The 72,089-nt window shown below is 41.0% G+C and overlaps 1 protein-coding gene across 8 annotated transcripts; it reads right to left on the bottom strand.

The window, feature by feature from the left end:
• Window positions 1–12,671: 12,671 nt before the first annotated feature.
• Window positions 12,672–39,762, bottom strand: PABIR2 (PABIR family member 2). 8 transcript variants are annotated; one of them, XM_055120915.1, is made up of 10 exons: window positions 38,784–39,762; window positions 36,464–36,542; window positions 32,033–32,089; window positions 31,413–31,453; window positions 31,271–31,325; window positions 30,904–31,005; window positions 29,744–29,829; window positions 28,750–28,808; window positions 23,674–23,770; window positions 12,672–14,408 (listed from the first exon to the last, which is right to left on the bottom strand). In XM_055120915.1, exons 1-10 carry the CDS (start codon window positions 38,879–38,881, stop codon window positions 14,339–14,341), a joined length of 744 nt encoding a protein of 247 aa, XP_054976890.1. In that variant the 5' UTR covers window positions 38,882–39,762; the 3' UTR covers window positions 12,672–14,338. The 8 variants fall into 8 exon arrangements, with proteins under 8 accessions (XP_054976890.1, XP_004621311.1, XP_054976891.1 ...); XM_004621254.2 differs by having other exon boundaries at window positions 29,744–29,826; XM_055120913.1 differs by lacking the exon at window positions 12,672–14,408 and adding an exon at window positions 14,424–15,499.
• Window positions 39,763–72,089: the final 32,327 nt, after the last annotated feature.

Genomic DNA, 72,089 nt, shown 5'->3' with positions numbered 1-72,089 from the left:
GCAATTTTTTTCCAAGGTCCCTTTCAACTGAGCAAAATTTCAAAGTAACATTTATTGGATCAATCTCTAATTATAGTATTAGAGAAAATAGGATCGACTACCAGGAGGCTCCTTTTACAATGACTGTGTAGGGGAAAGTTTGTTTTTGTGGGCTTGTAAAATAAAATGACTCATCCAGATTCTGAGGTGAAAATCAATATTTAAAGAAAGCCTTATTTCACATGTTGAAAATTGAATGTAATAGAAAAAACAGTCAGGAAGTCTAGTCACAGGCAAAAGAATACAATTGCTTAAGGGCTCATTAATGAAGTCAATCAATAGGCACTCATACACACAGCACCCCAATATACAAGCGTGTTATTTTCCCTACATTTATTAATATATACGTGTGAATAATAGATGCATATATATCGCTGCCTAGAATGCATTTTCTTAAGGGAAAAATATTATGGTAGTTAACTTTTAATTAAGTAAAGCAAAGCAAAGACGGTTTAGGTTTGTAACAAAATTAAAGGAAACAGCAACAAGATAAAATAATTGTTAGAATTATTTTAATTAATTCTTTTTCAGTTTTCTTGTTTTGGTGCATAAGAAAATAATTCTAGGAAAGTAAGAAAGCGTGACATCTTTAAGACCTTTAAGAAGTTAAAAGTCATTTCTCTCCAACACTAGCGATTTTCCTTATTTTTTATTTTATGCTTAGGGACCAGGTTTCAGGTTTTACTTGAGATAAAAAGGAGGCGTGAGATTAAAATTAGAAAGACAAATTAGAAGAGTGAGTTTGCTATGGAAACTGGGCAAGAAGTGAAACAGAACGGGAGAGAGAGAACTAAAGAAAACATAGATGCAGACAGACAATACTCTGCGTTCACCTCATTTTCGTTCCTTTATCTCCTCGGAGGCAGGTTCCATTAGTGAGTATAAGGACCCAGTGGTTTATTCATTTGTTCATTCATTCATCCACTTACCATTCTCCCCAGGTGATCCAATTAGTAAAGTTGATTTCATTATTTCAGAGAGCACATTTGTGGCTTACTAACTGTGAGGTGCATTTTTCCTCCTATGCTTTGTGTATTTTCTTTTGTATATTTCTATTTATGCCCATCTATCTCTTGGAGTTTAAGCATTTTCCCCATCTCTAGATTTTAAAAATAATTTATATATTTAGAATACTAGCTTTTTATGTCAGATATAATTATATTTGGGGCTGGGAATTTTTTTATTGCCTTGCAAACGGCTTTTACTTTCATTTTGATGTAGTTAGAATTATTCATATTTTTATTTGTTTCTGTTTTATTTGTTTTGGTTTGATTTTAAATTTAGGGGACCACAACTGGCAGTGCTTAGGGTCTACTGGGCCTGGGGGGTCCTTCCCAGTGGTTCTTGGAGTACCACATGCTGTGGGAGGTTGAACACAAGCCTTCCACAGGGAAAGCATGACATGTATTCAGCCCTTTGAGTTATCTCTCTGGCCCCACAATTATTAATCTTTTTAATTGCCTCTGAATTTGGAATCATACATAGAAAGGTCTAACCCACACAGAGGTTATAAAGAAACCCATCCTTGTTTTCTATTAGTACTTGTATGACTTTATTTATCTTCTTAAAAATTTACATGCATTTGGAGTTCATTCCAGTACACAAAATGAGGTATGGGGCCAAATTATATCTTTTGGCTATCCAGTTATCCCATTAACATTTTTAAACAATCCATCTTTGCTTCAGTGATTTGTGTAAGCCACTTTTATTATGCATTAAATTTTCATAGATATTTGGGTGTAATTTCTGAATTTTATGCTTTGTTCAGTTGATCTCTATTCATGCATCAGTACAATAGTGGTAACAGTTTATAACATTTGTATGATAATTTTTAAAATATTTTGAGGTATATAAAAAAGGGGCCAACTTTCTTGCTTTTTTCTTTTTTTTATTAGTGAATCACTGTGAGGTACAGTTACAGGGGACCAACTTTCTTTGCAGTAAAATGCTATGTAAATATGGAAGGAATTACAGATTTTTTAAAAACTCTTGGAGCCGTAGAGATATCTTTTGAAAGGCTAGAGTTCATGCTTTGCATGCAGGAGACCCAAGTTGGATGTCAAGCACTGCATGGCGCCTCCAAGCACCCCTCAGCGTGACTCCCAAGCACCACTGGGTGTTGTCCCCCCAAAACCCCAACTATCCTCTTGCAGCCATCATTTGGGGGGTGATGGAACACATATGGCTATGATCAGGACTCATTTTTGGCTCTGAATTCTCGGGGGACCATATAGGTTTCTGGGGACTGAATCCAAGTGAGCCAATGCAAGGTAAGGAACTTACCCACTGTACTATCTAACAAGCTTAGCATACAACATCTTTTAAAAATGTTTTGGATAGATATTAAGAAGATACTAAAATTGTCACTGTCACTGTCATCCCATTGCTCATCGATTGGTTCGAGCGGGCACCAGTAACGTCTCTCATTGTGAGACTTATTGTTACTGTTTTTGGCATATCAAATACGCCACGGGTAGCTTGCCAGGCTCTGGCGTGAGGGCACGATACTCTCAGGAGCTTGCCGGGCTCTCCGAGAGAGGCGGAGAAATTGAACTCGGGTCGGCCATGTGAAAGGCGAATGCCCTACCACTGTGCTATCGCTCCAGCCCAGATACTAAAATTATTGAGAATCATTTGTTGAGGAACAGGACATTTACTCCCTCACACTTTTAAAACATTAATTTAATATTAAGTGAAAGCGGGGGCAGGGAGGAGGAAATTTCCCTCTTTACAGAGGGGAAATCTGGATCAAGGAAGGGATCGTACATAGCATCACCAGTGGGGATAATTGATAACACATAAATTCTAATAAAATACAATGGGGATCATCTACATAGTAGTTTTGACCCCAAAATATTTAAGCAATCTACTCTTTAACAGAATGTAATCATGAGGAGAAGCTATAAGAAAAACAATTTATTTAAGACATTAAAGAAGACAACTGATCCAAAAACCAAGTATCTCTTGAAAGATAAAAACAAAGCAGGAACTACCTGTGTTAAAGAAAACTAAAGAGGGGCCAGAGAAATAGTATAGGGGTTAAAGCACTCTCTTTGCATCCCACCAACCCAAGTTGGAATACCCAGCATTGCATGAGGTCCCCAAAGCATCACCAGGAATCATTCCTGAGCACAGATCTAGGAATAGTTCCTGAACATCACTGGGTGTGGCCCTAAAAGCTCCCCTTCCTTCTACCTCCCCCCCAAATGAGAAAGAATAAAGAGACACAACAACTAAATTAATCTTCATTACCTTTGATCCTGAATTTTTGATCCTTGATTAAGAAAAATTGTCTAAAGGTATTATTAGGACAATTTGGAAAGTTTGAATAGGGGTTGATAATTAAATAATACCCTTTTCAGTATAAAATTACTATGGTGTGCTAACAAAATTGTGATTGTGTAGGCAAATGCCCTCATTTTTAGGCAATCCAGACTGTAAAATGCTATGAAAAATACCTTGATGTCTGCTACTTTTCAAATCGTTTATAAAGATCTATGTATACCACAGCCAAGTGTAAGATTCCCCCTTCATCAGAGAAATAACAAAGGGAAGGAGAAATAAAATAAATTAAGATACATGTATAATATATATATATATACATAAAGAAAGCAGAGAGGAGACAGAGAAGAGAGTCTACAATATGGCAAAATATTAACTGCCTACATTCAGTGAAGGACATACATGGGTGTATGCTGAACTATTGTTTAAATTTTTCAACAGATTTGACATGTTTTCTAAATAAAAACTTGAAAACATAAAAATAAAATTAGAAAATATCTATCACAATAATAAAGACAGGTGCCCTTTGACCCTGTAATTCAGCTTCTAGGAATTTATCTGACATAATGAGCAATATTATTCATTGCAGCACCATTAGGTAATAGCAAAAGATTGAGAACAATCCAAATCTTCTTCAATAGATGACTAGAAAAATCAAACAAAATAAAAAACACAGTGTTGGTCTCTAAGATTTAGTCAAACTGGTGATTACTAGAGGGAAAGAGAAAGCAGGTAGCAGGAATTAGCAGAGAGGCCTGTGGGTGGTGGGTGGCACTGAAAATTATGGGAGTATGAAGATAAATACCTGAAGTTCTATAATATTATAAACAATTGATAAATGAATAAAATAAGCTAATAAAAAGTTTAAAACGATGATATTAAGAGAGAAAAAAAGATAAGGTACGGAATAGTAGTTACAAATTGTGTTGGATGGGATAAACAATCCTATCACTTCCCTTCTTGGAACTCATGATCCTTGTAATGTGACTTTGCTATTCCTCACATATGGACTAACCTCATGACATGGTTTGGTTAATAGCATATAAATACAACAAAAGTTAGAGTGTGCCAGATTCAAACCTAGGCTTCCAGAGGCCTTACGAGGTTCTGCTGCTATGAACCCCTGATCCCACAACGAGAACAAGCTGGGAAGTCAAAAAAAACCGGCGAAATGAAACTGATTAATCCCAACTGAGGCGATTTAGACCAACCAGTCCCCAATTGACTCATCAGCTGATCAGGCGAGATCAGCCGAGCCTGACTCTGAACAACAAAATCATCCAGCTTACCCATACACTCAGAAGAAATAAATGATTCATGCTCGAATTCACAGAGGTTTGCCTGCGGGGGAGGGGCTGATGAGGAAATTATGCCATTCATGTACTATTTATGTAAAACTTAGAGGCGAATTACTACACAGATGTACTTGTTCGCACATGCAAGCTTTCTTTATAAGGTAGTACCAAAAAATGATAGACACAATTGCTATTGAGCGGAGATATTATAGTGATTGGGGGATAAAGATGGAAAAGGGGTCCCTTCACTGACTTCCATTATATTTTTATGTTCTTGGTAGTTTGGGGACCACACCCAGCTGTGCTCAGAGTTTACTCCAGGCTGTGTTAATCAGGGATCATTCCTGGAAGGCTCAGGTGACCATATGGGGTCAGACACATGCAAAGCAAGTGCCCTACCTGTTATACTATCTCTCTGGTCCTCTATTCTTATTTTGTGGATTGAGGGCCACATTCAGAAGTGCTCCATGCCATGTGCTCCCAGGGTTACTCTAACAGTGGTGCTTAGTGGGGGACATCTCTTCTCCTGACTGCTGTTTTATGCCTGTTCTGAATTTTGAAGTGGGAATGCAATTCCAATGAATGACAAGTTTTCCTTTACTCTAATCTCTCCGAAACCTGCCATGATCTCTAATAGTTAATGGAAGGATACAAAGTTTGTGAGTGGAGGCATGACTTTAAGCAAAAAATAACAGATGTAAATGTACATGTAACATGGACTAGGTATAAAAGAACCCATCCGAAACTGGGAGCACTGCTGCCTGGGGATTAAGAGGAGAGAAGAAAGATGAGCTTTTCTCTAGACAACCTTACTACTGTTTCACTTTTTTTTGTTTCTTGGGCTTCCCCAGAGGTGTTGGTGGGGGTCTATGAGGACTACCCAAGGAGTCCTCTTGGGAGGTCAAGAGGTGCCAGGAATGTTTGTCAAGACTTTCAGCCAAAAACAAAGACTTTCAGCCAAAGGGAGGGTAACTAAGGACATTGTTGGAGAGAAATGCACACTGGTGAAGGGAGGGGTGTTGGAACACTGTATGACTGAAATCCAATCATGAACAACTTTGTAACTGTGTATCTCATGGTGATTCAATGAAGAAAATAATTATGATGTTAAAAAGACTTTTAACTCCCTGCACCCCCATCCCCATTTGTACGTTTTTACATTGAACTTGAATTAATTTTCCAAAAGGGAAATAATGAATGAAATTCACATACCACCTGACACAGAAATTAATTACTTTGAAGACTCTCTCCTGCAGAAATAACTGGAGAAGCAAAAATCAATGTCATTACCTATGTACATTACCAAATTATAAAAGTACATATGGTCCTTTCACACGAACTACAACTATATAGTTGTTTAAAAAACATCAGCCATCACTTAGTTTGACAAAACATCCCAGAAACACTTCCTAATACCTACTTCCAGTCATACAAATTGTCTCAAAGTGAATTTGCCCATGAACTATGAAGGTCACAGATCATTCCAGAACTCTTGAAGCTCCCCCTAGTGCCTTCTTCTCGCCAGTCACTCTGTGAATTGTTACAAACTAAGAAAAATACGTATGACCCAGGTTCATTTGAAGTTCTCTTCCTTCATGGTGTGTTTGTATATGGGCTATGTATGTGTGTGTGTGTGTGTGTGTGTGTGTGTGTGTGTGTGTAGTGGTGGGGTTTGAACCCAGGCCTCATACATGGGCACATTCCTAGGCCTCATCATGATTTTAAATTTAGAAATGCAAGGTAAATGATGACTCCCAAACACTATTAAAAATAAAATTTTCAGCAATACTATGAGAGTGTCAGTTTTTTTATTGAGGGGAAAATATATATATACCATCAGGATTCCAGAATTCTTCACCCACTACAAGTAATAGACACCTGTTCATTCCCCCTCAATCCCCTTCCATTATACCCTCCACCACCCCATGGGTCCTAGAAGGAAATAATTTCCTGAAAAATAGATTCAGGAAAAAATTATTGTTTAATGTCACATGCTGCGGGAAAAGACAGCTTAGATAGAGAAGGGAACACCAAGTATAGTTTGGTTGGAGGACCCGCTCGGGATGGGAGATGTGTACTGAAAGTAGAATATAGATTGAACACGATGGCCACTCAATGCCTCTATTGCAAACCACAACACCCAAAAGGAGAGAGAGAACAAAAAGGAATGCCCTGCCACAGAGGCGGGGAGGGGTGGGGGGATGGGATGGGGGTGGGAGGGATACTGGGTTCATTGGTGGTGGAGAATGGACACTGGTGGAGGGATGGGTTCTAGAGCATTGTATGACTGAAACACAAGCACAAAAATATGTAAATCTGTAACTGTACCCTCACGGTGATTCACTAATTAAAAAATAAAATAAAATGAAACAGTAATGAAAAAAAATGTCTTGGGCTTTTATCATAGACTTCAGTGATATCACCAATAGGTTAGGCTAAAATGTCCTTTTGCCCAGTGCAGGCAGCCTTCATTTACGCAGCAAAGAAGCTTCTTTCTCTGCGGGCTACATTCTGACCTTAACTTTAAACTCTAACCACTCGTTTTAGTCAGAAGAGGGAGGTAAGAAAACAAACCAAAAACCACATGTAGGGAAGGCAAGGCACCTCTTAGGGTGACTGATTCATCCCAATTTGCCCTGTTTTAGCACAGAAAGTTACCAAGAAGTCTTTCAGTTAAAAGCAAAGCAGAATCTGCAAACCAAAGAGCACTTGATACTCTCAGTCTCTGAAGCCCAACCAAGTTTCTTTCCCCTTCGCCTTCAAGGTGAGGGACTATTTCTCCTCAGAAGCAAAAGGAGAGCTACCAGACTTCTTTGACACCTGTAGCACTGTAACACTGGTCCAGTTACTCATCCATTTGCTCAAGCGGGCACCAGTAACGTCTCCATTGTGAGACTTGTTCTTACTGTTTCTGGCATATCAAATACGACACGGTTGGCTTGCCAGGCTCTGCCGTGTGAGTGAGATACTCTCGGTAGCTTGCTGAGCTCTCCGAGAGGGGCAGAGGAATCGAACCCTGGTCGGCCAAGTGTAAGGCAAATGCCCTACCCACGGTGCTATCTTTGACACCACTTCACAGAAAAGTAGAATCCGATTCCTCAAAGAGAGAAACCAGAGACGAGCGCAAAAAAAAAAAAATCCACGCACATTTTAACCTCTTCACACAGTTAAATATACCACAGTGACTCATTTTTTCTATTTCTCTTTGAAGATTATGGCCACTATCTGGAGGTGTCTCTATTGTTTACTTAAGCTGATTATTTAAATGAAGTCACTTATTCTTTTTTTAATATAAACATTCAAAATTATTATTTCCTCAATTGATTTTAACTTTCCCACTATCACGAGAAAAGGCAGCATCACAAGCCACAATTAGAAGGTATATATGATTAAATATTACCTAGAGGTAGCACTCCTTGACAAGATTCCTCCTGAAGGCTTTCCTCAGGAATGTGTGAAACTTCGACAAGAAGCTAGATGCTCCTCCTACAGGTCTGATCACGCGTCCCAGTTTTCTTCCAGATCCTTCCATAGGCTAACACTCCCCATGTGACTGCACTAAGCGCCCACTAGAGGAGAAGTGATTTTTTTCTCGTTCCCTCTACGAGCTAAGATGTGGAGCTACGGTTCAACAGTGTTATTGGGGGACTATATTTTTCTTTCAGCCAACTACTGAGGATATAAAAGAGAAAAGAGGACTGAGGATATGAAATGAGAAGGGTTTTGTATTGTAATTGAACAAGGTCTGGGGGGAAAAGGGGAAGAAGATGAGCTGATTTGGGCATTGACTGTGTGGCTTGACCCCAATTCCTGACTCCTGGCTTCAAGTCACTGCAATCTGACCTTTGCCCTTTTCATGAGGGCAAAAATACACCAGCAAAGTCTTTACAGGGCCTCTTAAAGATGAGATCCAATGAGACACTTTCAATCCTCATCTTGAGTGACACTGGAGATAATCTCCTTAGCTTCAACGACACCATTAGCTGGTGACTCCCACTTTTCTTTTCACTCTCTTGGCACCTTCTCTGTCACCTCCTCTAATGTTGATGCTTGTCATATTCTTGTTCTTAACCCACTTCTTCATACAGTCTCCCTACTTCGGTCTACACACAGCATCTACCCACAGAAGCTAAAGAACTCTCACATCTTAAATGCCCTGCTGTGACCGGTTTCTCTCTCTGGCCTCATTTCTCCTATTAGCACTTACTTGGATTTCTACAGTGGGACCTTGTTGTTTTCTTGTCCATTCCCCATGTCTCTCTGACTCCCACATTCACTCCAAGTTGTTCATAAAGATCAGCTTTGGTGATGCCTCTTTCGGGAAGCATTTAATTTTTTGGAAAAGTTTCCAACACCCATCCCTTTATCAGTGTCCATTTCCCTCTACCGATGTCCTCAGTTTCCCTTCCGCCCTCCAGCCTGCATCTAGAGTAGGCACTTTCCCCCTTCACCATTGTTCTAGTGCTCCCTTCCCTAACTGATCCCTCCCTTCATCTTATTACAGCTCAGGTAACATAATGATAACAGTGCTATCATTTATGCTTTCGACATAGTTACTGTGTCTTCATTCTCTACCACCAAAGTACATGAGACCCTCCCCCCTAGTTCTTTTTGTTTGGTTTTGGGTTCTCATGGCTTATACCTGGATCTGCTCTTTCGATCATATTTTGCAGAGCTTAGGAAACCATATATAGTACTGGGGACTGAATCCAGGCAACCATGTGCAAGGCAAGCACCCTACCAGCGCCTAAAGCAATTGCCTTGCCCATAGTTCACTCTGGTTCTGCTCCTGGCATGACATTTGGAACCAGAGCACTGGCCAGAAGTGATCTCTGAACTCAGAGCCAGGAGTAAGCCCTGAGCACTGCCAAATGTGGTCCACCACCAAAGAATGTAGTTTAGGTAATGTGGCTACAATAGTGGGGTTTTTTGTTGTTGTTTCTTTTGGGGTCATTTAAGTTTTGCAGGCATGGACTTAAATCTGCATGAAATTAAGTCTTTCTAGATAAGGGTTTCCCAGATGAGCACTTCTCAGATAAGGGCTAAAAACATCAAAAATATAAGAAATTTTTATGACCATGGAGGTAAGCTTGGGGGGTATTGGAGTGGCTGTAAACCAGGGAGATTTAAAACTTGAGTATTTGGAAACTCTTTACTTTTACTTTTGTAGCAGTCTTGCTTGTGGGGCTGGAAGAAAATCAGAGCCAAGGCGATGACTGGGGTTAGGGAGGCAGCGAGGGAGTAAGAAATTGGGTTACATACCGGGGAGAAAAAGGCAATTATGCTGAAGAGCGAAACAATCATGTTTCTCACTATCAGAGAGTGGAGTTACAAATATTACAAGGGTAGATGCTGGAATGAACCCTGCAGCATTGAACTAGAATCAGAGATGCCAATCTGGAGTCATGATTAGTGACTCCAATGAACGCATACAGATACTATGCATCTATTTTATATGTGTGTGTATATATATATTTAGCACTTTCGTCCTGTTGTTCATTGATTTGCTTGAGCAGGCACCAGTAACATCTACATTGTGACACTTGTTACTGTTTTTGGCATATCGAATACGCCACAGGTAGATTGCCAGGCTCTACCGTGTGGGCAGGATACTCTCGGTAGCTTGCCAGGCTCTCCGAGAGGGATGGAGGAATCGAACCTGGGTTGGTTGCATGCAAGGCAAACACCCTACCCGCTGTGCTATCGCTTCAGTCCATATAGACACATTTATTTCAAAGGGAAAATATCTGTTCAGCAGAATAACAACATCTACTACCTTAACCAAAGAATCAAGGTTATCATCATCAATGATAGTGGGTTGGAGCAATAGCATTAACTATTAGTGTGCTTGCCTTTTGGGCAGTCACCCAGGTTTGATCCTCAGCACCACATATGGTCCCCAGGCCCTGCCATGCCAGAAGCGATCCCTAAGTGGAGGGACAGGAGTGAACCCTGGGCACTGCTTGGGATGGCCCCAAATTGAAGTTTGAAAAATAGGACAGTGGGGCTGGAGTGATAGCACAGCAGGTAGGGAATTTGCCTTGCATGCGGCTGACCCAGGTTCGATTCCCAGCATCCCATATGGTCCCAGGAGTAATTCCTGAGTGCATGAGCCAGGAGTAACCCCTGTGCATCGCCGGGTGTGACCCAAAAAGCAAACATAAATAAATAAATAATAAAAATAAAAAATAGGACAGTGACACCACATTCCTCAAACAATGATACATTAATTTCTTATCTCTTTCCGGGGTGAATTCTGTCCATAGCCTCAATTCAGTAACAATGAAACAGTCAGCAAAGCTAAACTGAGGGAACAAAATGATAATTCTGTTGGCAGGGTGCTTGCTTTATATGCAGTCAACCCAGGTTCAAGACCTGGCACCCCACATGGGGTGAGCACTCCAGATTGACCCCTTAGTGCAGAGTCAGCAGTAAGCCCTCAGAACTGCCAGGCATAGCTCCAAAATAATTTTAAGAAAACTAAATTGAGGGACATTTTGCAAAGTAACCAACCACTTTTTAACAATATGAAGATCACAAATGGCAAAGCATTTGTGGACTATTGAGACCAAAATCAATGGTCTGAGTATAACTTAGAATTCTGCGCCAGAAGAAGATACTTTTTTTCTTTTGCAAAAAGAGTGTTATGGAGACTATAGGCAAAATCTGAACGGGGCGTATAGATAAATTAAATAGTAGTTTTAAAAATTTGATTTTCTTATTTTTAAATTTTTTATTGATCACTAAAAGACCCTTACAAAGCTCTTCCTGATTAGGTTTCAGTCATACAGTGTTCCAACACCATCCCTCTGCCGGTGTATATTTCAAAGCACCAGTGTCCCCAGTTTCTCTCCCATCAGCCCCCACCTCTGCCTCCCTCTATGGCAGATGCTTCTCTCTCTCTCTCTCTCTCTGTCTTACTGTCTCTCTCTTTTTGGGCATCATTATGGTTTGCAATACAGATGCTAAAAGTTTATCAGGAATATCCCTTTACCTACTTTTAACACTCAGTTCTTGAACAGCGCAATCATTTCCTGCTGCTATTGTCATACTGGTCCCTTCTCTATCTTAACTACCCTCTGCCCCACACACACTTGTGGTTGATTCCAACCATTGACCAGTCCTCCTAGGCCCTGTTTTCCCTGGCTGTGGATATTAGTCTATATATACACCACAAATGAAAGTAGTCTAAATAACAGTTTTGTATCAAAACTGTTGATAGTTATGTTGTGGTTATGTAGAATGCCCTAGTATTTTAGGAAATTTATATTGAACCATTTAAGAATTAATGGGGTATCATGTCTCTAATGTAGATGGTTCAGAAAAACTCTGTGTGTACACACCCACACATATAATCTTATAAACATACGTCCATGAGAATTGTAAAGCAAACATGGTTAAATTTTAACAATATGGGAACCTGGGGGAAAGATATATAGGAGTTCTTTCTTTGGCTCTCTTTCAACCTTTATGTTGGTGTGAAATACAATAGTTCATATATTTTAAAATATGAAAAGTTGAATGTTTATAAGCTAAGTCATAAGATGCTTTTATTTATTTTTTGCCTGTGCACCCCACCCACCTCATTCTGAAAACAATTTAGAGTCCTATGAATGTTAAAAATGAGATAAAATAAATTGAAAACAAATAAGAAATATGTGTGATGGTTGGCAGAACCTTTTAAGTGACCAAACTCTATAAATGGTCTTGCCAATTTGACAACCAATATAGAGAACTTTGTTTTGGGAAACAGCCCCAACTTCACAGAGCTATAGGTTCTGATGTATTCCTCATATGCTTTTGTTCAAAAGTTGGATGCAGGATGGCTAGAGAGACGGTATAGGGGTTAAGATCCTTGCCTTGCTTGCATGTAGCCAATCCTGGTTCAATTCCTGGCATCTCCAAGGTCATGGGAGGTAGGAACAGCTCCTGACCACTACCAAGTGTAGCACCCCCCTCAAATTAAAAAAATAAAACTAGACTGCAATTAGAGAACACACCATTGCAATCTGAAGGCATAAAATAGAGACCTTTACAATCTTTACAGCATTTTATGCATGTATACACACTTTATTAAATTTAAATTCTAAGAGATACACAAGGTCAGCATTTCACAAAACTTCATATTATTCCAAAAGCAGTTATGAAAGTGATTACATAAGTCAGTCAAGCAGAAAGAGCATCTATAGGATTTTCTTATTGTATCACCTTCTTGTACTTCTTTTCAAATAGAAGTTTGAAATATAATATTAGAATAGGAAAAGAGAATTTGGCTTTATAACAATGATTACCTTTCAAATATTAGACTTTATATAAAAATAAAGTGTTACCATCAACAAAGCTTACCTGAAGGTTAGTATGTCTCTTTTTATCAATTTCAAAATAATTCCTGCACAAACTTAATTTTCTAGTCAGTTCTAACAATAAAAATGAATCTGGGTTGAAATAATGTGTATCATCTTGCCTCCTAGTTCTCATATCTGTTGAACAATTTCGTTTTCTGATCCAATTCTACCTCGCCATTGAATTGCAAAAATATATTGAAATAAACTAAATTTCTCACATCCCAAAGGTTATTTCTTGAGAGTCCTAAATTAGAGTCCACTGAAGAATGGTGGAAAGCATCTTTTTAAGGCAAAGATAATAGTAGTGTGAAGGTGGCGAAATATCCTGTACCAGAAAATGGTCTCTTAGTATTATTTAGGCAAAAACACCTTAACGTGGCTCTTTCTCAAACAGACTAAGTACACTGAATGCCATGGGAGCAATTTTTCTTTAAAACAGCATTTTAGGGGAAAATCTTCACAGTATATACACTTGTTAGTCTTGAAGGAGGTGACTGGGTTTTGCACAGGTGAAAGCAATACAAGAAATAAAGCCATTAATGGCCATTATGGCAGTTATCACCATTTAAAATAAACAACACACCCGAACTATTTCAGAACTATTTACTGCAAGCTAACTGATACTCTCTTACAGTACAAAGAGAATAGGTTTTCCTTCAAGCTATTTCATATCATTAGTCTGTTGAGTATCCTCAAAACTCATCTCCTTCCTTTAAAATTCAAAGATCTTTGCCTTCAAAAGACACAAATGCAATACTTTTTACTTCTTATAAATCTTAAAATCATTGTGATCGGAGCACATGAATTTGCATATTAAATACAGACAATCCAACCCCAAGGTCTGAACAAAAATCACAACAGACATTTTCACATAGTTTCAAAGAATAAATAACACCAGATTACACAGGCCCCACCAGGATTTTCCTCTTTGGAAAATGAATTAACTTAGTACACCTCAGACTTACAACCAGGTACACACTGTTCACAGATCAAATAGCTTCTTAAAAAGCAGGGTGCACAACAACGTTGAGTTTTTCAACTCCTAAAAGCTTCCTTGTAGATATTAAGCTGCCCTTCCCTAAAGGCAGCATGAGCAAGAGCCAAATTTGGCTTCTGGTGGTAACACAACGACCAAGAACACACTCAGCAGCACCACACACCACATGACAAAACAAATTAAGTGACAAAAGAAGTTGCAAGAAAATGCAGCAATTGAAACAGCGTGTGACAATCAGACACAGAAAGCCCACTTTTCTATCCTACCTTTACAGCACAACACTGTACCCCAAGGCACCTCAAGCCTTTTAATAACACCCGAGACAAGCTGTTAAGCTCCATGAATACTTTTATACACAGCAGTTTGTGTGTAAGGAACATTTATTCATTCATTTGGAGGTGCTCCACACATCTGGTCAAGGCAGGGATTTCTTCTCCTTGATAACACCACCTAAGAAACATTAACAATATTTTAGGGGCTGGAGAGAGAGTATGGAGGGAAGGCACTTGTGTGGCAGCTACCATATGTGGGTTCACAAGCACTGCAAGGGGTCACTCCTGAGCACAGAGCCAAGAAAAGCCCCTGAGCACTGCCAGTTGTAGCCCCCCAAAACAAAAACAAAAACAAAATTAAAAAACAAAGCAAAATAACTCCCCCCCGTATTTTATGCTTCCTCAGGATAATAAGTTTGGAGAGAAAAACATCAGTTGTGGCAGTAAAGTCATAAGAACCCATAGTGACTAATCCCAGGTATCCTGTAAGTCTATTTACATTCTCGGTACTAAAATCAATCTTCACGTCATACACTCCAATGGCAAAGCGATGTGGGTAGTAATGAAAGCAACGACATGTTTCTTCCCCGCTGAGAAATGGCAAGTAAGCAGCTCAAACAGGAAAGGGTGACAAAATAATGCACTTTAAGCTGATGCAGAAAAATAAAAATATAATGTGAACAAAAGCATTTCATTTATTATTGTGAAATAACAAAAGGAAACTATGTGGTCAAACAAAGAACACAGAAAAAAATCTCTCAAGCAAGAGAATTTCTGATCAACTCTAGGCATTGTATCACTGCTGGAATCCAGGACAATTACCGTGCTTTCCTTAAACGTACAGACTCTCAAATAGGTGCTCTTTGATGCACTGAGAAAAATAAGACTCTTTTTATTTGAGATTTAGTTGCTAGATCCAACAGAAGATCAGCAAAAGACACATAACTGAGATCACTAACATTTACAAAATTGAACTTTAAAGGAGAGATGCCAAGAGAGAATGGCATCAAAATGGTTTACAACTGCAGCACTTTAATCCTCATTATGGATCAAAGTTCTCTGCATTCGTCACTCAATGTTTTATGCAGGAAACAGCAGTTAGAACTCAATCAGAAATGGATCAGTCACTTGGGTGAGAGATCATCCATCAAGATGAACGGAGAGCATGAATTGGAGCATGCTACTGAAGAGTCTGCGGTTGGGCTGCCTTTAGCCAGTGAGTCTGAGGATAAGCCATTGCTGCTACTACTGCCATCCAAAATATCTGAACTGAGGACAAAGCAAAAAGAATTATGAGCAGATGCATCTACTTAGGTCAAGGTAAACATAACATGCCACAACACGCAGTAACAAGACCTCACCAAATCATACAGCATTGTAAATAATAAAAAGCATCAAGGCAACAATGATGAACGTATGATATTCAGATACCTGTGAAAGAACAAAGCCGTGAAAATGCAAAGACACCAAGACTCTGTTATGACCTCGAGTGCTCTCCTGGAGGACTCAAACATCCAACAACCAATAAGAATTCCTTTGGACTTGTGGTTTTTATAAGAGAACTCCCTTATTTCTTTTTTTCTTCTAGGGTTTTGGGTCATCCCCAGTGGTGCTCAGGAGTGACTCTGTTTGGCCCAAAACACTTACTCTTTGATCCTAATGTTTACAGAATGATTGCTAAATGCAGGGAGTATGTGAAATATTAGAAACGCAACGGTGTGAAAACAGACATGGCACTTGCCCTCATCAAACTTAAGAGAACAGAACAGATGACAGACAGTAAAGGACACAGGATGGCCAATACAGAATTATAATTTGTGACCAAAACAATACAGGAAAGAAACAAGGTGATACGGGAATATAAAACATGAGTGACCTAGTCTAATTTGAACAAGCAAGGCTCTCCCAAAGTGCTATTTCTGCTGCCATCTGAAAGAGGAGTAGGTGTTAAGTAGGTATGATTTGGGAGGAAGCAGGGGAGTTCTAGGAGCCAAAAGCTGGGGTACATAAGGAAAAGACAAGGAGAGACAAAGCTGGAAAGGTTGGCAATTTTAAGATTTGTAAGCACACGTGCTTTATTTAAGAGGAAACTAAGTGTGGTATTATAGAAGATACTGTCAATCAGGAAATATGAATTCTAATTTACTTGGTCACTAACTCCTTTGCAAAACCCATCTTAGTCTCATCTGCTCTGTAGCTAAATATGAAGTATTTAATATCATCATTTTTAATGAACTTATATATTTCCACTGTTAAGTGACCTATGGTATATTTGGAAGCTTCTGGGTCCTATTGAGTTTCACCCTTAATGAAATACAATCCCCCTCCCTGCTTTTCTTACTTTTCTGTTTTTCCTCAAATGTCATTTTTTCCCTATTGCCTGTGGATTGTTTCTAGGAGACAGAATACAACTAGGCTTCAGAAAAGTGAAAAATAAAAAATGGAAATATTATATTCCACAGTATTCCTATTCTACGCTCAGTGCTGTCAAAAGCATCATTAATAATATAACTTCTCAGTAAGAACTCTGGAAAATTGAGCTGGCTCTGATATTTTTTCAACCAAATGGCAAAATGGGTCTAAAATATGAATTATTCAAACTACTGAAAGTCACACAGATAATCTAAGACATTGGAAAATCAAAAGACCTTTATATTTGTCTTTGGAACTTCTGTAATTTTTCCTCTTGCAAAATTTTGCCTAGACTAATAGTAAAATGAATTTACTTTCCTGAAGCACATATTGGCCAAGCAACCGAAGGATATGGTCTATGCTACTTGGCAGGAAGAAACAGACTTAGATTAAAATTTGGCCATCAAACAGATAATCTGAATATAAATAAAGACTTTCTTATTCCAACCACCACACTTATGGTGAGTCCTGAGTTAAAAAGATCCATTTATAAGGCCTGCTTTAAGTGAATCCTGTATTGATTTAAAAACACAGAACATGCTTCATGCAGTGAACTCTATGTTCTTTTGTTTTTTTTCTCTTCCCCAGTTTCCCTCCCATTACCCCTATGGCAGACACTTCCCCCCACCTCTCTCTATCTCTCTCCTCCCACTCTTCTGGACATGGTGGGTTGCAATACAGATATTGAAAGGTTATCAGGAATATCCCTTTACCTACTTTAACGCTCAGTTCTTCTCCAGCGTGATTATTTCTAGCTATTACTGTCATACTGGTCCCTTCTCTATCTTACCTACCCTCCACCCCATACACACTTGTGGTTGATTCCATCCATTGATCAGTCCTCCTAGTCTGTTTTCCCTGGCCATACCACACATGGATTCAGTAATTCTGTATCTGTCCCTTTCCTCTGACTCATTCCACTGAGCATGATACTCTACATGTCCATCCATTTATAGGCAAATTTAATCAATTCATTTTTCCTAACAGCTGCATAGTATTCCATTGTGTAGATGTGCCATAGTTTCTTTATCCAATCATCTGTTCTCAGGCACTCAGGTTGTTTCTAGATTCTGGCTATTGTGAATAGTGCTACAATGAACATAGGCATCCAGATGGTGTTTCTGCTGTGTGTTTTTGGGCCCCCGGGGTATATTCCCAGAAGTAGTACTGCTGGGTCAAATGGGAACTCAATTTCTAGTTTTCTGAGGAATGTCCATATTGTTTTCCAAAAAGGTTGAACCAGTCGGCATTCCCACCAACAATAAAGGAGAGTCTGTTTCTCCCCACATCCGTGCCAATATTGGTTGTTCTTGTTCTTTAGAATGAATGCCATGAACTCTATGTTCTAAAACTATTGATTACCTAACAGATATAAGCTAATGCCAAGGAAATCAAGATATAAAATACATGGATTATATTATATACACATATATATTATAAAATTTAACATTTCATTTATTATATTTTGTAAGAATGCACTTGTTTGAGGGGGTGGGGGGCATTTGGGCCACACCCAGGAGTGCTCAGGGATCACTTCTGGAGGTGCTTAAGAACTGTATGTGGTATTGGGGATCAAACTGGGCTGTCAGGTACAGGCAAGGGCCCTAACCCCTTACTATCTCTCCAGCTCAAGGCTGCCTTTTTTTGTTCTTTTTTAGGGGGAGACACACAGGGTTGTGCTCAGAGAACCATATTGGGTACTAGGAAATAAATTCATGTCAGCCATGTGAAAGGCAAGTGCCCGACCCACAGTAATATCTCTCCATCACCTCTAGAATGAACTTTTAACAGAAAAATAGCACACTTACATTTAGTCTCAGTGCAACTTTTTTTGGTGCAACACATAAGAGTGTTAAGTGTTACTCTTGGCTCAGTGCTTGGGGGTTATGGTGCCATGAACTGAAGCTCCCAGGTGCAAAGTGTGGGCTCTACTCATTGAGTTTAAGTCATTAAACTACTTGGGTAGTGTTTAAGTTAGAACTTGTTAAACCTTTAACTAGATATTTTTCATCATCATCATTCCGTTGACCGTCAAATTTCTTGAGTGGTCTCAGTAACGTCTCCATTCGTCCTAGTCCTGAGATTTTAGAAGCCTCTCTCTACTCGTCCTTCCCAATGATGCCTCATTGGGGGCTCTTTCAGGGTTAGGGGAATGAGACCCAGCTTGTTACTGGTTTTGGCATATCAATACACCATGGGGACCTTGCAAGGCTCTCCCATGTGGGCAGGAAACTCCTGGTAGTTTGCCAGGTTCTCCCAGAGGGAGAAGTAGGCTATATCGCTTCCAGGAGCTTGCTTTTAAGTCTCTGGATGCTGGCTATTGATGGGATTCCATGGTGCTGGGGGCAGTCCCTGGGTGTGACTGCCTAGCTACTGGGAAATGGGAACTAGATATTTTTACTACAATAAAATCTAACTTTTGTTCCAGTTTTTCTGGCACTACTACAGAAGGTCATAGAAACAGAGACTGAAAGTCAGAAACTCACATTTAGACTTATTGGGCTTTGGAGGGGTGGCAGAGATCACCCAAGCAGTGCTCTGGGGTCATTCCTTGGGTGCTCAGGGACATGTAGTGCAAGGGATTGAACCTGTATTCTTCCTTAAAATATGACCTAACACTTGATATGGATGAAACCCTATTAGCAACAGTATGCTGTAAACCACAGTACAAAAACTTACATTAAAAATGCACCTCTCATAGAAACAGACTGGTTGGCAAATAGGGTTGTGGGGGGAAATTGGTGAAGGGATTGGTGTTGAAACATTCAATTATAGCAGGTAGGGTGATTGCCTTGCATGTGGTCATCCCGGGTTTGATCCCCAGCACCCCATATGGCCCCCTAAGCTGACCAGGAGTGATCCCTGAGTGCAGAGGCAGAAGTAAGCCCTGAACACCACCAGGTGTGTACCCCAAAGAAAAAAAGACCTTAAAGGGCTTCCCTCTTCCCCTGCAGAAGCCTGTGTTCTCTCTTAAACACAGTTTAAGTTCAATAAAAACTATTTCGCTTCACTAAAAAAATCTTAAAAGGGCCAGAGAAATAGTATAGGGGCTAAGGTGATTATCATTAAGATAAATGATGAAACTACATGTACATGGTCAGTATCATGTTCAATCCTGACACAGCAGGTCCCTAGAGCCCTTCTGGGAGTGAGCCTCCAGCCAGGAAAAGGAATAGTCCTTAGCACTTCGGGTGTGACCCAAAGGTCAAAAAAAAGGTCCCAGGAGTATGTCCACAGTTTTGGGGAAGGGGTAGCAGCTGGGACACTGGACATAATTCCAAGTGGATCCATACTCAAACTTCATACTAAATGTCAATTTTAAGGATGTCATATTTTTAAAGATTTTTATCTTGTATAGAAGCCTGGATTTTTCATTTGAAAATCCTAATTTTAGGGTCAGAAAAGTAGTGTGGGTGAGACACATGCCTTCCACATAGCTGGTTAGAAACCCTGAACCTTCTCAGGAGTGATCTCTGAGCACAGTTACCAGGACTAAGCTCTGAGCACTGCCAGGTGTGCCCCTAAAACAAAATAAAACAAAATAAACAGAATAAAACAAAACATTAATTTTAATTCTTTGTGGGAAGAGGCAGGTAATTATAACAATTTCAAATAAGACAACATCTACTAATAATGATACTTTTTTCTGCTCCTTCGAAGTATTAAAATGGACTAGAGAGATAGTACAGAAGGTGGGTTGCTTGCCTTGCATGCAGTTGACCTGAGTTCAATCCCTGGTACCTCATATAATCCCCCAAGCCCTGCCAGAAGTGATTCCTTGAGCACAGAGCCAGGTTTAATCCCTGAGCATCTCCAGGTGAGCTCAAAACCAAAAAATATATTTAAAATTTCTTTAGTTATCCTTGGCATTGGAAAGTAGAATACTGCTAGTTCTTGCCTTTGTACCTATTTCTAAGGATATGGATGCCTGATCAATGAAACTGCATATAAGAGACAGGGGGAAATTTTCTGCAAAAGCAGAATTTTTTTTTGTTTTTGGGTCACACCCGGCGATGCACAGGGGTTACTCCTGGCTCTTCACTCAGGAATTACCCCTGGCGGTGCTCAGGGGACCATATGGGATGCTGGGATTAGAACCCGGGTCGGCTGCGTGCAAGGCAAACGCCCTACCCGCTGTGCTATCACTCCAGCCCCAGGATTCAATTTTTACATAGCAAGAATAACTGACATTTGACTATAGATAGTAATGTCAGCAATGTTGGTTGGTATTCAAGGTGTCCCCAAAGTTTTAAGTCTTTCTTTATCTCTTCAGAAATCTAGATGCTACAAACTTTTAAAATACAGATTTCACTGGAGCTATAGGCTGACTCATTAGCAATATGAATGTCTGTAAATAAAGCAGATCTCCCCAACATGAAGCAGCACCATGTGCTTATGCATTAAATGTACCCTTAATCACTGGTTTTGAGACCCCAGGCTCCTCTTTGTCAGTCACAAGGTCTAAACAGAAGGGGACAGAGCTAGTGTCACAGTTTAGGCTATGGTGCTCAGAGAAATAAGGGGAGCTCCTAGCTAAATATTTGCATGAACCTATCTAATGACTTCCAAGATGCTCAGCCTAATATGGTATTGTTATTCAAATTATCTTCCCTAAATTTTAAGCTTGGCCAGATACATTCATGCCTTTTTACCTAACCTGGTTACTTGTCTAGTGACTGGGTAAGCAAATTCATTTATAATGTCATGTGCCTATATTAAAACATACGTTAGCATAAAAGTGATATGCAGTTTCCACTAGTATTGTGTTACATCCACTTGTCCTCTTGACAAGCTTTAGAAGTTTTCTCTTTGCAATCATCTACATACCTGGAAAGGCACTATACCAAAATTAGCACACTAGGCTGAGGACAAATAGAGATGAGTGAGATGGGAGAGTGGAAGGCTGAGAATAGCTAGAACAATAGAAAAGGCACCCACTCCAAGGTTATAGCAGTACTGACCGAATCTAATAAACTGGAGTAACCTGTGGCTTCTTGGTTAACTAGATGTACAAGTTCTCTTACACAAAACATGGAACATGTAATTTGGGAAGAAAGAATTGTCTATAATTGTCTTATACCTTATAAGTGACTTCCACAATCCTTCTATTTAGAGAGTCCCACCCATTAAATTATATCATAAATGCCAAATGTGCTCTTTAAAAAGACACTCATACTTCCATTTTACCCAGCAATACCACTCCTGGGAATATATCCCAGAGAGGCAAAAAGGTATAGTAGAAATGACATCTGCATTTGTATGTTCATTGCAGCACTGTTTACAATAGCCAAAATCTGGAAAAACTTGGAGTGCCCAAAAACAGATGATTGGTTAAAGAAACTTTGGTACATCTACACAATGGAATACTATGCAGCTGTTAGAAAAGATGATGTCATGAAATTTGCATATAAGTGGATCAACATGGAAAGTATCATATTAAGAGAAATGAGTCAGAAAGAGAGAGACAGACATAGAAAGATAGCACTCATCTGTGGAATATGAAGTATAGTAGAATGGGAGACTAACACCTAAGAGTAGTATAGATAAGGACCAGGAGGTCTGCTCCACGGCTTGGAAACCAGCCTCACATGCAGGGGGGAAAGGCAGCTCAGATAGAGAAGGGAACACCAAGTAAAGGATGTTGGGAGGACCCATTTGGGTTGAAAGATGCATGCTGAAAGTAGATGATAGACCAAACACAATGGCCACTCAATACCTCTATTGCAAACTACAACACCCAAAAGGAGAGAGAACAAAAGGGAATGCCTTGCCGCAGAAATGGGTTGGGGAGGTGGGGGATGGGGTGGGGGTGGTGGGAGGGATATTGGGAACATTGGTGGAGGAGAATGGGTGCTGGTGGAGGGATGGGTAAATGATCATTGTATGACTGGAATGAAAACACGAAAGTTCTTAAGTTTGTAACTGTACCCCACGGTGATTCACTAATAAAATATTTTTAAATAAATAAATAAATAAATAAAAAGACATTCATTGTTAAAATTAAGAAAAACTTCTGAAAGGCACAAAACAATTATCTATTACACGCATGCTCAGATGTTGATTAGAAATATGTACTTTAGGACCAGAGAGAAAGGAGCGAGGGTAAGGTGTTGCGTTGCATGTGTCTAACCCAGATTCACCCAGGTCACACATGATGCCCTAAGCACCTCCAAAAGCCATCCCTCAACAGAGCCAGGAGTAAGCTCCTGAGCACCACAGAGCACGGCCAACCCGCCCCCAACCAATATTGCAAATTATTGTCTGGTCATTATTATTATCCCTTTCTCTTTCTCCCAATGGTGGTGTCAAAATGTTCAACTTCAGGCAGAGAAAAAGGAAGTTTATTTTAGTACAGAAATACTGAGTGGTCTCCGGTGAGACATAAAAGTAGCATAGGGTCAAAAGAATCTTATGTGTAAGGTCAAATAAAAATAACCTTTTTGAAAATAAAAATTAGGATATAAATTATTGTGAACAATTTCATAAAAATAAAATTAAATTTAAAACTAAATAATTAGAATATGTCCCAACAAAAAAGAAACTTGAGTCAGCACTGTGACAAAATGCCCCCACCAAAACGATTTCAAAGCAACAGATAATGCTATTTTGAAAACACCATGCATAACAGGATGCCTTGCATTCACTCCAAGTCAAAAGGATGTGATACAAAATGCAGGCCAAGCAATGCCAATCAATGCACATTACCCACAGCAACCCAGAAACTCTTTCTCATGCCATCCAGCTGCTGATACTCTCCCACACCATGAGCATTGACTGAGCAAGGTGACTGAATGTGGCTAGAACTGGAAGTGGAACTGCCAAAAAGATGCACACTTCCCCAGAAACTCATCACGTCCAAATAATCTCAGGATTTTTTGGTCACATTCATTTCCATGGAGATTTCCATTCTATAGTATACGGACAAAAAAACTGAATTCATTTTAAATGCTCCCATTATACATTTAATACGCCTCTTTTAGAATAGATATGCTCTACATAATGCCCTTTTTATTATATTCAATTTTTTTTACCATGAACTGAGTTCAGACAACTGTTTAGTGTCTGTGGTCAGCAATGTGTTCGAGCCTTGGAAAACTCTCTTGGGCTGGCTTTCAGTCTCCATCTCACCTGAAGCAAAAAGAGATGATGCTACTGTAAAACAATATTACGGATCCAGGCATGGTGCTAAAATTGGGTGATCAAAGTTCAGAATACATCTTCAAGCTATATTTGAAAACTGTTTTCATATGGGTGCCTTAATGTAAGAGAAATATACTTTCCTGTAATTAAAACTTCAGCAGACCTTTAAAAAGCCTTCTCATTGATCATACGTAGCATTCAGCAATAGTCACATGCTTTCGCAGAACAAGCTGGGACACTGATTTCACTAGGCAAATGAATCAAAGCTAACAAAGGAGAAATACAGTAGCCCCAAATAGCAGTGGATCACACTAACTAGTAACTTACTTATACTAGACAATTAGTGAAAACTATTGATTTTATAAAATTATTTTCAAGAAATGTATCCAATTTGGTCAGTCCATTTATAGACTACTTGCAAATTTTAATTTTTTAAATGGAGACACAGAAACTTGGAAATTATAGTAGCCTGTAGCTGATCTATAGACCAATTTTCTTTTGGAAGTAGTTAGAATAAACATCATTAAAAATTGTTCGCTTTTTTTGGTGAAGCAAGATCGTTTTTATTGAAGCTTATTTAGAAAGATGGGATGGGAGAGAAAGAGAGACGTGTTTGAGAGAGAACACAGGCTTCTCCACAATAGAAATAAGCAAAGAACATAGAGATAAGCAAGATACATGTTCAAGGGAGAACACAAAGAACACGGACCTGAAGAGCAAGCCTGAAAATTCTTTGTCTTGGTAACCAGAGAGATAGGACAGTGGGTAAAGCACCTGACTTGCATGTAGCCAACTCGGGTTCAATCCCTGCCACTACAAAACAAGTAGAATATTTAAGAAAAAGAAAGTCTGACCAAAAAAAAGTCTGAAAGAAAGTTTGAGAGAGCAGGACTGCAGAAATGAGAAAAGTTAACATATGAAAAAGATCTTGAAGAAAATACTTTATCAGATTCCCTGACTAATTTGAGTTTGAATTGCTGCTTTATTTTCATTCTTTTGTTTTTTTTTGCTTTTTGGGTCACACCAGGCGATGCTCTCAGGGGTTACTCCTGGCTCTGCACTTGCACTCAGGAATTACTCCTGGCAGTGCTCAGGGGTCCAGATGGGAAGCAGGCAATCAAACCCGGGTTGGCCACATACAAGTTAAATGCCCTACCTGCTGTATCCCTCTGGCCTCTCATTCTCATTTCCTAACCCAAAGATAATAAAGGGGAAAATAATGAGGAAAAACCTGATTTTATGTTTCTTAATACTGAAACATTTCTTAAGTTGAAGTCAAATGGGCTAAAAAGTATGTTAACTATTTAGTGAAAATAAAGATGGAAAAAAATAAGTTTCAAAGCACATATGTAAACAAAGGCAATTATTACTCAACTCACAAAATTGTACTGGCTACTTCAGAATTAGTAATAGAAAAAACTCTGCATGGACAGGAATAATATTAACATTTTTGCCACCATGAAGGAGTACAAAGTCTAAAAACCTGACATTAAGCAGAAAATATCTTTTTCCAAATAAACTACAGTTTTATTTAAAATAGAAATATACCAGTTTAGGGGATTGGGACATTGTATGACTGAAGTCCAATCACTCAGGTGATTAGAGTAAAAAATAAACCAAGAAATAGCAATTTGGAAGCTCTTTTAGCCTTAATTGTAAAGCCAAAGATAATGTAGTGGAAGGTCCTATAGATACTTCATACTAACTGTATGTGAACAAGAGTTTGATGGAGAGTCTCCCAAGCTGCTGAAGAGGCCCAGGGGCCTGAGGCAGGACTTATAAAACTATTCCATTTGTAACCCCTTTTTGCCTGATACGGATCCGAGTACCCAAGTACATAAAATAGGCACGCAAACCAAACATTTGTTTAAAAGTAGAAAACGAGACATTTTAAAACAAATTTTAACGTGATGTCACAGGGGTATTGATCCACAGGTTTTTCATTTTGCTTTTGTTTTTGGAGCACGCCTGGAGGTACTCAGGCTGAGCTCAGGAACCACTCCTGGCAAGGCTTGGGGGACCGTATGTAGTGTTGGGGATGGAACCTGGGACAAGCATGTGCAAGGCAACCCACAGTACTATCTCCCTGGCCCTTGATTCACAACTTAAGAAGCTTGGGTGCTGGGGACAAAACCCAGGCCTTCATCCCTGCAAAGATTATGCTTGACCACTAGGCTACATCCATGTTTCCAAAACTGTTTAAGAGTTTTTTGCCATATCTGGAAGTGCTCAGAGCTTACGCTTGGCTCTGTGCTCAGGGATCACTCCTGGGCAAGCTTGGGGGACAATATGTGGTGTTGGAAAGTGAACTTGGGTTGGCCACGTGTAAAGGAAGTGCCCTACCCACTGTGCTATCACTCTGCTGTCCCTCTTGAAGATTTTTATGATGGAAAAAGATCACGCAACAACAAATAGAACAACCATTTGCTGCCGTATTACCAAGTGAATCAATCATAGTATATGTCTTCTGGAGCTATTCTGAGATCTACTGAAATTCATGAAACATTTTATATTTATTTGCTTTTTCCTTGCTTTCTTACTCAGCTTGTAAAAGTGCTATCAACTCTGGTGGTGAGATATTAGTACTTTGGTGGTGGGAGAACATACTGAAGAATGACATATGAGTTCGTACTCCTAAGTGACATAGTCTTGTAAAACAATATTAATCCAATCAAAAAATTAAAAGAATAATTTTTTTCTTTTTGGGTCACACCCAGCGATGCACAGGGTTTACTCCTGGCTCTGCATTCAGGAATTACTCCTGGCAGTGCTGGGGGACCATATGGGATGCTGGGAATCGAACCCGGGTAGGCCGCGTGCAAGGAAAACGCCCTACCCGCTATGCTATTGCTCCAGGGTCAAAAGAATAAATTTTAAAGTAAAAAATAAAGGTAACAGAAAAAATTAAAGCTGCTGCCAGGCTTTCAACACCACCTTGATTAGTCAAAAAAAAATCTCTTGCTCTTTTTAGCAAAGAATCCCTCCATCTACTGGTGTATTTTGGAATTGCCTTGAAACAAAACAACTATGCTAGCTCCTTACAATATATTTAAAAATAATAACAAAAACTTTTATTTTCAAGTGTTATTTTCATGTAACCTGAATTGCTGAGGACTGTAAATAATTACTTGCCTCCTCCTTCAGGATAAATACTATTGTTTTTTTTTAAAGAACATTTATTTACTAGTACAAATATTGGGGTCTGATTACGATGTACTTTCAGAGCATACCATATTTAAGGTGTATGAAATAGGGGGACCAGGGATGTGACTCAGTGACAAAGCCCAAGCCTTGCATGCCAGAGACCTGCTTGATCTACAGCAACCCCCAAAAATAAGATGAGTTGTATGAAGTATAGCTCCTATTCAATCTTTTCACTGGAGTTGCAGGCATCTGTTTAGCTAACAACCATTCGGAGAATTGATTTGTCCACTGGCTCTGAAGCTGAGCTGCGCAAAGAAACCACTTGCTTAATAAAAGGCAAATACCACTTACTTACTGAAAAATTATTATTAAAGCTCTTTTTTTGTGTGCGTGAAGTAAAATAGTTTTTGTTTTGTTTATTTTTGTCCCACATCTCGTGTGCTTGGGGCTTACCCCTGGCTCGATACTCTGGGATGACACCTGGTGGTGCTCAGGGGACCACATGAGGTGCACAGGATTAAACCTGGGCTGGCTGCATGTAAGGCAAACACTTTGCCTGCTGTACTATCTCTCAAGCCCCTCAAGTAAAATAGTTTTATTGGGGAAGGATACTAACAAGTCCTGTAAAGTGAAAAGGAAAAAGAAAGAAAAGAAAAAATAAGAGAAAAAAAAGAAGAGAAAAGAAAAGAAAAAAGAAAAGAAAAGAAAAGAAAAGAAAAGAAAAGAAAAGAAAAGAAAAGAAAAGAAAAGAAAAGAAAAGAAAAGAAAAGAAGAGAAAAGAAAAAAGACGCTGCACCCAGACCTGAGATGCAGGGGACTCTAGACTGGAGTACCTTAAAATTCTTGCTTAAACAGACAGGACTGGGAGATAGTACAGTGGTTAGAACGCATGCCTCAGCTGTGTCAGCTGGGTTTGATTCGGGGCACCACATTTCCCCTCTAGAAGCCCCCAACACTGCTGGGATGGTCTGGGTAGCCACAGAACTACAGAGCCCAAGCAGCATTGCATTCTCTGGCCCTGGGATGGAACTGCTGCATGGCTGGTTGAGAAGTGCTGGTGGGATCTTCCCCCAAACAACCTGACAGGAAATGGCCTGAGAAAAGGCTCAAAGTGCTGAGGGCAATCCTTGCATGCAGGAGCCTGGGTCCAACTGGAACAGTGCTGGGAATAGCCCTTCAGCACTGCTGGGCAGGGCCCCCCAGAAGAAAGAAAATAAAACGCTACCAAACACCTGTAATCATATGGTCATATCCCCAGGAATAATGATTAAACTTGTGATTCATTTCTTTGCCTTTCTCTTAATAGATGCCATCAGGAGTCCTTCATAAGCATCTAAACACTGCCAATGAATATCATTTTAGTATAGTGCTTTTGTGGCTCATAATAAGGTAATTAAAAGAGCACCCCCATTATATCAAAACCCTACAGAGACCTGAGTATAAGGCAATTTTCTCTTTGCAAAGGTGTAATTTAGTGAGGGCTTACATAGGCACACACAGCAAGCTTATAGACCTAGTTGCTATGATATAAGCACATATTAATGCATCAACTTGCATCTCTTTATATTCAGATCACCAAGAGGCAAACTTTTAGGAATACATATTGATAATATGAATATATAAATAAGATTCAATTATAAAGTTAAAAAATATAGACAGTATCAAATAACTTACTAAATTCAGCATTAGTAAAGTAAACACGAGGAAGGATAGATTTCACATATTTAGAAATAAGGAACTATGCCTTGAACTAATTTCTGAGAGAAATTCTAATTTGTAATTCAAGCTCAACTCGGTTCTAAGAGGAGAAGTAGGATGCATACCCTTTCTTTTAATCGGAGCAAGAACACTGGGCCTGATGCATTTGACTGGACTGTGGCTCCTGTTTTAAAAGAAAATCAACCGGAGAAGAGTAAGTACTTCTGAAATGCACAGAACATCCCAGTCCACCAGTAATTCCATCAAATTCACACAATGAGGAAAATGGAAAATGTCTGTGTTAAAGATTGAAAAACTGAAATTCCAATAACCTGGTCTGACCTGGCACAATCTGGAAAACCATGGCATTTTATCTAGCTTAAAACCACTACAAGGAAAAAATGCACAGAACATCTTTTTAAAATTAATTTATTTTGGTTTGGGGGCTACACCTGGTAGAGCTCAGGGTTAACACCTGGCTCTGTGCTCAGAGATCAATCCTGGCATAGTTCAGGAACCCAGGTCAGGTGCCCCATTCAAGGCAAATGCCCCATCCACTGTACTACCTTTCCAGCCTCTAGAACAGCTTTTGAAATATAAGATCGATCTTACTAAAATTTTATTTTGAGGCCAGAGAGATAATACAAAGGTTAGGGCACTTGCTTTGCCATGTGACTGACCCCAGTTTGATTCCTTGTACCACATGGTCCCCTAAACCCCTCCAGGAGCCACTACTGAGCACAAAGAAGGGAAGATCCAACCAAGTACCACTAGTGGTGTGACCTCAAGGAGTTAATTTGAGATGCTGGCTGGTGTACATTCTTAAAAAGGTTTACCCTCTTCATTATCAAAGGGAAGCTTATCATGAATACATTTAGATTCAGTCCCTTCTGAATCTAAAACGGCACTAAGTTTCTAAGAAATTATTCTGACAAAAGGTAATGATCAATTGAATATAAGTGCTCAGTATAGGTCTGTTCATTGAAAAAATGTTCCAGTTTTGCCATTTGAAAATTTTCCTTGTAAAAGGAAGTGGAGCGGGGGTGGTGTGTGTGTCATTACAAAGACCAATGTAATGAGGAAGATTTCCAGCACATTTCAAAAAGCAGGTTTACTTACCTGGAAAAGCGTCTTGGACTAGGAAATGAACTCGACGGTAGTCCACTGCTGCCCACAAACATTTGTAAGGATGGTGAATAGCACTGCTAAAAAAATGCAGTATTTAAAATAGTTCTAGAGGCTTGCTCTTCAATCCTGTGTTCTCCATCAAACACATATCTTGCTTTCTTATCTTTACATTTCTTTCCTTGCCTATTTCCACACTGGAGAACCTTGTGTTCTCTCTTAAACACATACTTCTCTCCCCTCATATCTTTCTAAGTTTCAATTAAAAACTATCTTGCTTCACTAAAAAAAGAGAAAAAAATAATTATAGTGCTCTCATTTTTGATAGGTCTTTCTCAAAGTGACAGAAAGAACATCCTTAAAATTGGTTGGCTGTCTGGTGGAGAGACAGTATAGGGGTAAATAAAGCGCTTCCTTTGAAAGCAACAGTCCTGGATTCTATCCCTGGTGCCGTATATGGTCTCTGGAGCACTGACAGGAACATAGAGCCACGAGTAAGCCCTGAGCATTGCTGGGCGTGGCCCGCCCCTAACCCCCCAAAAAATCCCAAAACAACAAAATGCTTGGCTGTCTATGTCACATATTGTTTTTCCAAATTGTTCTCACAATTTCTCATTAATTTTCCTTTCCAGACGTTGGATTCTTTAAAAGTGAGGTGATTTAGTGGCCAAGGAGATAGCTCAAAGGGGTGGAGCACATGCCTTGGAGCAAAGCCCAGAGTTCACTCTCTAGCACCATGTGGTCCTCCAAGCATTGCCAGGTGTCAAAGCCCTGGTGGTCCCTGAGCACCACTGGGGTGGTCCTGATCGCCTCCAGCACGGCCAGGCCCCAGCAGTACTGCATCTCTGAGACCAAGCACCCAACACTCAAACCTGCACCTCCGGGCCAAGTTTCACTGGGAGTGCCCCCGCCCCCCGCCGCCTCCACACACACACCCAAACCTCAAGTACCGCTGAGTACTTCCCACCGAAAAAGCGAGATGATTTGTAGGTTGGGTTGTGACCCAGTCCATGGTAGAATGCATGTGCTGCCTGTGTGAGGTCCTGGATTTGATCCCCACAACATGCAAAACACAAAAGTGTAGTGATTGGGGGTGGGCTGTTAAAGAGGAAGTGGCTGCTCCACGTGTGTTCATATCTTGTCCACGGGCTTACCTTTCCAAATCCTCTGGTGGGTGATGGGGCAGGAGACACTGGAGTAAAGTCAATCCTTTTAGGAGAGTATAATTTCTCCGACTTCTCAAAATCACTATCACTCTGCAAACATAAAGTGTTATTCCCTCATAAGTCACAACTCAGCCTACCACAGCTGTTCTTGACTACTCAAACATGATTATATCTTAGTGGAGAAGTGTAGACTCCCAAAAGTCACAATCCCATAATTTGGTGGCAAAGAAGAGATCCAAGAAATGAGCACAACTTTGGAAAGAGAGGAGAAAAAAAGAGAATACAGAGCACAAAGCCAATGAGCAATGGCTTCACTCTTTCTGGACAAGGGAAATAAGCAAACTAAAAACTTTACCAGGCTCAAACTCTCATCCCACGAATGGCTCATCTGCATTGCTGCTTGCACTTCCCTGAAACAGACAAAAGGGAGAAAAGCCTTTAGTGCTTAGAAACCAAACCTATATCTGGCTCTTTCCTAGTTGTTGGGAAGCACTAACCTTTCATGTGCAGTCTCTCTCATCATGTTCATACCTTCCTCCTGCAAAGACAGACATATACTGAACACATTAATATTGATCCACCCAGTTCTGTTTCCATAAAGCCTTCTCTACCTTATCTGACACAATCACAGTCATTCTAAGAGTATGGCTCATGCCACATCTGTATTTTCTCAGCACGGCCAGAAGGATTTTAATCTGTCTACAACAAAACCAGAGAGTTGCAGCTGGACTCATACTTATTTATTTATCTATTTACTTTGCCATTTGTACTGAGGCACTGTGATTTACAATACTGCTAATTATACCTTTCATGCATACATCGTTCCAACACCACACGCATCAACTCATTTTTAATGTCTCAATCTTCCAAAGGAATACAAAATGAAAACTTTTTAAAAAATGTATATCTTGGGGCTGGAGAGATAGTACAGCGGGTAAAGGCACTTGCCTTGTACATAGCTGACCTGGGTTCAATCCCCAGCACCACACAGGGCTCCCCGAGCCCTGCCAGGAGTGATGCCTGAGTACAGAGCAAGGAGTAAGCCTTGAGTAACACCAGGTGTGGTTCCAAAACAAACAAAAAAGAGTGTAGATCTGAGCTAGTAAGTAAAATTTACCCATTTGATTTGATGCAGTCTGCTATTAGGAATACGTTTAGGTGTGGATGACAGCAACTGGAAAGAAAAAGTAAACATTTACTATTTTCTGACATACAAAGCAGCAGTCTGCTGCCAGTAGTGGTGTACAATTTCTTCCTAGATTATTTTTTTCATATTCTTCTTAGAAATTTATCTCTAAATCACTGAACATTAATGCACTAGAGGCAGTACATTCAGTCTTTAGGAAAGTACACCAGGTGTCCAACCTCAAAGCACCATCTGTCGCTAGACAGGCACTGACTTTGACACTTTTCCCAAATGAATGCAGAGCTGTGTACATTTATGTAAAAAAATTGACTCCAGGCCTTGGAAACATCCATTACCCCACTTATCTAAAATAAGGAACTATCTGAGAAGGAAAAGAAAAATACCGACTTTATTCGTTTTTACCATCAATGTACCAAGAGAGGAAGACAGGCTAATTAGTCCAGTTCAATATTTTATCCATGATCAATGTTGATCAAAAACACTTGGAGACTTCGATAAGCAGATCTTGCTTGCATGATATAAATTCTAAAATTTGGTCACTAACACCATCACCACAAATCTCACTAGTTTAGCAACATAAATGTGGAAGAAAACGTGGATTTTTAAAATTAACTCCTGCTTTTCCTTAAAGCACCTTTTGCTTAAAAATCACACAAAGCAGAAATAATTTGCAGGCCAAATTATGTTCTTGCAAAATAATCACAATCTGATCACAGAGTGTAAGGCAAAATTCCTATCAACAGATCGTACAGTATTCTAAATAGTCACAATGTAAATGGCTATTATTTATTTCCCAAGTAAATACATGAATGTTAATAGTATAAAACCAAATTTAAAATTTTCCATTTATACGAGATACTAGCCCATTAAAACTTTTCAAAATGCTAACGTAGTACATAGTATAGTGATAAACTATTCTAATTTTTTCAGGCAAAAGCAAATGCAGATAAAATCTGTTGATAGTTAGCCAATAAAATATTGATTTTACCTCAAAAGCTACCCCTTCACCACTCACCCCTTTGTTTCACTTTTTCCTCACCCAGGCTTTAGGAAAGAGAAAAGCATCACCAGTAAAATCCTTTATAAAAGTCCTTTCTTCCATTATGTAAGTAATACAGGCTTACTGGTGAACTTCTTAATAAGGTCACTTGAAAAACACTAAGCTACAAGGCCAGAAAACAAGGCAGGAAAGTCTGTAACAGGATAGTGTGGAAGAGAGCAGGATTGTGCCCCAGAGGAACAAAAGAAAGCCCGAAGGCCGTGAAATAATCGGGAAAGCCAAAGGAAGGATTGACAAAAACTGCTTGTAGAGAAAGTCAGAAATGTAGATGCTGCGTTGACATGATGTACAACTTATCTGTTTCAGGCAGAGCGGCAGAGTCGATGCGAAAAAGGACCGAAAGACGCAATGTCTTGTGCGGTACTAGATACTAGGCAAACACATCCAGGCTGAGAACAAAGCCAAGGACTCAAGGAGGTGCTGGAACATTGGTGTGAAGTAAAAAGCAGGGGTTTCAAACAGCAGAAGAGAAGAGGCGCTGGCAGTGACAAACAAGTGGGTGCTGGTGACTTTTGCGAGAAGGGTTTCTTAATGGAGCTGGGAGAGAAGTCAGAAGATGACAAGCAGGCTGAACAGTTAGCAAGGTATCCGGAGAGGATGGAATCAGAGGCAGGTTGAGTTCTGAGAGTGCTTGGAGCGGGCAAAGGAGAGAGAATGAGCCCAAAAGAAAACAGCCGTTCTCCCGTTATTTACATGTGTGAGTAAGGATGAAGAGGAGGAGAGGGAAAGAGCAAGCAAGGAAGAGAGTGAAGACACAGGCTCGAGAGCAGACCACAGATGAAACAAGAAGAGTCAGAAAAGTTCAGAATCCTTAGGAGAAAACAGCACGTGTAGAGTGAAGAGAACGTGAGGCTGATACAAGATAGACATCTCTGTCTGCCTTCTCTGTGAATCGAGAAGGATCCTTTACTTAAAGTGAAATGCTGGCAGAGTTTTAACAAACCCTTTAGACAGCCACTTTGGAAAAGAGCATAAGGTCAGTGGCAGCTTGAACAAAACCGGCCCTGAAAAAGACTCATCTTTTTTTCCTTTCAAATGACCAATTCATCTTAGCTTCTTTACTTCAGACAAAGACCACACCTTTCCCCTGGGTCACCAAGAAATAAGATTTCGGTCATTCTGAGTTGTCCATCTCATTGTCCTTCTGTTGAAATGGTCAAACCACAAAGCCCTAATTCTGCATGTTGCAGTCCCCAGCTTGCCATTCCATTCACCAGCACCTTCCCTTCCATAGGGTAGCAGGAGACACAGGTAAGTGCACTAAGATTTAGTACAATGTGAGATAATGTCTGGAGTATAATCAGTACTGTGATCAAAGTACTCACAGGGTTTCTGAGGATTAAACTGAGTTTGAATAACCAGAAACCTTGAAGGGAGAGAGAGATAGGGGTAAAGAGGAAACTAAGGGCAGGCAAGGAATAGGAAATCAAGGCCAGAGAGATAACTCAAAGCGCTCAGCACACATTTTTTTTTGTTTTTTTGGGGGAGGCCTTAGGTCACATCTGCTCAGAGATTTCTCCTGGTTCTGTGCTCAGGGATCACTCCTGGCAGGCTCGGGGATGCCGGGGATCAAATCTGGGTTTGCCACATGTAAATCAAGTGTACTGTTTGCTGTACTACCTCTCCAGCCCCTGAACATATGCTTTTTTTGTTTGCAGGAGGTCTAGGTTCAATCCTCGAGCACCACATGCTCCCCTAAACAGAGCAGGAGTACTGCCTGAGCAACACTGGGTGTGGCCGCAAAACAAAACAAAACAAAACAAAACAAAACAAAACAAAAACAGAAAAAAAAGAACAAGGACTCGTTATGGCCCCTTAAAGTATTTTAGTGAAGTATGTTTGTCAGGGAGCAGTAAGCAAAGAGCTGAGGCAGAATGTTCATGGCTTAGAAAAGAGAGAAGTGATGTAGAGAGACAAATTCACTTTCCTTCTCCACCACACTATTGCTCACAGGAACAGGCTGAATAGCATGTAGTAAGGATTTTCATATACACAGCCTAAGATGTTGTTTTATTTTCTGGTATCCTCAGGGAAGAAAGTGAAGTCAATCAAACCTAAAGAAAACTAATGCTCCCCTCACCCCCTTCAAGTATTTTTAGCCACTTCAGCTGGAAATCTTCTGTAAAAGTGTTAGATCCCGACCCCATCTTAAACAGATTATACCAAACGGAATGGCACTAGAAGATCTCTATTCTAATCTCAGCTCTGCCACTTACTAATTGTGTGATTCTGAGCAAGTCACATATATCGACTGAATCTTAGCTGCTGCATCTTTTAATTGGGAAAAATATCTTTGCCCTGACTACTTCATAGAGGTTGTCATGAGAATGAAATGTGTGAAATTACTTTGGAACATGTAAAATACAGGCCAAGAGTGGGTGTTTTGATAATTTCAGAAAAAGTGAATGAGCAGGTATGCTTAAGCACATCAACGATTATGCCAGTGACACGCTCAGGATCTATTAACAGGCTCATACTGAGCCACAGACTAATTTTTTAAAAACCTCTGCTTGCTTTTCCTTTCCCTACCTCGCCTCTCTTGCTAGCAGCTATCAGTATACCTTTAACCCAAACATACCTCTTCTGATTTGCTGCTTCTCACACAATATTAGGTTGGAAGCTTATTATAATTATGCATACATTTTAGATGATTCAGAGGTCAGAGGCTCTCCTATAAATAAACTGATGAACCTTTTGTGCGCAGACTATGGAAATCCAGTTCCGCCATTTAGAGGTCTGTTTGCTTACATCTCAGATGTCTTCCCGAGCACTACAGCTACAGGATAAATGAGCTCCACATGTGAAGTGCTACTACAGAAAAACCTCATCATAATTTCTCCCACCACCACTAACTAATAAGGTACTCTCCAACAGCTCTAGCTATATAGAACGGTCACGACTGGTGACTCAACTGATATTATCAATCTAAGTGTTTTAAAGGAACCTTTCCTTTGGAGAAATAGCATTGTCCAAACAGATAATGTCAGAAATACTCTTATTACCATATAAATGATTTTTTTTGCATCCTAGGACAAGTGAAGACCACTGTTTTCAGCTCTAAATCTGATTTACCTCACAAGCATGATGCAAGCAATGACAAAACAAAGGGAATTTTTGAAAAGACAAAGTCCCATAGCGAAGAAAACAAACTGCAGGAGTCTCCTTTTGGCACCCCAAAGCTAGAAATGGTTACAGCACATAGAAGCAGCAAGCAAGCTAGGTGTTTTTTTTTAAATCACTGCTTTCTTTTGTAAACAATTGCACTTTAAGCATACATCATCTTAAGACCATTTGACAGTGTTTTCCCTGATCTAAACTACTTTACTTACTTCTCTACTCACCAGACTGTAATGGCTCATCACTGTTGCACTATTCCTCCGAGGCCGGAATGAACAAGGTTGAAAAATCTGTGAAAGATCACTGAAAAATAAAAATAAAACAAGAAATGCTTTCTCACTTAAGAGATCCTTCAACCGTGTTAATGCCAGTTCTCTAGTTAACAATGAAGCCTGCGACAGCTCATTTCATACAATGAATAAACACCTCACAATCCTCTTTACAGCACTCCCCCCCAGTGGTGTGCTGTGGGCTACAGGTTGGCAGAGACACTGATTCCTTGGTCCTTGGGTGGGGCAGCTAGGTGAGAGAGAGGGCAGAACTGCAGTTTGGTTGATGCCTGCCCAGCCTGTCACTGACCCCATCCCAGTCACCACGAAGCATGAGTGGCTTCATCTATTTACCCCTGATATCACTGTTTCTGTGACATGAGACAGGCTGCCGAACCCCTCTTCTGCAACGCAAGCCCAATCGTTCCCCACTATTGTTCTAAACATGCTATTTGACCTCAAACCCTGCTGTCTAACTAAATAAACCTACGTGGGGTGGTGCTCAAGTTGCCCCCTTCTGCTGCAAATGCCTTCCATCCTACCATCTGTCTCAATCCTTCCTCTCCTGCAACACCTATCTCCAATGCCACACCTTCCCTAAAGCTAACAGGATCACAACCTCTTCTGAACCCGATGAGCACCAGGGGAGATGAGTTACTTGAGACAATGACTTTACCTTTTCTAACAGAAAAGTGTGCATGTGTCTTAAACCCCTCCTCAGAGAAGTTACATTTATTTTTTTGTAATGCTCCTGAGGTGCCTGGCAAATGTGTCACTCCCAAGACAGAGAGCGAGGAAAGCTTTTCAGGATCAAACTGGACTGGCTCTCAAAGGGCCCCCCAGGGATGACCAAATCCTGTTCTCCCAAGTTTGAAAGGAGAAGAGAGACTCAAAAAGGCTACCCGACTCTTGCGTGATCAATGCCAGTTAGGGAGAAAATTGGAGTAGGCCTGGTCTCCTCACCTCTTCCTGTCACATCATGCTACCTTTCAAGTAATTACTTAAATTGTGATTCAGAAGACCAGTATGCAATTTCTCTAACAGTCTAAACGCAGGTCAACAGGATTGCCCTCGTCCACAGCAATTGTTTGCTTACCAGATGGGAAAAAAGACAACCAGAAAAGACCTGTTTATTCCGATAGCATAAAAATGTAGAGCCAAAGATGAGACAACATTAAGAAAGCTGTCACTCCAACTCACCCTGTTTCAAAATTTAATAAAACGAATTAAATGTGTCCCCTTCCCCAAAATACAGATATTAAACAGTGTGGTAAACAAGGTTCCCCTCTTTTCCTTGCCTTCACTGTGTTTGATTAATGTTTCTGGCTAATTCTACGCCCATCCCCCCTTCTTTGGACTAATTCCATTTCTACAGGGTCTTGCAAATTGGCTCTCTACCTAAGATGAATTGTCTACTTATAAAAGTGAAATGTAATAGGTTCCGGAAGTCTGCAAACCTATCACCAGATTCTCCCTTAAAATAGACCCTCTGGTGACTTACATGAAAAAAATGCCTGTAACCCCACCAGTAAAATTCAAAGGTGGATTCTTTGTATTGTTTTCCAAAACCTGCGTATTTTTTTCCGGACCTAAAGCTACAGGCCACTCACTCACTCACTCACTCACTCACATACATATACATACTCTCGCTCTCACTCACTCTCACTCTCTCTCTGTTAATCTCTCTCTGTCTCTCTTTCTCTTTTCTTTCCCTGAAACGCATTTCAGGAGTGAAAACACGACAACAAATCCCGATCACTTCATATGACCCCAACATGCCTTTCCAGGACAGATTATTAGCCAAATGGTGATCGGCGACGGTAACCCTCCATTAATGCCCGAGTTCCTACACGGAGCTTAGAAATAGCAGCTCTGAGAGACAAGTGTCAGATTGCAAGCGGGGTTCCAGGGGCGTCCGTCTGACATTCCGTGGTGCAAATTAGGCAGGGCAAGCAACCTGTTAGAAGAGCCAGCTTCTTGGAGCTCCTTTTAGAATGGGGCCCAGGGAGCCGCAGGTGGGGCGAGCTCCACTGTTTTTTTTTCCCCCCTTCCCGCTCCCCCTTCTCCCCCCCAACTGCCCAGAGTTCGGGGTTGAACTTTCAGTCCGCCTTTGGGACCCAAGTCGCTTTCCCAGTCGCGGGCCACACCCCCTTCCCTTTGGAGAGCCCCAAATCTCACTTCAGAACCCGGAGGCTGCTGACCTCGGGGCGGGGAGCCCCCCAGCCCCCGGAGCCCGAGCACTCCAGCCTCCCTCCCCTTCCAACGCCCCGCTTACCTGAGCCCCTGGATGAGGGGAGCGCTGCTGGAGCGCTTCATGGTGGCGCCTTCCAGGGTGTCAGACTCCAAGTCCAGGTCCATTTTCTCGTGAGCCATGCGCGGGACTCGCAGGGCGGGCACGGCGAGCAGGGCTCGGGCTCGTGGGCGCTTAGCTATGGACTCCCAAGACTCTCGCTGCAGGACTGAGCGGCTGGGGACTGGCAGCTGGGGGCGGGGGCTAAGGGGCGGAGGCGGGGGCGGGGCGAAGCCCGAGGGGCGGGCGGGGGGAGGTGGAGGATGAGGATGGAGCGGGAGGCGAGCGAGGGAGCGGGAGGATGGCGAGCCTGGGGTGGCGGGGGAGAGAATAAAGGAAGCGGATGGACAAGTGAGAGGACGAGAGGGCGGCGGGCGGCGATCAGAGGGAGGGGCGAGAGACGGGACAAGCCGGGGCGGCGGCGGGGAACCAAAAAAGGGGTGACACGGGGCGGGGGGCAGCAGGGTCGCGGGACGGGGCGGGGGAGCGAGAGGAGCGCGGTGGGGGGGAGAGCGCGCGGGCCGAGGGGGAGGCAGGGGAGGCAGCTAGGCAGGGGCTGGCCCCATCCTGCTAGCTGTCCGAGTCCAGCCCGGACGGGAGCCGGACGCCGCGGCGGCCCCTGCGGCGCGAGTTTTGAGGAGCTCCGAGCCGCGGGCTGACAGCGGACCTAACTCCCCGCGCCCGGGAGCCTCGTCCAGCCCTCCCCATGCTCCGGTCGCCGAGCCACCTCAGCCCGGCGGTCGCCGCTTCTGCCCCCCCCCGCCGCCCCCTCCCCGCTGAGAGGACCGGTGACGGGGTTCGGCCCCTCAGCCGCCTCCGCGGGGGTCTCCTGTCTCCCTTGGGTCCTAATGGCCCCGGGGAGATCCCCTTGGGGCCAAGACCCGAATCTACAACCTGCCGCCTCAGCAGCCTCCCACGCCTCAGAAGCTGGAACCTCCACACCAATAGTTGTTCCGTGTCTGGAGCCCAGCGGCTACTGCGCACGCGCCCGTCTGCCGCGCCAATGGGCCTCGCGGGCTCGGAGCATGCGTAGGAGCCCCGCCCTGCCAACCTCACCCAAAGAGGAGGGGCGTTTCTAGGGGGCCCGGCGTCTTCCGCACGGCCATTGGCTGGGGCAGCCGGAGCGGGATTTCGAAAACAGCCAATAGTCGGGCGACACTGGAGCATCCTCTCTCCCTCTCTCTCTGGCGGAGTTCGAGAGAACGTTATGAGAGAAATAGAAACTTGAGCTTTTGACGGGGTTCTTTTCCTTCGTTCTCGAATTGTATGCTCTCGGGGATTTTAGCTACTTTCTGAATCCCTTAGATGTTGTGGGGAAGCACAGATTTCTTTTTCTGATCACTTCGTGTGGGTTGCTGGAAGTGAATATAAAGGACTGGGGCAAGTAGGGAATCTCATGAAAGTCTTAAGAAACACTCATCTATTATATATATATATATTATATATATATATATAACATGCACCATTAACCCCCAAATCGTTAGGAAAAATCTCCGAAGAACAGGTAGCAGAACTCAAAGAGTTATTTTCTTTCTAAGATGTGTCACAATCACCATCAGGCATGTTTCAGACCTGGAACTTTTATTTACCATAGCACCTACTAGCCATTCTTCTAAAACATTTAGAAATGGTAAATAATTTAATCCCCACCTCTGCTTGAATGCTCTAGGGGCGAGGAGGACATCTATTATTGTGTTAATCATATGATGTTACTTGAAAACATTTATTTTGCACCTAGCTTAGGAAACTGAGTAACTGTGAGGTTGGTTTCAAATTTTAGCGAAATAGAATTTATTTTTTTGTGGGCACAGGAACACACCCTGTGATGCTAGGGGCTTTCTCTGACTCTGTGCTTAAGGATCACTTCTAGAGGTACTGGGGGTGGCTCTAGCAATGTGTATGCTTGCGGGCTGAGGATGTAACCACATTCAGCCAGCCGAGTGCAAGGTAAGCAACTTTTACAAACCCCACAGGGTTTCTTTAAATTGTCTGTATAGTCTCCCATCTTGCTGCATTCGAAGGAAAGCTCTGCTTGTAGTCAGAAATCTCTACCTCAAGGTCTCAGCAAGCCTCTACTTCAACTACTAAAATGAATTATACTATGTTCTGTTGTTCATAATAGTTTTTAAACAATAATTTGTTGACTGCTTATACAGTCTCTAACTCCATGGAACAAGAAATCTAGTAGATGCATTTTTAGAAGTGGATCATTTACTAGAAACTCAAGGATGTGTGAGAAAAGAAATTCTGACTTGGCCATCATTAGCAGTTTTATTCATATCATTCTTACCTACCTAATTTCTTTTATTTTAATGTAAATCTTTTGGAGGGGAACTTTGAGGTGTTTGGGACTTGTGGACTTGAGTTTGACTTGTGTTGCAGTTGCTCTTGGTATGTGTAAGAGTTAACATGTGCATTAAAAGTTGTCATGACAACATGTGGAAAAGGGCTGATTATGACATATTTGTGGAAGGTTAACTGATAGCTTAGCAGCCCAGATATGTGGGGGCCGTACAAAAGCATGTATGTGTCGTGAACATCCAGTAGAATCAGTAATTTGAGACCATGGCATATTATTCTGGAAATGGAAGAGCTGATCGAGATGCATTTATGGGTTGGTGTAATATTATAGGGGTATAACTTAGAAGAAGTAATATGTTATTTGAGATATAATTGATATATAACATGACATTGATTTCTGATGTTCAAAAATAATATCTCCGAATGTTGTGCTTGCTATAGTAGTATAGACTTATTTGTTTTTGTAGTACTTGTTCTTTTTGGCATTCTAACATGCATCTGTCTGTACTTCGAATCTTGTCTGTATCTTTAGAGATGTGATGTCCTGACATGTAGCTACACTTTAAAGATGATTCCTGAGACGGAATGATAACACACTGGGTAGGGCGTTTGCCTTGCATGCAGCTGACCCAGGATTGATCACCAGCATCCCGTATGGTCCATCTGTGCACTGCCAGGAGTAATTCCTTAGTGCAGAGCCAGGAGTAACCCCTGAGTATTGCTGGATGTGACTAAAAAAAGCCAAAATACAAATAAATAAAATATAGAGGATTACACCTCTTTAGTAATAATTGGAAAGATATTGCTATTTCATGTATTTCATTTTTCTCATACTACTGTGTTTTTTTCTAGAAAGTCTCTTACTTTCCCTTACCTTGTCATTTTGCTTTGTCTTTATGTACTTAATTTTTAACATTATGTATCTGTAATGTTTAGGCATGATGAGAACTTATTAGTTTCAAGTTTATCAAATTAACCTCATTTAAGCCAAGACTATCACATAGCTCTTGACAAATAAAATGAACAGAAAATAAAATCTACTTGTCTGTTGGGAACCTCCATATGTCTATGCTATTCAGAGTTTGGTTTTGACTCTTGTTCCGTGTTTAACATTACCTTGTGCATTCACCCAGACTTGACTTAGTTTTATGTTCCATCTTTTGTAAAGTTTCCAGGCATTGCATTAACTAACTGTGAAATAGAAATGCTTTATCTATTTTATAAGATAGCTGTGAAGTTCAGGTTATTTAAACCTCCATTATTCATAAAACTAATTGAATAAGTATTGAGTGGGTATGAGTACAGAAATAGTGTCCAGAGAAATAATCCAAAGACACTTAGTCTTTTCACTTAAATAGAAGGGCAAGAGGAGTCTTGACTTTGCCACTTAGCAGTTGTAATTTGAGTAAGCCCGCTAGGGTTTGGTTTCCTCCTTTGAAAAATGGCATTGTGATGGTGCCTACCTCAGAGTTATTGTAAGCATTAAATGAGATCACATGTTTAAAATGCTTAGGTCAGTGCCTATAAGTTACCCCCAAATGGTTATGGTTTATCTATCTTACATCAGGAAAGGAGACTCCAAATCGTCCTGTTTGGGGATTTGGGAAACTTCATTATGCTTAATGTAAGTTTTTTATACTATTATCAGAATGAATAAAAATAATTTGTGACCTTTCTTGCCACAACTTCTCGTAAACTGTTTCAAGATAATCCCATAAATTTAAGTTTGTCTCTGATTAGCTGAATGGGGTTGATGAGTTCAGAGGAGTTCGTGAAAACATTTTCAAGTCTAAAAGTGCTGCTAGAGCAATGTTATGACTATTTTAATTAATAATTACCATTTCGCTAGTGAAAAATTAAATAACTCCCATTTCACTTACTTTCTCTGCCAGTTCTCTATGTATTTCCTGAAATGTGTGGTTTTACAAAATTAGTAGCATAGAGTTAAGATTTTAGCACTTAATGTGGCTCATTAACTGATTCTGAAGAATTCTGTAAGAGCAAATCTTAAAATGTTCTGAACCATGACAGCGTTGTTAACCAGGAAACACTTATTTGGATAGATACTAAATCCTAAGATTCTTAAGAAAATAAGATCTCCTAATTTAACACAAATCTTTTTCTTAGATAAATCGTTTTTGAGGAGCTGGAGGTTATTATTTTTTTAAATTTTTATTGATTCACTGTGAGATATAGTTGCAACCTTTCATGTCTGAGTTATAATCACACAATGATCAAACACCCATCTCTCCACCAGTGCACATTCCCCACCACAATTATCCCCAGTAAACCCCCCACTTCCCATCCTCCCACTGCCTCCATGGCAGACAATATTCCCCATACTCTCTCTCTCCTTTTGGGAATTCTGATTTGCAATGCAGATACCGAGAGGTTATCATGTTTAGTCCTTTATCTACTTTCGGCACACATCGCTGGAGATTATTAAGTGCGAAAAAAGTATACAATTGATTGTGGTTTTAAAATAATGAGAAGAGGGATCTGAGAGATAGTACTGTAGGTAGAATGCTTGAGTTCGATCGCTGGCATCCCATATGGTTCCACTAGCCCGCCAGAAGTGATTCCTGAGTGCAGAGCCAGGAATAACCCCTCAGCACTGCTGGGCGTGGCCCAACCTCTCCTCCTCCGACAAAATAACGAAAAGGAAAACACAGGAAACATCCATCTGCACAGAGTTCAGTTAGGTTAGCTCCTTACCAAGACCTTAGGAAACTATTAATAATAGTTTGGATTTGTATCTTTCCAGACTTTCAGTTTGTGGGTAACCATATTAACAATTATTACTACTATTAATGTTACTAGTCCAAAAGTGTGTTGTAACAGAATGGAAAATAGGACATTGGCGGTGATAAGTTTGTTGACCTCAGTTCAGTTATAAGGGGATGGCTAGTGCACCTAGGCAAAACGGAGAAAATTGTGTTTTAGATTGAAACAGAGAATGCTGCAGGCAGAGCTTGCTTGAGAATGCTCCCTTACACTTTATCCCTTCCCACCGTTTCTTTGTGACACAACGGTAAGTCATTCCAGGGCTAATACAGGATCCAGAGTCCGCTACAGGGAGCGACGGGAGGGCGGGGCTTGGGGCGGGGCGGGATGGGGCGGAGCTAGGGGCGGGGCGGAAGGCTGTTCCTGGACCGCGCGTGTGCCCCCTGCTCTGCCGCTGAGGGCGCCTGCTTTTAAGCGTGAGCTGGGGCTGGAGGCGGCGCGCGTGCGCAGGGGGGCGGTACCCGGCTTGAGGCCGGATGGCGGCAAGTGGTGGTTTTTGTTGGGTTCACCCGGCAGTTATCTGGGCTGCGAGAGAGACAGAGACGGAGTCTCAGAGGTGACTAAGAAAGATTCTTTTCATTAAAAACTTGGATATGGATGATCTCAGCTTCAGGGGCCCCGTGCTCAGGGTGGGAGGGGCGGTGGTGGGAAGTTCGGATCCAGTTCTGCTCTACTTGAAACCCAATGATGTTAGTGATGCTAGGGTTTTAAAGATCACAAGCAGCCCATTGGCCTAAGAGCTTCCTCTTCTCTTTCTTTCCCTCCCTTCTTCATCCCCCCACCAAGCTGATGATGCATCCTTATTTCAACAACCGCCCGAGGAGCATGCCAACTTTCAACAAGGAGGCTTCTTTGCGGACCAGAATATGGCATCGGAGAGCATGGAATTGCATTCGATGTCAACTGCAATCCCCACAGATGGAAACAGCATGAATAGATCCAACAGTGCGCCCATGATCACTGGGCTTGGGTGAGCAGGATTCAGATACTGAAGGAGGCAAACCAGGGAGTGGGTGGCAAAAGCTGGAGACAGTGGCTGCTAGGGTGCCCGTGCCCGCCCCTTTCTGCAGGCAACTCCTTTGCCTTGGTGTGTGGAGGTACCACCCTCAGTCTGCGGGCGAGGGTGGGGGGTGGAGAAGGATAGGTCACTTCAAGGGCGTGGGCACGCCCACCCAGCCCCTGCACATGCTTTACTGACAACTCACAGGGGCCTCGAAGCAGCAAATGATTTGGACGAGGTGAAGCATGCCTTTTTTTCCCCCACTTCCCTCTTTCATCCACTGCTTTGAAGAAACTAAGCAGCCCCATCCTCTCTAGATCTCCGGTGACTTTTCTCAGCTGCTTTGTTACTTCCAGCCTTCCACTCAGCACACTAAGACTTGGGAATCGTGGTCTAGCAAATAGGCCCCGGGAACTTTTTCAGTTGAGTAGAAAAGTGATCGCCTACATTTTGCATTCTCAGTGGCTGAAATTGCTCTCAACTTTGTTCTTGTGTGTGTAAACACTTTTTTTAAAAAAATGTAAAAAGCACAGGTATATTTGTATATAGAAGTAGAGTGTTTTATTTACTTACTTTTATTTTAACTTTTTGGGTCACACCCAGCGTTGCTCAGGGGTTACTCCTGGCTCTGCACTCAGGAATTACTCCTGGTGGTGCTCAGGGGACCATATGGGATGCTGAGGATGGAACCTGGGTCGCCGCATGCAAGGCAAACACCCTGTACTATTGCTGTACTATTGCTCCTATATAGAAATATAATATATCAGTAGAGTTACATTTTTGTGGGCATTTTCCAGGGAGGGAGTTTAGTGGGAATGTTTTAAAAATCTCCTTTTTAGGGTTGAATGAAAAAAAGATCTAGAAACACTGCCACAACTATTGATTACTTGTATTTCTTCCACATGTCTGAAAACTAAAGGTCTCACAAATACGCAAGCTTATTATTTTGGTGTTTGTGACACATTCAGTGGTGTTCAGAGATCACTCCTGTTGGTTCTTAGGGACCATCACATATGCCTAATGAAACGTGTGCAAGACAAGCACCTTACCTGAGATACTTATCTTGCGGGCCTGTAAGCTGATTTCTAGAAATAAAATTTTAAAGTGATATCATGGTTCTTAGATCCCAGAAATATAAAGTTTTCTAATGTATTGTAAAACTATCTGACAAATGCTGTCACTAAGTGTGTTACTAACTTCTCAGTTTTTTGCTGACATCATACCATTTAGTAGTTGGAATTCACAAGTTTTCAAAGAGATAATACACAGGTAGTCATCTGCCTGGTGTACTGCAGTGGACCCTGATTTAAATTCTTGGCTTGGCATGGGGTTCGGCAAAAACCTCCAGGAATGATCCCTGAGCACAGAAGTAAGCCCTAAGCACTGCTGGTCATACCTCCAAAATGAGAGAGAGACAGAAACAGAGACAGAGAGACACAGAGAGAATGCAAAGATCAGATCTACGCATCTTGTTTAATAAAGAAACTGAGACCCTCAAATCTTCAAAATGACAGTGATAGGGATGGTCTAGGAATCTGCATCTGACTCCCAAACTACTGTTTAGTCCAATGCTAATCAACATGTAAACTGGTTATGCAACTTTCTGGTCATTTAGGGTAAGAATACACACATATATATATACAGACATACATACACATATATATGTATATATGTATATATACACACAAACACACATATATATCTTACACACATATATATCTTACACACAGATGTAGACACACACATATATGTGTGTGTCTACATCTGTGTGTATATATGTATATGTATGTTTTGGGACCACACCCCACAATGCTCAGGTGTTACTCCTGGCTCTGCACTCAGGAATTATTCTGGCAGACCATATGGGATGCTGGGGATTGAACCACGTGCAAGGCAAGCATCCTACCCACTATTCTATCTCTCCAGCCCCATAAGAGAGAATATATTGCTACGAAATGAAAAGCAAATTTAGATTGACCAAAAAATACATGTTACTTGTTGGGGCCACACCTGTCAGTGCTTGTGGTACTAAAATTCACTCCAGTCCATTCCTGGGACCCTGGTACACAAAGTATGTGCTCCAGCACTTTAAGCTATTTCCCTAACCAATTCATTTCCTCTTTAGCAGATAGAAGGGCCTGGGTAATAGCTTGGTGGTAGAACACTTGACTTATATGTTTGATGGCCTGGGTTTGATCCTTGATCCTGAAAATAAGCAGATGTAGAAAGAAAGGTGTTGGGGATGACTCTATGTTGTGAGTAAAGGAATTCTTAGGGACCCACTCTGCTAGTGAGAGAAAACTGGGAGAATGTTGGTTTTATTGGAAAACTTTACGACAGGAAAAAAACATAGCATATAGATGATAGACAATACATACTTGAGGAAATATATGGATCCTGTTTTCTTAAGGCTGGGGTAGAGAAACCAGGATCCCTTTCCCAATTCTTATTTTTCGAGGTGGGGGTGAACCACACTAACAGTTCTCATGGGTGTGGTGCCAGGGATTGGGACCCAGGTCAGGCACATGCAAGATAAGTGTCTTAACCCCCTATACTATCTCTTTAGGCCCTCTTTCCCAACGATTCAAGCCTGGAAGCAGCAAGAGACAGAGATCCCATTTATCTGCTTTACATTTAATGTCCTGCCAAGAATTTAGAAATTTGAGCCAGAAAGATAGTACAGCAAGTAAGGCTCTTGCCTTGCAGATTGCTTACTTGGGTTCAGTCTCTGGCACCACATGTGGTCCCTGAAGCAAAATCCAGGTGCGACCCCAAAACAGACAAAGCATTTAGAAGTTTTCACATCAAATTAGATCATAGTTACAAGTGTGGAATCCTATAGCTTGACATCTGAACTTACCTTGACTTAATATCTTGTTGTACGCAGTGAAATTGGCACAGAAAGTTGAGAGACAGATGCATATTTATCTAGTAGAAGTCAAAGATAAAGAAACCACGCACATCATGTGTAAGGACTCCCATATCAATAAGCATGCCTGATGTCAGAGAACTTGCTGAAATGATCTCTCTAAGCCATAGTTAGTGCTATTTAGCAGATTTAGTATGTGATTGGAGGAGCGGCACTGAAGCAAAAAAAAAATTAGAGTAGTCTTCCACTGGGCCTGAGTAGAATTTGCTTATGTACCCTGCTCACTTTTCTTTCTTTTTTTTTTTTGCTTGTTGGGTCACACCCAGCGATGCTCAGGTGTTACTCCTGGCTTTGCACTCAGGAATCACTCCTGGCGGTGCTCAGGGGACCACGTGGGATGATGGGATTCAAACCTGGGTTGGCCGAGTACAAGGCAAATGCCCTACCTGCTGTGCTATCACTCCAGCCCCCCCCCCACATGTTTTCTCTCATATTTGTTGCCTTGCACAGCTCACTAAACGTTGGTTCACTTATTTCAGATAATTCACTAGCTCTGCTTGATGTGCTTCCTATTTCTAAGCACTGTCAACCTCTCTTGCACCAGCATTTACTGAATGTGTTTCTTTCATGTCTACTCTTCAGTACAAGTACCTCTGCTTTGCAGAAGTTTCTGTTCTGTGTAAATCTTCCGTTAATAAAAAACGCCAATGAGTTTTAAAAATACCAGAGTTAAGTAATTAATAAAAATGCCAATGACTTCAAAACATTTTGAACCTTTTGGTTCTTTATACTCTTTTTAGGTCATCTTTTAAATTTAATTTATGAAACTGAGATAATATCACACTGTTTTAGGAGTGCTTTTTCTCACCTCTTCAAAAGAAAATTGTCGAGCTCATGACCCTGGTTCGAATCCCCTGAGCACCACCAGGGGTCACTCCTGAGCACAGAGTCAGATGCCTGAATGCATTGAGTGTGGCCCCAAAACCCCCAACAAAACAAAACAAAACAAAACAAAACAGAAAGTTGTCACGCTATGCCCACCACCAAAGTGCCAAAATCCCTTCATCTCCATCTCTCAGGGCCCCTCCTCCCTTTGGCTGACTTCATTCCAGTGTATACTTTTAGTTCAATTTTAGATATAACTTGATGAAAGGTACTTCTATTTCTCTCGCCATTCTTAGAATTAAAGATTAGGTGTTTGAAGTTTTGAACCTCCTTCCCCCTTTAGACACCACTAAGCCCAGCCCTGCAATCAAACTGTTAATACTGCTACTGTCTCAGTTATATTTGAAATACGAACTATAGCCTGTGGACCCCTGTGAACCTGTTGCTTGGTTTTGTTAAATAAAGTTTTATTAGAGCATGAGCATCAAGACCTTATGTTTACTCATTGTCCATGGCCACTTACCTTCTATAATGGCATAGTTGAGTAGTTAGTTGCAGCAGATGGCCCATAAAGCCCCAAACAGTTACTGTCTAGACCTTTGCAGTGAAACCTTGCCACCCAGCCATTTATTAAACGCATATAACTCTGAATCAAGAACAGCGGTCATGAAGAATGATGTATTGCAGTTTAGACAGCTGCTTACAGATCATTTGATGCAGCATATTGAACATTAACTGTATTATTCAGCCTTTTTTTTCCAAGTCGTAAATAGCACTTAACTCAATTCTAGATATTACCTAAGATTTTATGAATTCAGGTTCAATGATTCATGTTAATTGAAGTGTATGCTGCCTCAATTATTTCTTTCGGTTAGAATCTTACTAAATAAAATCAGCAAAAATCTAAGGAAGACTAGAATTCCCACCTTAGGAATTGTTTCACACAAGCATACAAAAAGATCATGGAAATATATAATCCATTAGTCTCCCTCCAACTATAAATGGCTGCTAGAGGATATGCCTGTTCACATAAGGAAGATGACTAGAACAGGAAGAGGAAATTAGACTCTTAGATAGCCTCATAAAATATTCAGTGATGGAGGAAATGCAAATGACTGTGCTGCAGAAATGACTCACAACTCAAAAAGCTTTACATTTAATAGGGAAATACATATATATGTATACACATATTTAAAGGACTTAAATATATGGAAGAGTGAGGTGTGTGCTTAGGCAGGAGAAGAAAATGATGTTGGAGAAGTGGTGCTTGAGATGGGTTAAATATAGAGGTTAGAGAATATGGAAATGAGGGGAGAGGTTAAATAGCTGGAACAGTATTTCTCATATAAGGAACAGACTTGCAGGCAGAAAATCTGGTCATCTCATGGCTCTGAGATGTCCTTCTACTAACAAGTGCTGATTCTAGGTAATAGTCACATCAACCCATGGATTTAAGAAAGCTCAGTGCAACATACTTAGATAAGTTCTTAGGGGAGGGAAGGGGAAGGGAATTTGGGCCATACCTGACTGTGTTCAGGCCTTACTCATGAGTTTTTGCTCAGGGAACCATATGAGGTGCTAGGGATTAATCCCAGGTAAGTCACATGCAAGTCAAGTGCCTTAAATGCTGTGCTATCTCTCTGGTCCGTAGATATATATTTTTTCTTTTGGGGTCACATCCAGCGATGTTCAGGGGTTACTCCTGGCTCTGCACTCAGAAATTACTCCTGGCGGTGCTCAGGGAACCATATGGGATGCTGGGAATCGAACCTGGGTCAGCCGCGTGCAAGGCAAACGTCCTATCCGCTGTGCTATTGCTCCAGTTCCTAGATATATTTTTTATGTAGTTTCTGATCAATCTTTCCTGGTAAGGACTGGGCAGTACATTGAGATGATTAATCATTCTTTCTTTTATTTTTTTAAAACAAGCTTTCTGTAGATTTATAATGATCTATAAGATTTCAGGAGCACAACTTTTCACCTCAATATGTGCCAGTAGCACACTTTATCCGTTGAAGTTCTAGTTCTATAAGTTTGATTCCCCACTGCCCTTCACCTCTTACACTCTTTCTATATTCCCTCTAGTAACCATATTTTTCTCAGTCTTTCTATTTTTATTATGTTTTGGTGGTTCATTTGCTTTTATTTATATTGTATGAGTGAAACCATCCAGTATTTGTCTCTTTCTGACTTAACTTCACTTAGCTAAATCACCTTGAGTTCCATTCACGTAGTCAGGAAAGGTAAGACTTCATCAAAAATAGCCAAATATAGTCCACTGTGGAGATAAATCACTTACTTTATTCTTCATCCATCGATGGCCTTGAAATTGTTTCCATGTTTTGGCTATGGTTTGTGTTCGAAAAATAACAAGATGTCCTATTATAAAGGAAAGAATAGTGTTGAGAAATGGTGAGACTTTTTTTTTAATTTTTAAATTTATTTATTTTTAATTAGAGAATCACCGTGAGGGTACAGTTACAGATTTATACACTTTTGTGCTTATACTTCCCTCATACAAAGTTCGGGAACCCATCCCTTCACCAGTGCCCATTCTCCACCACCCGTAAACCCAGCGTCCCTCCCACCCTCCCCAATCCCATCTCCCCCCCACCCCACCCTGCCACTGTGGCAGGGCATTCCCTTCTGTTCTCTCTCTCTAATTAGCTGTTGTGGTTTGCAATAAAGGTGTTGAGTGGCCGCTGTGCTCAGTCTCTAGCCCTCATTCAGCCCGCAACTCCCTTCCCCCACATGGCCTTCGACTACAATGTAGTTGGTGATCACTTCTCTGAGTTGCCCTTTCCCCGGAACGTGGGGCCAGCCTCGAAGCCATGGAGTCAACCTCCTGGTACTTATTTCTACAGTTCTTGGGTGTTAGTCTCCCACTCTGTTATACTATATACCATAGATGAGTGCAATCTTTCTATGTCTGTCTCTCTCTTTCTGACTCATTTCGCTCAGCATGAAACTTTTCATGCCCATCCACTTAACTACAAAATTCTTGACCTCCTTTTTTCTAACAGCTGCATAGTATTCCATTGTATAGATGTACCAAAGTTTCCTCAACCAGTCATCCGTTCTGGGGCATTCGGGTTTTTTCCAGATTCTGGCTATTGTGAACAGTGCTGCGATGAACATACATGTGCAGATGTTGTTTCGATTGTACTTTTTTGCCTCTCTGGGATATATTCCCAGCAGTGGTATTGCTGGGTCAAATGGGAATTCAATATCTAATTTTTTGAGAGTCGTCCAAATTGTTTTCCAGAAGGGCTGAACCAGTCGGCATTCCCAATTGGTGAGACTTTTTTAAATGATCTTATTTGGTAGAAAGAAACGGGTAGCAATGTATGTTTGTTTTAAAATTTGACTAGTAGTCCTTATAATCCAAAAGGCTGGAGACAAATTGGGGAGCACTTTAAAAGCCAACTGCAAGAATATAACTGAGGGCCTGAGAAATAGCTCAAAAGGCTGAGCAATCAAGAGGCCCAAGTTTGATCCCCAATCCCCACCCCCAGCACTGCAGGGAATGATCCCTAAGTACAGAGCCTCGAGTATTCTCAGCACAGCTGAATGTGGTTCAAAAACTAACTCAGACTTATTGACTTTGGGGTCATATCCGGTGGTGCAGAGGGCATATGTTAGTTATACATATACAGAATGCAACTGGAATTGACACTATAAAGGAGGTTGTTGAAGGTGCCGGGTAGGAGAGCTAGCTCTTTAGGACAGTTATCCTAGTTATCTCTTAGGTTTCAGTAGGGCAAAGAATAGAGATGCTGTGACAAATTAGACCCTCAGAATTTATGTGAGAGTGAAAAAAATTATTAACTTGGTTTGTCCTAAGGAGTCTTAAAAGTAGGTGATTGATGTAAGTGATACCATGGAAGTCAAGCCTAAAAAATCTGGTACATCATTGGATTAGAAGAGAGGGAAGAAAACATTAAAGTGGCTTTGACCTTGATGAAAATGCCTGGGTGTGGCTGGAGCGATAGCACAGCGGGAAGGGTGTTTGCCTTGCATGGAGCCGACCCCGGTTCCATTCCTAGCATCCCATATGGTCCCCTGTGCACCACTAGGAGTAATTCCTGAGTTCAGAGCCAGGAGTAACCCCTGTGCATCGCCAGGTGTAACCCAAAAAGCAGCAAAAAATAAGGGAAAGAAAAGTACTTGGGAACCTTAATTATTTAGTTATTTATCGGCAACTTCTTGTGAGTCTTCAACTATTTCAAAATAGCGGTTGGGAATGTGGCTCAAACGTAGACTTCATACTTTGCATGTTTTAAGCCCTGGGTTTGATCCTTGGCAACACACACACTTACACAGTTACAAGAAAAAGAAGACATAAATTAAAGGATGACTTCAGGGTCATAAGCTCCAATGGGACTGAGACTAGATATAGAGGCACCATCAACTCTTGAGGGCTTTGCACAAGCATTATTCAACAAGCACAGTGCTTGCATAATTTTAGTCTTGTTGCCAAAGGGAATGTGGCCCAGTGTGGCAACATCTTGCAAATTATCAGTAACCAGTATGAAATCTCAGCATTTCCAATGTGCATGGCTGTAAAAAATATAAATGCGTGCGTGGATGCGGAAGGGATGTGATGATGTGTGTTCTCAGGCTCCCGGGGGCGGCTCTCTCTCTCTCTCCTGCCATTCGCGTTCAGTGCTCTTGAGCTGCTGTGTATGGACTGGATCGAAATGGCTCTTCCTTTGTGCTCCACTTCTGGGTGTGCCGTTGTGCTCTCTTCTGTCTCTCTATCTCTGACTGTCTCTGTCGTCTCTCCTCTGGTCTCTTCCAACCTCTTTCTGTCTTTGTCATCTCTCCTCTCATCTCTTCCGATCTCTCTCCCGATCTCTCTGTCCAGAGCCCTTCTGCTTCTCTCTCTGGAGCCCTTTGCTCTAACTTCTGACTCTGACCCTTACTTTTGACTCTGACCCACTCTCACTTCTGACTCTGATCCCGTCCTCTTTTTAAGTCTTCGTTTATATAGCAATCACATAGGGTGGTGACACAAAGGTGGGTTGAACATTAACAAATCAACAAAGAGGGGTAAGATCACCCCTCCAGGAGATTAACTCAAGGATAAAATCTCATCTTTCTAGGAGATCCATTTAGTGGATCTCCTAGAAATACTCCAGATTTCTAGGAGATCCACTTAAGAGTGGGATCCCATCTAGGGTGTGTTGCTTTCTTCTTTCCTCAGCTAGTAATCCATTTAAATAGTTGTAGTAAATCTACTTCTAATATTTCTAGCAATGTCATACTGTACGTGCACAGTAAGAGATATGTCAAACCTAAAGTTTGGTTCTTCCTGAGGACATTCACTATATATTCCAGACCACAGTCCTCAGGTCAGGTTAGTCTTCAACCCCAGCAGGGTCCTAATCTCGTCATTACTTTTGGATCATGACTGCATTTATCTATGACTGTGCTCTCAACTTATAGGTGAGTATTATGGTGCTTTGACCTGGCCCATTTTGGTGCTAGGGTAGCTCACAGCTTGCCCTGGGTCCATTCAGTCCCTCGTCTGGACCCTGCTTTTGGGGTGCTAGGAACTAAGGGCAACTGAATCGAGAAAGCAGATGCCGAGACTGGAGGGACAACACAGCGGGGAGGGCATTTGCCTTGCACGTGGCCAACCCGGGTTCGAATCCCAGCATCCCATATGGTCCCCTGAGCACCACCAGGAGTAATTCCTGAGTGCAGAGCCAGGAGTGACTCCTGTGCATCGCCGGGTGTGACCCAAAAATTAAAAAAAAAAGAAAGCAGATGCCCAGGAGTAAATATTTCTGGAGTCAACCAACTCCCAAGTTACAAAGCATAATATTAACCATCTTACTTTGTCCTTCCTACAGAAAGGACATTGCTTTAAGGTAAACTAAGTTCCCTGCGGCAAGGTTTAAAGGACAAACCCAATGTTATCCTACACATGGCTAATTTAATTTTTTTGTTTTGCTTTGGGGCCACACTATACCTTGCCCAAGGGCTATTCCCAGCTCTCTCCCAGGGAGTGAATCCTGGAATGCTTGAGGACCATAAGTAGTGCAAGGAACCGAATCCAGGTCAACCATATACAAGGCAAGCACCTTACCTACTGTCCTGTGTGTGTCTTGCACCTAAATAGCATTGTAAACACAGTAGGCCACATGAAATGGGAAGGTCTGTTTTTTTCAGCCATCTCTATTGGTTATCCCTCTTGTTGACATGAAAATTTGGGAACTCAGAGGGAATTGGTACTAGGATCACTATGGTTCCAATGACAAATTAAAATCAATTATAGGTTTATACAGAAAAATGATAGATATCTAAAGCCACAGTAAGTTACACTTATTCTTGATCGCGTGGTTAGCGGTAAAGTGGCATGCATGAGAATTCCTTAACTTACATGAGAACCTGTTTGTTTCTACGATATGGCTTTGCATATGAGTGTATGTGTGTGTGTGTATGTGTGTGTGTGTGTGTGTGTTAGGTCGCAGTAAGGCAAAGAATAGAAATGCTGTAACAAATTAGACACTCAGAATTAGACAATCCCTTCTACACTTATCTTTACAAAGGGGCCCTTTCTATTATGGTCACTGCTGTTTAAACATTTGAAATCTTATTCCTTAGGTTAAAAAATGTATGTATGGGCCGGAAAGATAGCATAGTGGGTAAGGTGCTTGTCTTGCATGCAGATGACCTGTATTCTATCCACAGCACCAAATCTGATTCCACTAGCCTTGCCAGGAGTGGTCCCTGAGTGCAGATACAGGAGTAAGCTTTGAGCACCGCTGGGTGTGGCCCCAAAACTAAAATAATGTTTTTTATGAATAGTATGTCACTGTCACTGTCATCCCGTTGCTCATCAATTTGCTCAAGCAGGCACCATGTGAGACTTGTTGTTACTGTTTTGGCATATCAAATACACCACGGGTAGCTTGCCAGGCTCTGCCATGTGGGCGAGATACTCTCGGTAGCTTGCCAGGCTCTAGAGGGCTGGAGCAATAGAACAATGGGTAGGGTGTTTGCCTTGCACACGGCTGATCCAGGTTTGATTCCTCTGCCCCTCTTGGAGAATAGTATATGACACCTATTTATTTTTTTCTTAGTGATTATATGGAAACATCTGAAGCTGAAACACTGATAACAAGAAGAAAGAGTCTGACATGTATGTTATCATTTTTCAAGGTAAGAAAAGGTTTATAGCTTCTCTGACCTCAAACTTGAGAGTAAACTGGAAGGCTATTTAAAACCTAGACTGCTGGCCCTGAACTGACTGTAGAAACTGACTTTAGAAGCTGACTTTAAGCTCTGAAGCAAGGTCTGAAATCTTCCAACAAACTCCTACTTTAAACAGTGATGGAAATATTATTGTAGGCAAACTTGAATATGCCCACTTTTAGGGGTGGGAAGTTTGGGCCACACTTGACTGTGCTCACTCCTGGCTCTGTGCTCAGCGGTCACTCTTAGTGGGCTTGGGTGAACATATGTAGTGCTGGTGATCAGCCTCCTGAATGGCAAATGCTTTATCTGCACTATAGTATCTCGCTGGCCCATGTTGACTTGGTTAATTGCGGCTGCAGCAGAAACAGCTTCTTAAATACCAAATAGATTTAATATTAGTTTGTTTTTTTAATGCATGAAATCATCTGGATAACAGTTTTTAAAAGAATTCTCTAAGGTCCAGGGAGATAAATAGCTTGGAGGGCTAGAGTGCATGCCTGGCATGCAGGAAGCTCTGAGTTTGATCCCCAGCCCTACATGAGGCCTGTACACTGCAGGTGAGCATTGTCAGGAGTGGCCGTGAGTTCTTTGAGAACTGCTTAGAAGAGGCCCTCCCTTTCCCTTCTGAAAAAAAAAGCTAAACAAAAGCAAAACACTCCAATCTTGAGAGGAAAATTTGAAAAAATTCTCCTAAGAATAGTTTTCAGGCTTTTAAATTCAACTCTTATCTCCTGTTTATCTTGAATTGAAAATAGCTTATTTTCACGGTGTGTTATAGTAGACTCCCTCAGTTGTGACTCTTCTCTGCTAATTATCCTGTAAACAGAAGAAAAAAATCTTTGCAGACCAGTAAGCCAAAGGAGAAAAATTCTTTTTATGTGAATCGGTTCGATGGAGGGAAAATTCACAGAACATAGTTAACTACTTCATTTTTCTTCTCTTATTTAGAGGAGGGGTGTGGGAGGGGCCACACCTGATGATGCGTGCATGACCATGTGGTGCCAGGGATGGAACCTGGGACTCCCACACGCATGCGGACTTTGCATGCACTCAGCCCATTAGGCTATTTCTTCAGTGCTATAATGTTCAATCACTTCTCTGCTGTTTCAAAACGCACACATCTTTGGGTTCAGAGAGAGCGTACAATGGGCAGGGCACTTGCTTTGCAGGCAGCTTACCCTGGGTTCAATCTGTGACACCACATGTGGTCCCTAGTGCACCCTCCAGAAGTGATCTCTGAGCACAGAGCCAGGTGCATGCCCTTGAGCACAGTTTTTTGAGTGTGGCCCTCAAAAAAAACCTCCCTAAAAAACAAGAACAAAAAGCATACCTCTTTGCTACGATCCTGACTGGAGATAGAAAACTCTTGAGTCTTTGATCAAGTATGTTGTTAACTATAGATTTTGGTAAATGCCCTTTGTCTTATTAGAGAATCTGCTTTCTATTCCTACTTGCTTAGGAGTTTTGTTCCCAGAGGGATTTTATTGTTTCAGATGTTTTTTTTGTATTTTTCATCTGCATTGAGATGATCATGTGCGTCTCACCACCTGGGTTCTGTTAATTTGGTGTATTACTTTTATTTTCTTCTGTCAAATCCCCTTTGGGTTTTTGTTTACTTGTTATTTGTTGTAGCAGCAGAAGATGGGGGGAAGGGCGTTGATTCACACAGTGCTCAGGGGCTACTCCCGGTGGTGTTTAGGACAAGTATTCAGTGCCAGAGATGGAACCCAGGTCAGCAACATGCAAGGGCAAGTGCCTTAATCTCTTTACTACCTCTGTGCTCTATTGCTTACTATTTTTTTTTTCACAAATTGTAAAAGGAAGTCAGAGTGCAAAACTTACACAAAACACACCAATGAGGTTTATGGACACATCAGGAAATTATTTCTCTTTTAATACTTTGTTTTATATAGAAAATTATCTAAGGTTAATTATTTAAATTATCACAGAGGCCATGTTTTCTCCAGTTAATTTTCCACGTTATTATAGAATCAGGCATGGGCCAGGGATGTGACTTAGTGGTAGAGCTCATTTTTTGCATGCATGAGATCCTGGTACAATTTCCAGTGCCACCCCCACCCCCACCCCCACATACACATGCACACAGTTTCAGACAAGTCCAGTGTTTATTCCACATTTTGTCAAATTAAAAATAAATTTGTTGAGTTAGAGAGAGAGTTCAAGGGTTAAGGTCTTTCATCCTGCCAAACATGGTTCAAATCTGTGGCATTCCATAAGGCTTGCTGAGTACCACCAGGGGTTACTCCTGAGCAGAGAGCCAAGAAGAATCTCTGAGAACTGCCATGTATGGCCCCTAAGGCCCTAAAATAAATAGGTATAAAATATTTCTAAACTTACTAATAATATATAATATTGGAGAGATACAAGAAAATTTATATTTTCAGTACCACGCAGTAATTTTTTTCTTTTTTTTTCTTTTTGTGCCATACCAGCAGTGCTCAGGGCTTACTCCTGGCTCTGTACTCAGGGATCACTCCTGTTGGTGCCAGGGGGTCATATGGGGTGCCAGAGATTGAACCTAAGTCAGCCTCATGCAATGAAAGTGCCTTGTCCACTGTACTATCTCTCCATTCCCCAGATGCTATTTTTTTGTAAATTTTCCAGAAGGCTATTTGGCAATGTATATCAAAAGCCTTGTGACCCAGAAATTACAACTCTAAGAATTTATCCTAAAGAATCCGTTAGGGATGTGTGCAAAGATTAACTGAAAGGTTGTTATGACAGTAGTATTCCTAAGAGCAAGCAGAAAGTGTTGTAATGAAAAAGAGTGAGGCAATAGTATGAATATATAACAACAGAGAATAGGTTAAAATGAGTGACCCTTCATTATCTTGGTTTGAATCCCAGTTCAAGCAGTTAGTCACTGTGTAACCTTATGCACATTGCTTAATCAGTTTCCTAACCTTTAAAATGGGGACAATAATAATATTGCCTGCGTCATTGGGGTTATGAGAACTGAGTGAGATTATACCTATCTAGCTCATAAGTAGTTGTTTTGCTTTGGTTTGGGGTGGGTGGGGGCTTGCCCCTGGCTCTGTTCTCAGGGATAACTCCTAAATTTGTGCTCAGCAGTCATTCCTGGAGATGTTTGGGAGTCTATATGCGGTGTTGGGGATCGAATCGGGTTCAGCGGCATCATGCAAGACAAGCACCTACCCACTACACTATAGCTAGTGTACTTCTTTTCATTCTCCTCAGGGGTGCACTATGGAGCAATAGCACAGTGGGTAGGGCGTTTGCCTTGCATGCAGCCGACCCGGGTTTGATTCCTCCGACCCTCTCGAAGAGCCAGGCAAGCTATCACGTGTATTTCGCCCACACAGCAGAGCCTGGCAAGCTACCCATGACGTATTCGATATGCCGAAAATAGTAACAACTAGTCTAGCAATGGAGACATTACTGGTGACTGCTAGAGCAACTCAATGAGCAACAGGATGACAGTGACAGTGACTCTTTGGCTTTAGCTCTTCCTCCTATCTTAAGGGCTCTATTGCTTTCAAATATTTTCTGGAGGGTGACATGCTGCTCAGTCTTCATGCAGGTCTACTTGAAAACAAAGACTTTGATTTTTCCTCTTCCCTCCAGAATCTTAGACATTCCAGGCATCCCGGTCAATCTCTTCGTAATAGTCACAGTGCCATCTTCTGAACTTTCACCCTTCCTGAGGACACGCCAGAAGCTGATGGGTCACCAGAAGCACCATGTCCCCAGTTATTCTTATACCTTTCCATGTAGATGATTAATTTCTGGCATGTTCTGGTTGGTTGTTGAGCAGATAATCTCAGTGCAGGGATTTTCATCAAGGCCCAGCCCCTTCATGGTGAGTTCATGCTAATAAGTAAGTGTTTTCAATAGGCTCCAAATCACCATGTCTAGGAGCCAAACCAGGCTGATTGCAGTTCTGATGCAAGTTCCTGTTTGGTCCTTCTTGCTGTGGTTGGTTAAACGTTGACCTTGGTGACCTAATCCACAGACCTTTGATCTTGATAGCTGTTTTAATGTTCAAAGCATCTTGCTCAGTATCAAAGTTGATGTCCACTTTAACTGACCCCTGTGTACCTGGGGCTGTAGAGGAATTAGGCTCCAACTTGCACAGAATTTTGTGAACAGTAGATTTTTTTTCAAAGTCCAGGAGTGAGGGACTGCAAGCATACTCAGGTCAAAATAGTCAAAATAGTGTATGGTGTAGGATCTAGATCTAGAAAAACAAATTTAGATATTGATTCTGGTCATCTGTGGATGGGGACAGTGGTGGAAATTTTCCTCATTATGTTTTATACTGTACATGTATTTTTTAAAAAACATACCTGCTAGAGACCAGAGAAAGAGAGAGAGAGACAGAGGGAGACAGAGATAAAAGTGGTGGGGGGCTTGCCTTGCATGAGGTCAACCTGGTTCCATCTGGGGAACCACATACAGCACCCCAAGCCCAACAAGAAGTGATCACTTAGCACCAGCAGATGTGCTCAGTGTGTCCTCCTACAAAAAAACAATCCGCACCCACCTGTTCTTGGGGACTCTTCATGTCTTCATGTCTTCATGATAGCTCAGGAGTCATGCCCAGTGGTGGTCAGGGGGCCACTTCAGTACCGGAGATAGAGCTAGGATCAGTTGCATGTAAGGCAAACACCTTAACCCCTGTACTAACTCTGGCTCCTGTATTTCTTTAAAATGAGAAAAAATGGTTCTGTTTATGTTGAAAATATAGAAGATCAGAATGACTTAGGTCAGAAGATTTTCTTGGAGATTGAAACTGCTCACTACAATATTTTAATGATGGATACATGTCATTATACACTTATCCAAATCCATAGGATGTGCAAAACCAGGAGTGAAGTATAGGATTGGGGAGATAGCTCAAGGGCTAGAGTGCATGCCTCTTGCTCCTGAAGTATGACTGGGTATGACCTGGTAACCTCCAACACTATCAGACCAAATCACATCACATCACTGGGCCTAAGTGCCAAGCTATCAGACTTGGACCACTGGTCCTAATATATCACAGGGAGTGGACTTTGGGCGCCATGGGTACTATTGGAGAATTTCCCACCCATCCCCCCCAAAAGAGTGGGCTATAATATAAAATGTTTTATTTTATATAAAATAAAAATTTTATATAATATATAAAATATAAAATATTATTAAATGGTTTATTAATAAATAAAATAGACATTTGTCTATTATAACAATTTACCTCTCATGTATGACTTTTGATCATGAGGGAGACAATACAAATAAGGCTGGGGAAGTGTCTGTGCCTTGTAGTCAGATTTGCTGTGAGCTGAAAACTATGCTTAAACATAGTCTATTAAAAAAGAATCAACTCCGGGCCAGAGCAATAGTATAGCAGTTGGGTGTTTGCCTTTCATGTGGCCAACCCTGGTTCAATCCCCAACATCCCAGATGATCTCCCGAGCACCACTAGGAATGGTTCCTGAATGCAGAGCCAGGAGTAACCCCTGAGCAATGCCAGGTGTGGCCAAAAAATCAAAACCAAAACCAAAATGAATCAACTTCAATAAAAGATGAGATGAGAATGAAGATGTAGCGAGGAATAGTCTGTTGATTTGTAAATTGACACATATGAGACAAGTTATTATTTCTAGATCATATATATATATAAAATGCTAGAAATGTTTGGCAATAGCGACAGATGTACTGTAATTATTAGTTACGGTTTACTGAGCACATACTAAGTGCCAGCTGCTGTGCTATTCATATTCTACGCATTGTTATCATTATCCCATTTAATAGAAATAGATTCCTGAAAGAGCTCTGACACTTTCATACCATTACTCCACAGAGCAATAAGCAATAAGCAATATATCCCATTGATCCCCTTTTATGTTAGCTTAAAAGTTTATGTGACTTTCTGAGATGGATCAATTTCTAGCATTATTCATTTGAATTAGGAAGTTTCTGGAAATATTAACCTTGCTATATAATTTGTACAGACTAGTTTGACTGAGTTCCTGGTTAGTCAGTAATCCATACCTCTTCAACACCTCCTATTTTTTAAAAAGAATTCAATGAAACACCGTGAGATAGAATTACAGACTTACACACTTTCATGATTACATTTCAGTTATACAATGGTTGAGTACTCATCCATCCACCAGTCCCCATTCTCCACCACCAATGTTCCCAGTATCCTTCCTGCCACCCCCACCCTATCCACCCCTGCCTCTAAGGCAGGCACATTCCCTTTTACTCTCTCTCTCTCTCTCTCTCTCTCTCTCTCTCTCTCTCTCTCTCTCCTTTTGGCAACACCTCCTATTTTTTGAGAGGGTATTTGGGCCACATCCTTTATTGGGGCGGGTCATAACTGGTAGTGTTTTGGGGCTACTCCCAGCTCTGTGCTTAGAGGTCACTCCTGCTGGTGCTTAGGAGACCGTGCAGTATCTTCCACTGAACTTGGTCCACCAGCATGCAAATCATGTGCTCCTTTGAGCTAAAACTCCTACCTTCATCTCCTTTTTTTATACCCATCTTCTCTAGAGAAACTGACCAAGGTTCAGGCTGATGAGTATCTATGTAATGTCTATTGTAAAGTTAAATAGATCATGCTGCGATGTCTAAGCTTCCCTTTCTATGTATACCAAAGTACATTGCTTCACCATGGTTCAAACTTGTTGATCACGGAACTCAAGTCTTTCTAGTATCTGCACCCTCTTGTCTTCAGGGTTTTGTGTCTCTCCACAGATGCCTAGTGTTGCGCTCACACGGCTGTGATAACTTTTCATAAAACATGCCAAACACTTTTTTTTGCTTCTGTTACCAAACTCCTCATCCTACAAGTCCTGACTGAAATCCTGTCTTAGGCCTTACTTATCTGTCTCCACCCAGCTAGTCCCAATCCCTGAGTCCTTGCCTTTAATTCCTAGCCTACTTTGCCTCTCTTGAACACTCATTCCCTGGTATCTCATTTAACATTTGCTTTCATGTCTAGATTATAATGTCTCTGACGATCATAGCTATGACTTGTTTTTCTCATCTCTCTTTCCTAAGCAGAGAAACAGTTCTTCAAGCATTATCTCTAATACAGATTGAAATACTTAAAAGTTAGCCTTATTTTTAAGAGCATGAAATATGATGTGAAGGAATGATTTCTAATTCATCTCTAATTTGACAGTCATGAATTTTCAGTTTTTCACATAGGAATGTTCTATTGTTATCTTTTTACAACCTTGGCTGTTTCCGCCACTTCCTAGAAAATAATCTAGAGAACAAAACTGATTTTAACAGATTCTGAAGCAAAAAATTTTATTCTTCTTTTGTTTTTTGGACCATACCTAGTAGTGCTCAGGGCTTACTCCTGGCTTTTTATTCAGGAGTCATTCTTGGTGGTGCTCAGGAGACCCTATGCAATGACAGAGATAAAACCAGGGTGGACCATTTGCAAGCAAGCACATTATTCCTGTTATTATTTTCTCTCTGGCCCTAAAATATAGCTTTAAAATTTATTTTTATTGAAGTAAATTGGATTGGGGAGTAAATACATATGAGTGTTAGAAACACAACATTGCCATATCAGACCCACTACCAAAGTGTTGATATCCTTCCACCACTGTCTGCTAAATCCTTTCAGACCACTCCCATCCCCTTTGTTAATCCCTGTTATATGGTCAGAAACTATGGGGTTTTATTTATTTATCTATTTATTTTTAATCAATCACTGTGAGGTACAGTTACAGACTTACAAACTTTCATGCTTACATTTCAATCATACAATGATCGAGTACCCATCCCTCCACCAGTGCCCATTCTCCACCACCAATATTCCCAGCATCCCTCCCACCACCCCCACCCCATCCCCCCTCGGAAGTCATTAAATTTGCATATAAGTGGATCAACATGGAGAGTATCATTCTAAGTGAAATGACGGACAGACATAGAAGGACTGCACTCATTTGTGGAATATAAAGTAACAGAATGGAAGACTAACACCTAAGGGGTTGTTTTTATGAAGTGTTGTCTATTCTCTTGGTTTGTTTCTTTATGCCCAGCATATGAGTGAGATATTCTGGTATCTATCTTTCTCTTGTCTTCTTTTGCTTGGCATGACCCCTCCACTAAAACCCGTGTTTTAGGATAGAACATGGCTTCATCTTTTTGGTTAGCTGACTAGTATATCTTACCACATTTTTTTAATCTTGTATCTTGTGGGGGGACACTTGTATTGTTTCCAGTTCTTGATATTGTAAATATCATGAATCAAAATCGTATTAATGAGGTTATACTCTCCTTGAAAAGTCATTTGATGTAATTTAAAATCAGATAAAAATTTATACTTCTGCTTCATAAACATTTTATCAACATTTTGATTTTATTTTATTTTTGGAATTTTTGGGTCACAACCAGTAATAGTCAGGGGCTATTCCTGACTCTGTGGTTAGAAGTGACTCCTGGCATTGTTGTGGGATTATATACATCGCTGTGGAGTCTAATTGAGCTGAATACAGGGCAAGTGTTGTACATCCTGTACTATCTGTCTTGCCCCATTCCCTTTTTATGATTTTTAAGACAGTGCACAGTGGGTAGGGCATTTGCCTTGCATACAGCCGACCCGGGTTTGATTCCTCCACCCCTCTTAGAAAGCCTGGCAAGCTACCGAGAGTATCTTGCCTGGCAAGCTACCTGTGGCGTATTCAATATTCCAAAATCGGTAACAAGTCTCACAATGGAGACGTTACTAGTGCCCGCTCGAGCAAATCGATGAGCAATGGGATGACAGTGACAGTGACCTGCTGGCCACGCTGCACACTTCTAGAAGGGCTTTTTTTCTAAAATTTTGCTTCCGGTTGGCATGAAACTTTTAAACGTTACTAACAGACTATTCAGCTTGTTGGTAAAAGTGGAATCATCTTTAGTGAGAAATCCAAGAAATTTATGAGTGTCATTATATAGCTACCAACGTCTCCCCAAAGGGTCCCAGGGAGATAGCTCAGCTAGAATATGTGAGGTCTTGAGTTCTTTTTGTTTTGTTTTGTTTTTGCTATTTGGGTCATGCCCAATGGTGTCAGGTCTTACTTGTGGCTCTGTGTTCAGAGATTGCTCCGGGCAGGCTTGGGGTACTGTATGGGTGCTGGGTTGGGTGCATGCAGGGCAAATGCCTTATCCTCTGTACTGCCTTAACCTCTGTTCTGTCTCTTCGCCTCCCACTTTTTTCTTTTAAATAGTTATTTATCATTTATTGAAGTGAATTAGTAAAATACATTATTTTCTCTTAAGAACCAGTAAGGTATGTGTGTATACATATATACTTCAATGAAAAAGTATTTTTATATATGAAGAGATTTATTGTAATGAATCAGCTCTAAATCCATAAAGTGCCAGGCAGGACAGACCCAGGAAATCCAGTACTCCAGTTTGAGAAATAGCAAAGCTGGAGAAAGAGACTGAGGAGCAATCATTACTCCTGCTCTGTGCTCAGGAATCACTCCTGATAGTGCTCAGGCAACCATCTGGGATGATGGGGATAGAGCCTGGGTCAGCTGCATACAAGGTAAATGTCCTATCTACTGTACTATCTCTTTGGCCCCAGAGTATGTCTTGAGCACAACCAAATCTGACCCCAAACAAACAAAAGACACTTGTCTTGTATGTGTCTGGTCCTGGTGATCCCTGGCTTTATATAGTCAAGCTGGCCTGGGTTCTATTCCAGGGTTCACAACTGCTGCATCTTGCAGTTTATATAGGCCTCATGATCCATGTGATTTAGGCAGCGAGTGGAGTGTGGTCAGGTGTTCCCAATCACAGCTGTTCAGAAAGCTGATCTTTGTAGCTACAGGGTGATGCTTGCACTGGCCAGAATCCTGGGGGGATGTCTGCCTGATGGGTGTGGCTCACCTCTGGAGTGTCTGCTCCTGCTGCTACCTCTGGGATGGCAGCTCCCAGTTGCTTTCTTGGGAATGATTGCTCCCAGCCGGGCCTGGGAATTGCTGCACCCACACTGTTCTGGGGGCTGCTAGCTCCCACTATCCTCCTGACACAGTGGGTACGGGCACAGAGCTGAACCTGTCTGGGTCTTTGTTCTCATTGTCTCCCAGCTTAGGCTGGGAATCAAATTCGGTACCCCCACTTCGGGGGCGCTTCCTTTGGTTCTGAGCTGGCTGGTGGCTACAATTTTAGTAGGTTGGATGGCAGTCGAACCTGAAGCTAAGATAGTGAGTCTGTCGGGGTCAGGCTGTGGTTGTGACCCCTCCTGGGTGCAGCTGACTGAGGGAGCACTTGTACCTGTTATGGGATTTAACAAGACTCTATGAGTTTGAGTTCCAGAACAGAACTGAATTCTAGGAGAAGCCAAAACAGCATCTCAGCATGAGCTGATCATATGGGGTCGGGGATACCAGTTCAAACAGGGAGCCTATAAAGGCAGAACAGAGGATGTAGCCTTATTGGCTGTAGCTTACCACAGGAATCACTGGTTCCTGCTTGTTCCGGGACCAGCAACCCACTGTGTTGGACTTGACAAGCCCTGAGTCTGTGCTTGATTTAGCAACTGCCAGTAAAAAATTGATGCTCTGTAAGTCCTTTGCATTCAGCATCCCACTACCCTAGGTTGCATTTTCTGTCCAGCGCTGGCTTTCTGGACTTGCTTTTGTCATTAAATCTCTGCTTTTCTCCTCCTCTCCACCCCCTCCCCCACTCAGGGGAAGTGCTCCTTAGCTTCAGACTTGTCTACAGTTCTTTGTTCAGCATCGTTGAGTCTCCCTGCAACGATATCTGTGAACTCTCCATTGAATTTTCTCAATCCCAACACCTTGTGGATTGCTGTGTTCTGTTCAGTATTGTGCATTCTTCGTCTTGATGTTACAGAAGCTCTCACAGAACTGGTCCTTTTTAGCCATTTTCTCCCTGCCCTGATAAGCTTTTGGCAGATGAAATGGTCACTGTGTGGTCATTCTTGTGTTATTGATCTGAGTTTAGGGACACCTCCTTGATGTATGTTTTGTGTCTCTGTGGGTGCATGAATGAGTTCACACGTGAATGTGTATGTGTTTCAGAACAAAAGCCTAGTACTGAATTAAATTTTTTCATTATCCAAGGATTAGTCACAGAACTCAAAAGATCAAACCATCACACCACCGCAGGTGGTGGGATTTATTTTGACCCAATTACATGCAGACTTGTTCAAGGAGGGGCTTAGCTGTTATGAAGCACTTTCTATCCACTTAGCATTATATGTGGTTCCATTTCATCTCACAACCACCTTATAAGGTCAAAGATGAAAGATAGAAGAAATTCAGTAATTTTCCCAATGTCCAGAATTAGTGAATGTCAGAGCCAAGACTTAGCCTCAAATTACTAGATTCTTTCCCAGCTCCTCTCGCCTTACTCTAGTAGCATAAAATAAAGACTCTTGCCTTAGTTTTCAGTACCCTTAGCTAACCTTAGCTTTCAGTACCCTCAAGTTGCCCTTTCTTCTCTCCCCCCACACCTTAGCTTATGGGGTCAGTTTAAACTGAAGGTCAGTTTATCATCCACTAGAAAGAATTAAAGATATGAAAGAAGAAACATATACATTTGTGGGTCCAGAGATATAGTACAGCGAGTAGGGTGTTTGCCTTGCATTCCGGGTTCGATCGCCGACACCAATATGGTCCCCCAAGCACCACTAGTAGTGATTCCTGAGCACAGAGCCAGGGTTAAGCCGTGAGCACTTCCAGGTGTAGCTCAAAATCCAAAAAAATATACCACATACATTTGTTTTTCAGTAAATGAAACATTCTTTTTCTGTTTGTCTTTATGACTGGGTAGCTATTTTAGAATTTCTTAATGAAAGAACCTAAAACTAGTACTTAAAGTAGACTATCAGTGCAATTTGTTTTTGTGGGAGTTTTTGGCTGCCCCTAAATTAGACCCAGTGTTTGAAAATTGATTGTGTATTGCTATTAGGTTATAAAACTTGAAAAAAGTACTATTTTATCTGGTTAAAAATACAAATTGGAAATCAGCTTTATTTCCATGGTTACAGAATATATATTATAAACAGTTAAAATTAAACAAGTAGAAAATGAGAGAAATGGGAAAACAGAAAGAGCATTATCTTTTGATTTGGATACTGATTAAATGGAAATTCGAGACTTATCTTCAGCAATGTAATGGACTAATAGCTAGGTTTACTTGCATAATTCATGACATACATTCTTTAAACATGACTTTTTTCCTCTGAACTTTTTAAATACAAAACAGAAAAGTCTGGTTACTCCCTCATACATCCTGAAATTTAACTGCAATAGCATTCATAAAGGCATTTATTTCATTTTTCATTTATATGGATGAAATAATAGTGACTACCAATAAGATAAGTATGAAAGGAATTGGTATATGAACACTACATTAAAAACATCTTAAATAGAAAATTAAAAATACACAAAATGAAAAATAAAAAATACACTATGCACTGAGCATCTAGCTTTAACATTATGTGCATTTTTATATCTTTTTCATATATTCTCTTCTATTTTGGACAGCTGACGGAGCTTTAAAGTGCACCACTTCTATCTTTCCGCCATAAACAATAACAATGAGTATTTTATCTATACAAACATGGTGCCATAGTTACATATAACAAAAATTAAGTTAATTCTTAATGTGTTCTAATAAACCAGTCATGTTAGAATTTCTTTATTTGTAAAAATGCCATTTTTACTGATTTAAACATGATCCAAATATATTTGGTTGGTATATCTCTATGATTTCTTTTTACATTAAACAGTCTTCCCCTCCTGTTTTTGTTCTTTATGTGAAGAGAGGAAGTTTGGGCCACTCCTGGTGGAACCCAGGGCTTATTCCTGGCTGTGTGATCAAGGATCAATCCTGGCAGGCTGGGGGAACACATGGGATGTCAGAAATGGAACCTGGGTTGGCCATGTGCAAGGCAAACAACCTACCTACCATATTTTCACTCCAGCCACAATGCACCCAATTTTATTAGATATAATTGACTTCTTTTTTAAGAGCAAGGTATTTAATATGATGAATTGATATATGTATATATTACAAACTTATTTTCTTGGAAATTATTTTTCTAAACACAGCGATTCTTAAATATTCAGTCACTGTCACTGTCATCCCGTTGCTCATCAATTTGCTTGAGCAGGCACCAGTAATGTCTCCATTACTGTTACTTGTTACTGTTCTTGGCATATCGAATACACCATGGGTAGCTTGCCAGGCTCTGCCCTGCGGGTGGGATATTCTCAGTAGCTTGCTGGGCTCTCTGAGAGTGGCGGAGGAATCGAACCTGGGTTGGCCATGTGCAAGGCAAATGCCCTAGCCACTGTGCTATCGCTCCAGCCCTCTTAAATATTCAGGAAATAAATTATTTTAATGTAATTTTTCTTTCCTAATGACAGTAGGACTTATATTTCAAAAAAATTGAAAGCCATCAGTCTTTTGTCCCCAAAGCCCTAAATATAAATAACTTGCTCTGCGTAAATAGTTTGTATATTAGCTAGCATTGCCACAACAAAGTACCACAAACTGTGGGCGGGGATCAAACAAAGAATTTTTTGTGTTCACAGCTCTGAAGGCCAGAAATCTGAAATCAAGGTGTTGACAGGTTTGGTTCCTTAAGAGTGTTGAGAGAAAGCTGTTTCAGACCACTCTTCTTGGCCATCTTCATGTTGATAGAACCTTCTCCATGAATATGGATTTGTCTTCAAATTTTTCCTGATTTTTAAGTACATCAGTCATATTAGATTGAGGCCTACTCTAATAACTACAGCAAGAAATAGCTCCTGAGCACCACTGGGTGCGGTTCCATATTCCCCTGCCTGCCCCCAAGAAGCCCTGGTTTAAGAAATGTCTGAGCATTTTCCTCTGCTGGCCATATTATTTGATACCCAAGTTAAAAATTTAGACAGAAAATTATCTAATTTTATTGTCTGAAGGCCAGTATACCTGAAAGATTTTAGTTGTCTAGTGCTAGCACGGTGCTTAAATGCTTGTTGAATAAAACAATTGTAAACTAAGAGCACATTAAATTTAGTATAAAACATGGTAGAATATTCTCTTAAAAATATCTCTTCATAAGGGACTATGCATTTGTCTAGTAGGCTCCAAGGAAAACTCAAAAACATGCCATAGAAGTGTAATATCATTGCTTTACTAGAATAGAAAATAGTAGAAAGATCATAAGAAAGCCTTGAATTATGAACTCTGGCCAGCAGAAAAAGCTGCTTAATTAATAGGGAATCTCAAGGAGCCTGAATTACCAAAACAAAACTTGAAAAGGAAGAATAAGCTTGGAAAACCTACAATGACTGGTTTTAAAGCATAATAAAAAGCTACTATAATCAAAACAGTTTGGCACTGGCACAAAAGAAGTTGAAAGCTAACTTTCATGCTCAGGTAGAGGTTGTTGACATATTTTTTGCCCCAACAGTTATATAATTTTGACCTTATATTCTTGTTTTATTTATTTTTTTTTGTTTTGTTTTATGGTGCTAGTGATTGAATTCAGGAAATTACTTTGTTTCTCATACATGTAAGGCAAGTAAGTGCTCTACCTCTGAGCTATATCCCCAGCATATTGTCCTTATTTTAATACTTTCCTTATAAACTATTTCAAATATGTTTTGGAAACAAACAAAATACACTTGCTTATAGCCAAGTCCCTTTTATTAACCTTTAAAATAGCTTATAACAGTCTTTCTGGAAAACAATATGGACAGTCCTTCAAAAACTAGAAATTGAGCTTTCATATGAGAATTCAAAAAAGCACAGTAAAAATGACATCTGTACCTATATGTGCATTGCAGCATGTTCACAATAGCCAAAATCTGGAAACAACCCAAATGTCCTAGAACAGATGACTGGTTAAAGAAACTTTGGTACATCTACACAATGAAATACTATGCAGCTGTTAGGAGAGATGAAGTCATGAAATTTGCTTAAATGGATAGACATGGAGAGTATCATGCTAAGTGAAATGAGTCAGAAAGAGAGGGACAGATATAGAAGGACTGCACTCATTTGTGGAATATAGAATAACATCACATGAGGCTGACACCCAAGGATAGTAGATACAAGGACCAGGAGGATTGCCCCATAGCTGGAAGCCTGATTCATGAGTGGAGGGGAGAAGGCAGATGGAATAGAGAATGGATCACTGAGAAAATGATAGCTTGGAGGAATCAGTTGGGATGGGAGATGTGTGCCAAAAGTAGATAATGTACCAAACGTGATGACTCTCAGTGTCTGTTTTGCAAGCCATAATGCCCAAAAGTAGAGAGAGAATATGGGTAATATTGTCTGCCATGGAGGCATGGGGAGGGGGGCAGGGGAGGTATACCCGGGATATTAGTGGTGGGGAATGTGCACTGATGGAGGGATGGGTGTTTGATTATTGTGTGATTGTAACCCAAACATGAAAGCTTGTAACTATCTCATTGTTTCAATAATTTTTTTTAATTTAAAAAAATAAAAATGAATACATAAAATAGCTGATAAGAGTCTAATGTTCTAGCTTAATATTTAAAAATTTTCCATTGACATGGCATTGGATTTTAGCGGTATATATGTTTTAGGTGTGCATGACTATGAATCATCATCAGTATACGCTACTTTAAGTTCACCATTAAATGATCAATTGTATCACTTACTATACAATTGAACCCTTTTACTCAATTTATTTAGTGCCTTTCTCTTCCCTTTTACTTGACCATTCAGTCTTATAGTCTAAAGATTCACTTTTCTCTGTTTTTGGTTTTCTGTTTTGGGGCCACACTCTCTGGTGCTCAAAACTTGTTTCTAGCTCTGTGCTCAGAAGTAACTCCTGGCAGTCCTTGGGGCATCATATGTGATACCAGAGATTGAACTGAGGATGGCCACATTCAAGTCAAGTGCCTTAACCCCTGTACTATCCCTGTACTATCCTTAAACTTCTACCTTTGTTTTATTTGGTTCATTTTTTTTTCTTTATGGGCCACATATGAGTGAAATCGTGCTCTGTTTGTCTTTCTCAGTTCAGCGTTCAATGAGAGGAACAACAAGCAAAACTCTAAGTTCTGGGAAAATATGTTTTCATTGATTGAGTGAATTACAAAATACTTTGAACTTTTCATTAGAGAAAACATTAACGTGAATATTAAATGGAAGAATTATACTGATTCAGGGCTAAAGAGATAGAATTATCAGTTAAGGTGCTTTCCTTGCATGCAGTCAACCCAAGTTTTATCTGCAACACCCCATATAATTCCTTGACCTCAGAGCCAGG

Source organism: Sorex araneus, chromosome X, assembly GCF_027595985.1.
Source record: "Sorex araneus isolate mSorAra2 chromosome X, mSorAra2.pri, whole genome shotgun sequence".
Classification (NCBI taxonomy): domain Eukaryota; kingdom Metazoa; phylum Chordata; class Mammalia; order Eulipotyphla; family Soricidae; genus Sorex; species Sorex araneus.
Note: the sequence above shows the minus strand (reverse complement) of the source record. Positions and strands in the feature narration are given on the sequence as shown.

What these genes read in the sequence shown, in the direction of transcription:
- PABIR2 (XM_055120913.1), bottom strand. Translation starts at nt 38,881, where the DNA reads ATGGCTCACGAGAAAATGGACCTGGACTTGGAGTCTGACACCCTGGAA. An exon ending in AGAGAGACTGCACATGAAAG is followed by an intron (nt 31,326 to 31,412) that starts GTTAGTGCTTCC and finishes TGTCTGTTTCAG; the next exon opens with GGAAGTGCAAGCAGCAATGC. An exon ending in TTGTCTGAACTCAGTTCATG is followed by an intron (nt 15,500 to 23,673) that starts GTAAAAAAAATT and finishes CTTTGTCCTCAG; the next exon opens with TTCAGATATTTTGGATGGCA.